The sequence below is a fragment of the Protomyctophum bolini genome, assembly GCF_963924005.1.
Source record: "Protomyctophum bolini genome assembly, chromosome: 5".
NCBI classification, from domain to species: domain Eukaryota; kingdom Metazoa; phylum Chordata; class Actinopteri; order Myctophiformes; family Myctophidae; genus Protomyctophum; species Protomyctophum bolini.
This window is the reverse complement of record NC_137866.1, coordinates 5,659,329-5,716,828: the sequence shown is the minus strand read 5'-3', so window position 1 is coordinate 5,716,828 and position 57,500 is coordinate 5,659,329. Positions and strand designations below refer to the sequence as shown.

The 57,500-nt window shown below is 43.0% G+C and overlaps 1 protein-coding gene across 4 annotated transcripts; it reads right to left on the bottom strand.

Annotated features, from left to right (window-relative positions):
- Positions 1–22,977: 22,977 nt before the first annotated feature.
- elk1 (ETS transcription factor ELK1) lies at positions 22,978–53,244 on the bottom strand. Of its 4 annotated transcripts, none has more exons than XR_013964040.1 (12): positions 52,283–53,244; positions 46,609–46,817; positions 45,935–46,117; positions 45,567–45,737; positions 44,964–45,113; positions 43,225–43,590; positions 37,699–37,819; positions 36,660–36,796; positions 35,730–35,813; positions 35,318–35,419; positions 30,762–30,941; positions 22,978–30,638 (listed from the first exon to the last, which is right to left on the bottom strand). XR_013964040.1 is itself a non-coding variant. In XM_080763511.1 (11 exons), the coding sequence occupies exons 1-11, from the start codon at positions 52,305–52,307 to the stop codon at positions 30,843–30,845; spliced, it is 1,647 nt and encodes a 548-aa protein (XP_080619637.1). In that variant the 5' UTR covers positions 52,308–53,244; the 3' UTR covers positions 22,978–30,842. The 4 variants fall into 4 exon arrangements, 1 of the variants encoding a protein (XP_080619637.1); XR_013964041.1 differs by having other exon boundaries at positions 43,225–43,587; XR_013964042.1 differs by having other exon boundaries at positions 45,567–45,710.
- Positions 53,245–57,500: the final 4,256 nt, after the last annotated feature.

Below are 57,500 nucleotides of genomic sequence, written 5' to 3'. Positions count from 1 at the left end.
TACTGCCCCCCTCCTCCTTATACAACAAAAATGTTGTGTCAAACCCATTGGAAATGCATTGGGAGCTTATCAGTAAACAAGTCTCAGGCATCAGCTATACATCAATCTGTTGTGACCGTGTGAGCCTGTCACAGATACGGACACGTAAGAGTCGATTTGGTTACTAGTATAACTATGAATAATTTGGCTGTTGGCCCCACAACAACCACTCAACCTGTCTATCACAACATTCACAAACACAACAACATGGTAAAATGACATCCACTCTGGCGATTGCAATACAAAACCAAAGCAAGGAGGCACAGCTCAGACAATTGGACGCATTTCTCAATTATACCGACGACAACGTAAACCAACCGGAGGAGGAGGATGTTACCGTTAGCGGGTACATGTACTACATGCGTCTGTGTATTCATAATTTATATGAGCAGTAATCCCAGCCCACTGTCACTGTCTAGTGGTAGTCTCTCTCTCACTCTCTCTCTCTCTATACTAGCTGGCATTACCTCCCTACAACTATCTCCCCTTCCTACATTAATAATCCAAGTCAGATTATCCATATAGCCTATTGTGTGGGCACTGGGCAACACACAGGCAATATCAATCTCATACTCTCTCTCTTTCTCTCACATGCACGCACGCACTCACACGCTCACACGCTCACAGTGAGTGTGAGAACTGATTTAGAAGGCAATTGTGCAGAATCTGTTCTTAATTGGTTAAATTGTGGAGGAGTGGAGGACCATATGGAAACACCATATGGAACGGGACTGGAGAACAGGCCCACACGGGACTCAACTTCACAAAGCCAGGGAAAGTTGGCTGGTTCTGAAGCTAAATCCCATGACGTGTGGGGTTCATTTACAGTGCGGGGGGAAAAGGAGACCCTCTCTTCTCTGGGTTAACTCTCTGTGTAGCGATAGTAGCCTAGAGCCTCTGTCTGATGACACAAAGCCTTAATATCTCCACCGGGCCACGGGGGAATAGGCAGCCAACTCTTCCTACTTCTGAGTGTTTCTCAAACGTGTTAATTTCAAGGACCCCCATAACTCTGACAGTACGTTTTTAACAGCGTCTCTTGAATCTCATTGGCTATCGCCCAATCGCTCACTATCGCCGGGCGACATCGCCCAAAAGATGAATTATTTTTATATTTTCGCCCGACGTTCCTCCGCCCACTTTTCGACCATCGCCTCTTATCGCCAGTAGTTTCCGGGTCCCATTGACAAATAATGCACTTCCGGAAAATTCGTCTGGCTGTCGCCCGCTGTTAAAACGTACTGTGAGAGTTCCATTTGTACAATCTGGGAATACGTCACACACTCACGGACACTTTGAAACATAGCCAAGTGTTACTGTTTACAGTGAGCCAACATGTACGGACAATAGCAGCACCCTGACTCAGTTTGACCAGAATGGAACAGAGCCTTTAATTATCATCAGTAATGTACCTGTTAAGCATCTGTGTACATTTCTTTTTCCACTGGAAGAAAGATACTTTTAGTTACTCCACTGTGCCCTCTACAGATATTGCCAAGAGAAAACCCCATAGACAAGATTTTTTCCTTCCGGTGAAAAAAACTCCCTGGGGGGGCTCAGAGTGCGTCCACTAAGGAAAGTGGGCTTTGTAATGACACAAGCCGTCTTTGTATTGGTGAGTAGCGAAAACGTTCTTTATATTTTCGCTACAAAGGAGAGACATGTCATGTGAGGGCAGGAAGCCAAGAGTGGCATACTGTCTGTCTGTAGCCTTAATGCAACAGCAGAGCATCAATTTCTTTCCAATATGGTTGCAGTGCATACCTGGGCCCCAGGGGGCCCTGATTCAGGGCCCAGGGGGGCCCTGAATCAGCTGAGCCTGGTTGTCAGCACTGGTATTCTGTTCCACCAGTTAGTTAACTGGCTCTTATCTCCTCTCTCTTTCTGTAGTTGCTGACTTATTGGAATATTGATGAGAGAGGCTTGTTAATTATTTAACGAGATGTAAGCTTGTTAAGTCGACTTGCTACATGCACGCACTGCGAGGAAGACGGCGGCTAATTAGTGCTGATTGGTCCAAACAGTAGAGAGCGGTTAGCATGCATGATGTGTTAAACATCACGCACGGCACACACACACGCACGCACGCACGCACAGACACATATACTTTGGAAGGTGCGTGCAAGGTGAAAAGGTCACAGGTAGTAAAGCATCTGTCCTGTAACAAAAAGGTCACAGGTTCAATCCCAGCTGCTGTGTGATGTCACAGTGTCGCTGACTTTAAAGGACCATTTCAACCTACCGTATCTTCATATAATAATTATGGTCCTGACTATAATGTTCATTATGAGATGTGCTTGTAGCAAAGCATGCATCTTTACTTGTTTACTTGGGTTACCTAACCCTGTTTTCATATTCTAAATTTAATATGAACTTTGGCTAAAAGCTTGTGTTTAATCCACGTGGGTTCTTGTTTACTGTTAGATACAGCCATAGAGTTATAAAGGATAGAGGGAGGCCCAGAGCGACAGTCTTATACTCTTTAGTTGTTGACATCTTCAGTTCATTCAGTGACAGTCAGAAGCAGAGAGCCAAAGCCCAGAGTCCAGCTACCATCTCTCACTCGTCCATCCTTCTCTCTCTACTCCGCTCTCTCTCTCTCTCTCTCTCTCCTCCTCCTCACAAGAGAGTGGTCCCAACCAGTGTGGATTTCGTCGACTAACTTTTTTCACTGACGAAAACTAAATGGAAACTAAATGAAAACTAAGCTATGATGACTGAAACTGAGTCTAAATCTATTGACAATTCCGTCAACAAATACAAACTAGACTAAAAATGTTAGGAAGGGACTATAGTGGACAAGACATCCAGTATAAGTCATTTTACACTTGGTTGCATGCTGAAAATAGCAGATCTCCAAGCTCACAACTTGGCACAGCGCAACGCGTTGGGAGCTTGTAGATCTGCCATTTTCAGCAGTCGAGCGCATCAGCGGATTTGAGCTGCCCTCCATCCTTTTCCACATCAAGGATGGCCAAATTGACATCGTTGCTGTATCTGCAAATTCTAACTTTTTGCATCAAAAGTGTCAGATCCACAAGCTCACTGTACTCTGGGACACACTGGCACATGACACAAATGCACGTATGCACAAACGTTGTTAATGTGCATTACACAGAGATACATAAATGTTATTTTTCATTTGTATAAATAAGCAACATGCTTGTGGGTTGAGTAGCACGGCTGACACAATGTGGGTTGAGTGAACTTGTATAGCCAGAAGAAAACATTCAATAAAATCTTCTCTGCCAAGCATATTCTGATGCTGCGATCGACTCTTGTTTTGAGATTCCTACACTATCTGGGGGTACGTATAGGGGTACATGGAGATTCCTACACTATCTGGGGGTACGTGGCTCCTGACATGAGATTCCTACACTATCTGGGGGTACGTGGCTTCTGACATGCGTCATGCGTGGCAGGTTACAACTAACTAACCCGTGGCAGGTTAAAACTAACCTGTGGCTCCCGACATGCGCGGTACAGTAAGTACTGAAAACTCAAAATACAAGTTACTTTACACCACTGAGTAAATCATTATCCAGCAGAAACATGCTGTGTAATCACCGCTCATCTGACAGCATGAAGAGTGTACAAACTGCACACAGACCCTTCTACGGGTCCGCTTGGTTACACTTTGACATATCAAATGAACAGAGCGGAAATGTATATGGACACGGGAGTAATACTAGAATGACACGTGTTGTGAGCTTGTTGATCTGCTATTTTTAGGGCCGTGTAATGAAGAGTAAGACGGAGTGTACATGCAGGCTTAACGTTTCAATTTACAAAATAGGGATCTACAAGCTCAGTGTGAAGTGTATACTAGTAGATCTACAAGCTCAGTGTGAAGTGTATACTAGTAGATCTACAAGCTCAGTGTGAAGTATATACTAGTAGATCTACAAGCTCAGTGTGAAGTGTATACTAGTAGATCTACAAGCTCAGTGTGAAGTATATACTAGTAGATCTACAAGCTCAGTGTGAAGTGTATACTAGTAGATCTACAAGCTCAGTGTGAAGTGTATACTAGTAGGACGCCTGAGGGCGAGAAGAAGCACCCTCGCCCCTAAAAGGGCGAGGTCACGTGAACGTGTCTATCTGCCTGGGTGACGGGCAGACTGCTGGGCGAGCGTGTCTTGTAGGTGTACAGGGTTTGATGAGGTCAGATCAACATTATGGAATGTCAGAACAGGTCAGCTCCATATGGAGCAGACATTTTGATGTTTTTTTGGGATGTTTAGTACCCATCCCTTGGGGGGGAGGTACTGTCATGATCTTACTGTGAAATGTTTACTGTATACCCTTATTTTGTAGTGTTGTATTAGTTAGTGTTTCCTGTGTTTTTGCCTAGTTGTTGCCTGTCTTGTCTCACCTCACCCCCTGTTACACACCTGGTCTCCATTCTGTCATTAGCCTGCAGTTGCCTGATGACGCTCACCTGTGTTTGCTTCACTATCAGCCTGTGTAGCTGTCCCAGCAATGGGTATTTTGTAATATTATATTTTATTGCTTACCTTTCTGAAAATGTATAATATGTGAACATTATATGTATGTTTATTTGGGTACGTATTGTATTTGCATGCTGTGTGTGGTGGCTGGTCCTTTATTGCTGTTCATTATGACCTAGAAGGGCATGCAGGAGCAGAGCCCTGTGATGAGCATTGATTGCACCTGTGTGAGTGTCCTTAAATAAAGAATATAAAAGAAGATATATATATAATACGGACATCATGATTGACTGACAACAAGGACATTCATATTTCATGTTTCATTGTGTTTAAAAGGATATTGTTATGTTTTGTGTTGCAGTTTTTCACGTTGTCTTGGGGAAATAAACAACCTTGAGATATCAGTTTGTTATTGTGCTGGATAGGAGTACTGGACTCATTGTGCTCTCACACTGCCATATCAAAGTTTGTTGTTACTGTGTGTTCCTGCCTGTTTTGTCCTGCTGTTTCCTCGTCACCATGTAAGCTGTTAAGTGTTCTTCGTCTAATAAATACTGGACTTTACCTGCTTGTTCTGCTTCTGGGTCCTCAACCTGACACACACCATGACACTGCTGGGCTCACTTCCTTCCTGGACTACAATTCCCAAAATGCTTTGGTGCACTGCTCCTCCTCGTGGATAGGGGGAGAGGGCTGTCTTACATGAGACAACATGTAGTCCAGGAAGTAAGTGATCCCAGTGTCCATGACATCAGAGACACTGGGCTGCACTGCTACAATCTAAAATATCTAAAACCACATGTTACACACATAAAGACCCCCAAGTTCAGGTGGGTGGTACTAAGGTGAAAACCAGGTATACTTCATGAACTGGTGGGATGTGGCCCTGGTACCCCCAAGGACCCCTGGAGGTCCCAAGGACCCCTGGAGGCCCCCCAAGGACCCCTGGAGGTCCCAAGGACTCCTGGAGGTCCCCCAAGGACCCCTGGAGGTCCCCGGATCCCACTTTGAGCACCAATAAGGTTCAATGCGTTACCTTGTCCTCGTTAGAAGCAGGCTTCCCAAAGAAGGAATGTCACACAGCGTATATAGGCGTATCAATAAACGCTATCTTTGAATGACTGTGTGGTGCAGTGTGATATCATTCAAATGTTTCAAATTAACATTTAAGGACAACAACGCTTCATGAAATGAAGAAGCTTTAATACATGTGCTAGTTCATAATGTAACAGTTTAAATGCCCACATATACCATACAGCTGCAGGGTTGTGATATGTAGGGCCTATCGGTATCACAAAGGCTGTGCATGTGCAGGTAGACCACACGCCCCTAAAAAAATACACATTTATATAGAATATGTTGGGGTGTTCTGTCCTCTGAACTATAGGCCTATACTTTAAGCGTTTTAAACGTTCTATGAAAAGTGACACTTCCTTTTGGATTATATGTTCCTGTAGAGAGAAGACTTCCGCACACCCGATTATATGTTCCTGACATTCATGAGACAAAGAACACTTATAGCCAAATCGTCACGTCACGCACCCCCCCCCCGCCCCCCCCCCCCCAACTGTATAAATTTGACAAGGGTCACAATAATTCAAGGCCTATTTGAATCATGAAATTGAATATACAATAGGCTACATTGGGTTGGGTAAATATTATGAATCGGTATATCCAACACTGTCATCACTCATCACCAAGGAGCCTATAATGAAATTATAAAAGTTGAACTCCAAGACAACAGAATATTCTCAGGCTCACCACACACACACACACACACACACACACACACACACAGTACACACACAAGCATCACCTGTCCTCCATCCAGCGAGGACAGACAAGCTATCACGGCCCTGTTGTTGTTGTGTTTTTTGGGGGCAGTGATTCGACACACCTCGCGGGACCAGAGCACCAATTATAGTTAGATTATAATCTTAATGAAGTCAAATAAACGTCCGTTATCGTCGGGCATAAACCTAGGTATAGGTTAATTAGGATGTTTTTTTCGTAAATGCTACTCCACCAGAGTGTTACATAAAAGTAGTGAAAATAGCCGATCTGCAAGCTCACAATGCGTTGCACATATACTTTAACAATAAATAGGAACGGTTTTGCGGCCGAACACGAGTTTTGTGACCGCATGAATGTTAGCGGTTTGTGTTAGCCTAAAATGTAGACTCTCATGTAGCGATTGAATCGTCTATCGAGAGTCAAAAATGTAGGCTAGGTTTGTGTGTGTGTGTGTGACTCTGTGTGTGTGTGTGTGTGTGTGACTCTGTGTGTGTGTGCGTGTGCGTGTGCGTGTGTGTGTGTGTGTGTGTGTGTGTGTGTGTGTGTGTGTGTGTGAATGCGCGCGCGCGCGTGTGACCGGCCCAGCCAGCGGAGTGACGCCCAACAGCATCTCTCTCACCTCTTATCTTGTGTCGGTAGAATGGTAGCCTTCCTCCCTCTCCTCTTCTCTGCTCCTCTTCCTCCTCCAACCAAAATAAATAAACCACCGGCCGTTATAAAAACCTCTGCATCGTCTCTCACTTCAATTAATCAAAGCGTCCGGCATGAGGCATCCGATCCGACGATCACAAAATGTGATAATTTATCACCATGCAGATTTAAGTGAGAAACCTCCGGTAAATAAACGGCTGTTCATAAAGATATTAACGGACCGCAGCTACAAATTAGAGTGTTTTGAAATAGCAAAGCGTCCACTATGATGATAAATGAATCACTGGCTCTCCTCTCCTCTCACTATGATGCTAAATGAATCCCTGGCTCTCCTCTCCTCTCCTCTCGGCTCCTTTTATTTGAAGCAGCATCGTTTCTTCGCGCTTGGCGAAGGGCATGTCCTCTCCCCGGTCCGCAGGTACACCCCGCCCCCCCCGGGCCCTCAGCCAATGGGATGTTTTTGGGCCACCGAGGATTGACAAATCGGCGTCCGCGCGGGGGGTGTCTAGTTTGACAGCATGACGTAATGCTCCACATTTTGTCTCCCCATCCTACCTAGTCTCTCTCTCCGTTCTCCTCTCTCTCTCTCTTTCTCTTAATCCTCATATTTGCATCTCTGACTATCTCCTCTCATTTTCTATTACCGTTTGTGACAGACAGGCAGGCAGGCAGGCAGGCAGGCAGGCAGACAGACAGACAGACAGACAGACAGACAGACAGACAGACAGACAGACAGACAGACAGACAGACAGACGTCATGTCATGTCATGTCATGGAATTTGTTTACTGGTGACATTGCATCTCCAGTAAGGAGCTAGATTGTATGAGTCATAACAGTTGTATAATGGACTCATCATATTACAGTGATGAGTGATGTCATTCTGACCGTAAACACGGATGACATCACACAGTATGTATGAAATAATAACAACAACAACACAATAATAATAATAATAATAATAATAAAAATAACTAGAACTGCATTCTGTCGAGTGCCAACTTACGCATTGGACACAAGCAGAGCGCGCAAGTTGAAATTAAATACAACCACAAATAAACCTTTAAAAGAAACGTATTATATAACTGGCTGTCGATGGTATAACGTAATTATACGATATGTTTCAATATCGGTTGGGTAACCGGTAACGTTTGTATACAGTACTACAAGTGCCTCAAAAGGTTAACGTCAAGCCCTGTATAGGCCTATAAGTATTGTTTTAAAAGCCTTTATTGTTGAGTCTACATAAAGAAAGCCAACATGTTTTTTTTATTTCTGTAAATGATGCTGCAAGTTGTAAACATGAGTCAGTCAGTAAGTACTCTGCTTGTTGTGTCCATTAAGAGCTGGACTGATGCCACACACACACACACACACACACACACACACACACACACACACACACACACACACACACTGACTAATGACTGACTATATGACATGTTTGTTTGCGAGAAATTGCGACCCTTGTGCATAATGTACGAACCGATGAGATAGACCTTCATTGATCCTGTGGTGGGGGCAGCAGTAAATGACAGACAGTAGTAGTGGTTGAATTACGTATATATGGATATATTTACACCAATGTCAAGAAAGTGTACATTTGTGTATATTATATTCTGTTTTTTCTTCATCCATCTATCCATCCATCTTCAACCGCTTATCCATAGTCGGGTCGCGGGGGTCAACAGCTCCACCAGAGAGCTCCAGACTTTGTATAGGCTAAGTCATGTGTATTTTGCATTATTTTATTGCAAAATCATTAAAAAAAAGAAAGTGTATTTCTAGTTTGTCGACTTGTGGATATTTAGAACAAATCACTGGCTGGAACAAGTCAATACCGGCCGGGCCGGCGGGGGGGTTGGGCAACCCGAACTGAACCACCACCACCCTGAACCACACCAATCACCATGCAATGTGGTGTGAACTGAACCACACCAATCACCATGCAATGTGGTGTGAACTGAACCACACCAATCACCATGCAATGTGGTGTAAACTGAACCACACCAATCACCATGCAATGTGGTGTGAACTGAACCACACCAATCACCATGCAATGTGGTGTGAACTGAACCACACCAATCACCATGCAATGTGGTGTGAACTGAACCACACCAATCACCATGCAATGTGGTGTGAACTGAAGCACACCAATCACCATGCAATGTGGTGTGAACTGAACCACACCAATCACCATGCAATGTGGTGTGAGCTGAACCACACCAATCACCATGCAATGTGGTGTGAACTGAACCACACCAATCACCATGCAATGTGGTGTGAACTGAACCACACCAATCAATCACCATGCAATGTGGTGTGAACTGAACCACACCAATCACCATGCAATGTGGTGTGAACTGAACCACACCAATCACCATGCAATGTGGTGTGAACTGAACCACACCAATCACCATGCAATGTGGTGTGAACTGAACCACACCAATCACCATGCAATGTGGTGTGAACTGAACCACACCAATCACCATGCAATGTGGTGTGAACTGAACCACACCAATCACCATGCAATGTGGTGTGAACTGAACCACACCAATCACCATGCAATGTGGTGTGAACTGAACCACACCAATCACCATGCAATGTGGTGTGAACTGAACCACACCAATCACAATGCAATGTGGTGTGAACTGAACCACACCAATCACCATGCAATGTGGTGTGAACTGAACCACACCAATCACCATGCAATGTGGTGTGAACTGAACCACACCAATCACCATGCAATGTGGTGTGAACTGAACCACACCAATCACCATGCAATGTGGTGTGAACTGAACCACACCAATCACCATGCAATGTGGTGTGAACTGAACCACACCAATCACCATGCAATGTGGTGTGAACTGAACCACACCAATCAATCACAATGCAATGTGGTGTGAACTGAACCACACCAATCACCATGCAATGTGGTGTGAACTGAACCACCACCACCCTGTACCACACCAATCACCATGCAATGTGGTGTGAACTGAACCACCACCACCCTGTACCACACCAATCACCATGCAATGTGGTGTGAACTGAACCACCACCACCCTGTACCACACCAATCACCATGCAATGTGGTGTGACAATGATGACCCATATGAGCTTTAAAACAAACACACATCCCTCTTCAAGCCTCGGCTACAGAACCATTTGAGAGTTCCGAGTTCAGCACCACAGGGCACGGCGGACCCACTTCAACTAAATGAACTGAACTATTCATAAAAAAATTGGCACGCTGACCAAACTGTTCCAACTTCCAAAGTACAAGCACTAATTAAGGGCATGATATGAGCAGGCTAAGTGAACTTCAATTTAATAACGTCACATTCTTGCAGGCAGTGACAGTAGACTGCCTGTTCATGATTTTGGGGGCAGCTGTTGTTGATGAGTTTACCAGCGTGAGCCAGCATGAGACTTATTTATACCAGGGGATTGGAGTGAAAATCAACCGATAATTCCCAGTAGGTTATACTTATCAAGCCGATCTTATGGGTCTATACTGCACATGCTGGGAGCCTAGTAGCCTACTGAGAAGTCTCCTCATACCCTCACCTAAACATAAACGCCAACACGTAGCAGCGCAGTCCCAACCTTAATCGTCGTTTTCGTTTTATCAATGCCAATCAGTGTGCACAAATTGTTTAAGTCACAGATGCATGTTTTTCATAATCGTAAATATATGAACTGTGTTTAATCCATGTGGGTTCTTGTTTACTACTTTGGTTAGACTATAGCGCTTGCCGGCAAAACAATCAATAGCAGCTTGGCTACAACCAAAACTGACTTCCAGTTAATAACTGCCACGTAATGATTAGTCAACATTAGTTTCATTTCTAAAGCCCCGTTCAGACTGAAGAAGCTGCTTTAAAAAGCAGAACTCAAAAGACGCAGCTTTTTTTTGAGAAAGTGGGCATGTACAAGGTACCTGTCACTCAAGCTGCCTGGACTGGCTGTCTGGCTTTGAGACGAGAGACAGGCAGTTTGAGCAGATGCGCATTTGAAAGTCTAAAATGTAAAATAGCGACTGTAGAGGAGACATAATTATATATTTAGTTACATCATAGCCTATGTATCGATGAATAAATAATATAATCTTGGTAAACTTGTGTGTAAATAACCGAACGGACGGGATCTCAATCCTCCCCGTCTTCAGTGCTCATGTCTCTCCCCCCACTCCGCTCTCCTCTCCCCCCTAGGCCACGAGCGAAACCCTCCTGGCATTTTTTTAAATGGCGGCTCTGTATGTAATGTTAATGTTGATTTAGAAAGAGCATACCGTAGAAATACAATTGTATATATCCAGCACGTCGTAAAAGCAATTAAAACAGCTTATGTTTACGTGTGATTTCCGGACATTCAGTCCGTCACTGACCCTCCTCGGCTGGCTACCGGTATGTGGCAGTAGGAGACCGCTCCTCCACCCCCCGGACCCTCACTACAGCATCAGCACATTTAAAGTTTGCTTTTAATTAGCAGATGATGTGAAACATTGTGCTAGTAGGCTAGGCATACTTTAATTACTTAATTAATAATCAATATCATGCTATGAGGTTCATCGATAGCCGATAGGCCTACATACATGAACGCAATAAACCAATTGAACCTATAGGTCCCCGAGCGAAAGTGGACCGACTTCTGGACCCTGTGGCCCGGCCCGCGGAGGAACTTAGGGGGCTAAGTTGAGACTGGGTGTCGAGGAGCGTACACCAGTGGTCAACACCCTGTGCTCAGGGCGAGGTCCCGCGACAAGGGCAATTAATTTTAGTGCGAGGAAACGTCCAGCAAATCGTCTCCGAGCACAGCTCTCCTCGGCGTTCCAGTACTAGGGAGTCGGGACTACTGCACTACGTACTGTGTGTGTGTGTGTGTGTGTGTGTGTGTGTGTGTGTGTGGGGGGGGGGGTAAATAGAGGGGGTACATACAACTGATATAAAGGCTATTAATTATTTATTTCAAAGGTATGATTGACGGTGCAAAAGCTTCAACATACTACCGAGAGACACACGAGGAAACGGCACAGAAACGCGCTGAGAGCGGGCTGCTCCTCCCCTCTTCTCGGGGAAGGTTTTGGGGAAAACTCCCGACACAACTATATTGTTTAGTTGTTTGTCTATCTATCTATATCTGCTAATTTATCAACCGTGTGTGTGTGCACTGTTTAGTCCACAATCAGCGTCAGCGACGGATAGCGTTCCGGAGAGTTCAGTTCAGTAGTCCATCCATAGCTTCGATGAGAACCGGAGGGGGGGGGGGGTGAATGCACGATCACTTGTCCCCAGAAACGTGCCACTCGCGACGGAACACGGAACACAACCTGTTTTCACCGCTTCGACAACTTGTTTCTCATATAAACTTTAATTTCTATCGATAAATATGCTATGGTCTTGCCAAATATCCATTCATATTTCATATACAGCCCATATTTAAAAAGTTTATTTTTTAATGCGGACAATTGGGTCGGACAGCTTTTCCAGAGCTTTTTGGTTTTGTAAAATGAGCTCAACTCCGCCTCCTCAAACCACGCTGTGCTCTGATTGGCTACACGCAGATTTTTAAAGCTCCAGCTTTTAAAAGCTGCTTTAAAGTTCAGGTTCGGTGAGAAAAAAAAAACGCAAAAACAAAAAAAAGCTATTCTTCCAGCTTTTAAACGCTAAAGCTAGCTTCTGCTTCTTCAGTCTGAACGGGGCTTAAGTAGACTTAAGCTCCGTTCACACTGAAGAAGCAGAAGCTAGCTTTAGCTTCTGCTTCCCATGTTATCTCTATGCAGAACAGCTTCTGCGTTTAAAAGCTGGAAGAATAGCTTTTTTTTGTTTTTGCGGGTTTTTTTTCTCACCGAACCTGAACTTTAAAGCAGCTTTTAAAAGCTGGAGCTTTAAAAATCTGCGTGTAGCCAATCAGAGCACAGCGTGGTTTGAGGAGGCGGAGTTGAACTCATTTTACAAAACCAAAAAGCTCTGGAAAAGCTGTCCGACCCAATTGTCCGCATTAAAAAATAAACTTTTTAAATATGGGCTGTATATGAAATATGAATGGATATTTGGCAAGACCATAGCATATTTATCGATAGAAATTAAAGTTTATATGAGAAACAAGTTGTCGAAGCGGTGAAAACAGGTTGTGTTCCGTGTTCCGTCGCGAGTGGCACGTTTCTGGGGACAAGTGATCGTGCATTCACCCCCCCCCCCCTCCGGTTCTCATCGAAGCTATGGATGGACTACTGAACTGAACTCTCCGGAACGCTATCCGTCGCTGACGCTGATTGTGGACTAAACAGTGAACACACACACGGTTGATAAATTAGCAGATATAGATAGATAGACAAACAACTAAACAATATAGTTGTGTCGGGAGTTTTCCCCAAAACCTTCCCCGAGAAGAGGGGAGGAGCAGCCCGCTCTCAGCGCGTTTCTGTGCTGTTTCCTCGTGTGTCTCTCGGTAGTATGTTGAAGCTTTTGCACCGTCAATCATACCTTTAAAATAAATAATTAATAGCCTTTATATCAGTTGTATGTACCCCCTCTATTTACCCCCCCCCCCACACACACACACACACACACACACACACACACACACACACACACACACACACACAGTACGTAGTGCAGTAGTCCCGACTCCCTAGTACTGGAACGCCGAGGAGAGCTGTGCTCGGAGACGATTTGCTGGACGTTTCCTCGCACTAAAATTAATTGCCCTTGTCGCGGGACCTCGCCCTGAGCACAGGGTCTTGACCACTGGTGTACGCCCTCGACACAAAGTCTCAACTTAGGGGGTCCTCCGCGGGCCGGGCCACAGGGTCCAGAAGTCGGTCCACTTTCGCTCGGGGACCTATAGGTTCAATTGGTTTATTGCGTTCATGTATGTAGGCCTATCGGCTATCGATGAACCTCATAGCATGATATTGATTATTAATTAAGTAATTAAAGTATGCCTAGCCTACTAGCACAATGTTTCACATCATCTGCTAATTAAAAGCAAACTTTAAATGTGCTGATGCTGTAGTGAGGGTCCGGGGGGTGGAGGAGCGGTCTCCTACTGCCACATACCGGTAGCCAGCCGAGGAGGGTCAGTGACGGACTGAATGTCCGGAAATCACACGTAAACATAAGCTGTTTTAATTGCTTTTACGACGTGCTGGATATATACAATTGTATTTCTACGGTATGCTCTTTCTAAATCAACATTAACATTACATACAGAGCCGCCATTTAAAAAAATGCCAGGAGGGTTTCGCTCGTGGCCTAGGGGGGAGAGGAGAGCGGAGTGGGGGGAGAGACATGAGCACTGAAGACGGGGAGGATGAGATCCCGTCCGTTCGGTTATTTACACACAAGTTTACCAAGATTATATTATTTATTCATCGATACATAGGCTATGATGTAACTAAATATATAATTATGTCTCCTCTACAGTCGCTATTTTACATTTTAGACTTTCAAATGCGCATCTGCTCAAACTGCCTGTCTCTCGTCTCAAAGCCAGACAGCCAGTCCAGGCAGCTTGAGTGACAGGTACCTTGTACACGCCCACTTTCTCAAAATAAAGCTGCGTTTTCCAGAGTTTTGCTTTTGCTTTTTAAAGCAGCTTCTTCAGTCTGAACGGGGCTTTACAGGACGTAGTCGTAGACAGACGTTTGTAGCACCCTGAGATAATGCTGTGAATGGGCTCACTGCCTGCTGCTCGTACCAAGAGGCAGGTGTCTGTGACTGTGTGATTGTGATCATCTGACAGCTGGAAGGCCGGACACAAGACAAAACAACATTACAACATGACGTAGCGATATCATCCGCTCGATCCCGACCGGTTCATGAACCCCAAATGGAATGGTGCCCCCAGGCTACAGTTGGGCATACAATATTATCACGAATGATAGGTTATATCATCACGGAATGACACACAATCCGAAACCTTGCTCGAACGTGAAGTTTTTTTTTGTTGTGAAGAAATTATGTTTTTTGTAAACTGTCAAAGATTGTATAATAGTTAGTCTTTACCCTCAATAAAACAATAAGAGAGACGAGGCAGGTTTTCCCCCTGAACTGCCCATCGTTGTTACAAGTGAGTCAAAGTCACAAACCGTGTAGTGATGATGTCATTACAATGATTGCCCTGAGTACATTTGGACCATCACTGAGTGCATGATTCACTTTGATGTCAGAGCGTAAGTTAAGTAGCTTATTGGGAACCACTGGTCCCGAGAGATGTGGGCCGGAGGTCAGGAGCCCATCTTCTGTTTCCCTTGGACATGACGTAGGCTACAGGTACACACCCTCTGGACATGACGTAGGCTATACAGGTACACCCCTTGGACATGACGTAGGCTATACAGGTACACCCCTTGGACATGACGTAGGCTACAGGTACACCCTCTGGACATGACGTAGGCTATACAGGTACACCCCCTGGACATGACGTAGGCTATACAGGTACACCCCCTGGACATGACGCTAGTGGTATTTCACAGAGACTTCATTACCCCAAATGCAACCCTTTGATGCTATAAGTGCCAACCATGGGAGGCAGGTCTAATTTTATATCTGACTATTGAAATATCGAAAAACAGTGTATACTGTATACTTATATAAACGTCACACACACACACACACACACACACACACACACACACACGCGCGCGCGCGCGCACAATGCAACATCATTCTCCAGATAAATGGGGAACAATCTGCAGTAATCTGTAATCCAGATTAGAACAGATTACACATGAGTACGTTCAAACTCACGGCCAGTAGGGCAGACACTACAGTAGGAGCAGAAATAAAATTACATCACTGGAATTCACACATTCACTCACTCTGACATGGATACGTTTTAAACCAGTGGTTCTCAAATGTAATCATGTTAAGTTAAGTTTAGGTTTAACACTTTTATTTAGGCTTTAGGCTAGTTTACTGAGATTACTTAATTCCCTACTGTCTGTCTCTCTCTCAGCTGTCCTACTGTCTGTCTCTCTCTCAGCTGTCCTACTGTCTGTCTCTCTCTCAGCTGTCCTACTGTCTGTCTCTCTCTCAGCTGTCCTACTGTCTGTCTCTCTCTCAGCTGTCCTACTGTCTGTCTCTCTCTCAGCTGTCCTACTGTCTGTCTCTCTCTCAGCTGTCCTACTGTCTGTCTCTCTCTCAGCTGTCCTACTGTCTGTCTCTCTCTCAGCTGTCCTACTGTCTGTCTCTCTCTTTCAGCTGTCCTACTGTCTGTCTCTCCTACACTGTCTTCCTCTCAGCTGTCCTAATGTCTGTCTCTCTCTCAGCTTTCCTATACTGTCTCTCTCTTTCAGCTGTCCTAATGTCTGTCTCTCTCTCAGCTTTCCTACTGTCTGTCTCTCTCTCAGCTGTCCTACTGTCTGTCTCTCTCTCAGCTGTCCTAATGTCTGTCTTTCTCTCAGCTGTCCTAATGTCTGTCTCTCTCTCAGCTTTCCTACTGTCTGTCTCTTTCAGCTTTCCTACTGTCTGTCTCTTCTACACTGTCTCTCTTTCAGCTGTCCTACTGTCTGTCTCACTCTCAGCTGTCCTACTGTCTGTCTCCCTCTCAGCTGTCCTACTGTCTGTCTCCCTCTCAGCTGTCCTACTGTCTGTCTCACTCTCAGCTGTCCTACTGTCTGTCTCCCTCTCAGCTGTCCTACTGTCTGTCTCCCTCTCAGCTGTCCTACTGTCTGTCTCCCTCTCAGCTGTCCTACTGTCTGTCTCACTCTCAGCTGTCCTACTGTCTGTCTCCCTCTCAGCTGTCCTACTGTCTGTCTCCCTCTCAGCTGTCCTACTGTCTGTCTCCCTCTCAGCTGTCCTACTGTCTGTCTCTTCTACACTGTCTCTCTTTCAGCTTTCCTACTGTATGTCTCTCTGTCAGCTTTCCTACTGTCTGTCTCTCCTACACCGTCTGTCTCTCAGCTGTCCTACTGTCTCTCCTATGCCGTCTCCCTCTCAGCGTTATGACCTATTTTCTCTCCTGTCTCTCTCTCTCTTGTCTTCCTCCGGTAGAACTTCAACTTGTTTTTTCCCCAAAGAAACGTTGCAAATAGAAGAGCTTTCTATTCTGGTCCTCTTTCATCCTCTCATCCCTTCCCTCCCTCCGCTGATGAAAGGCTGACACGCCGTCTCTCCTTTCATGCTCCTCTCCTCCCCGACAACAAGACATATCACACACTAAACATCTATGAATCTATGTGTGTACAACGGTACTGTACATCTATGAATCTATGTGTGTACAACGGTACTGTACATCTATGAATCTATGTGTGTACAACGGTACTGTACATCTATGAATCTACGTGTGTACAACGGTACTGTACATCTATGAATCTATGTGTGTACAACGGTACTGTACATCTATGAATCTACGTGTGTACAACGGTACTGTACATCTATGAATCTATGTGTGTACAACGGTACTGTACATCTATGAATCTATGTGTGTACAACGGTACTGTACATCTATGAATCTACGTGTGTACAACGGTACTGTACATCTATGAATCTATGTGTGTACAACGGTACTGTACATCTATGAATCTGTACACTGTACTGTACTTGTGTGCTTTGGCATTATAAACCCTGCTTTCTATTTCTCAGGTCGTCCTTAATGAGACACACATCATCTCTCACTCACATACACATGCTTGCGCGCGGCCGCGTGCGCACACACACACACACACACACACACACACACACACACACACACACACACACACGCACGTACACAGCTGCAGTAGTGAAAAGTAACTATATTTACTCAAGTAGCCTATTGTATACTTAAGTACATTTTTAGGTATATTAATTTTCTTACGTTATACTTCTACACTCCAGTACATCTCGGAGGGAAATGTATACTTTTTACTCCACTACAATTATTTGAACATTTTAGTTGCTATATTATACAAGCTCACAACGGGGCGTATGTGCTTGAGTTTGTATATCGCTATTTTTTCAAAGGATTTCCATATATTTTACAAACTTTTGCATTCTGCATAATGAGTATACTTTATAGTACTTTAAGCATATTTTAATGCCAATACTTCATTTTATGGTAACTTTATGGTACTTTTCCCACCACTGCACAGCTGGGTTTATCTCTGGGGAGTTATTTGAAGACACAGCGGTAGTTATCACGCACACACACACACACACACACACACACACACACACACACACACACACACACACACACACACACACACACACACACACACACACACACACACACACACACACACACACACACAGAAAAGCAGGCATGTACTGTATACGCCTAAGTAAAAAATCTGAAGTGTTTGTTCAGTAACAGGGGTGTCCCTGTCTCTCTGGCTCTTCAGTAAACAGAAAATGCATTGGGATACCAATTTGATTCAATCAGGAACTCATCTCGATCTGTATAAGAGAGGATGGAAACCTGTAATCAGGAGTTGTCAAGCGCTCTTGCAATTTTGATCTGGACTTCGACTTCTTCTATTGATTGTGAGTCTGAAATTCCCCTTACACTTCTCACTTGTATAAATACGCTCGGCTACATGTGTTTGGGAGACTTTCCTCTCATGCTGCTCTGATTGTTTCATCCTATTCTGTGGTCTCTCTTTTTTTGAGTTTCATTGAAGATTTCCCATTACAGACCTTACCTTTATTTAATTCCCTAAGGATTCCTACTAGTCATAAACCAGAGGCAAGCACACATCATCAAGTACAACATATCTAAGGAGACAACCATTGGTCCCACTCTGCTTCCACCATGGTGAGTTTTGTTTTACTTAAATATTGTATATTTTTATTGTAGTTTAGTGATCTAATGAAAGATTTATTATACATACGTATATCCTGATTTATCAAAGCCAGTTTAACTCTATGTTTCTTTTCCCTTGTGAAGAAATACTTGGTTCTAGCTTTACTGTTATGTGCCCTGCTGCCTTCAGTGATACATGCAAGCAGTCCACCCCAATGCTTAATTACAAACAGGAGACAAGGTAAAACCAACAGAAGTTACAGAACAGCCACTGATGCCACTACAATTGTATTCTGTATCTGTAACAAAGTAAAACATTAAAAAAAAGTGATGTAAGTTAATTTGCCTATATTACGTATCCATAGGTTTAACTCATTGTTACGATGAGGTGGATGGACTATGGCATGCAGAAGGCTCCCATTGGTTCAACACTCAGTGCCTGAGCTGTCACTGCCGGGAGACTAAGATGTGGTGCTGTCCCCCGTAAGTACCACCAGTTAAAGGCAATTGAGATTCACTTGTGAAGTGAGAAGTGATGAGGGAAAGTAGACCCTTTAAGCAGTTACCATTCCTTTAAGAGTGTGCAGCCGAGCTGTGCCCAATGCAAGGTCACATAGTGACAGAGCGATTTCTATATAGTGTCAGGGAAAGGCAGTGACACGTCAGAATTCTCCAGGACCGACAAACCTCGGGCCTGTGCTTCCATGGGCGCCCTGATCTGCGGACTGATATGATCGAATCTGATTCGTGTTGTAACAGGTCGTATCTGCTTTCATATGTATATCACATGACCATTCAATTTGGGATAATTATGGGCAATCAATAAATGCCAGATCGTGTGAATCCATGATTTTAAGTGTACAGCCTGTTTATTGGACTATTAGATAACCCTCTCACAGGATGACGCATCAGAAGCCATTACATTTCCTAAGGTTAAATGTGAAAAATAAGTGTTAAATAGCTCTATATTCTGTGTTTGTTCAGTAACAGGGGTGTCCCTGTCTCTCTGGCTCTTTAGTAAACAGAAAATGAATTGGGATACCAATTTGATTCAATCAGGAACTCATACAGGGCGCTGTTGTGCCAGAGAGAGATAGTATTAGTGCTGCACTGTTGCCTGCTAATGAGAGAGAGAGAGAGAGAGAGAGAGAGAGAGAGAGAGGGGGGAGACCACTCAGTTCACACGGGTGTGATTTCTTTTTAACATTTTGATCTACCCTCAGCAGGTTTTACTTTCCCGCAGAATATCCTGATCATTGTCACCAAAGGCTGGACCGGAATCAGTGCAAAAACGAACTGTACTTGGATAACGACCGCTCTGCACCATGCTTTGCATCAGATGAAGCCAAACAGATTTACTCTACTACTTTTAGAGGTTAACAGGTTACAGTAAATGAGAAACAACAGCAAATGCCTAGAAACCGTACTGTTAGAAATAGAAAACCGAAACTGTACTTGGAGAACGACCCCTCTGTACCATGCTTTGCATCAGATGTATCCAGAGATATGAGTGATTTCACTTAATTCAAATATCACTGGTTTTTTCGTTTTGTTGTGATAATCCTCCCGACTAATGAATGAGAAACAACAGCAAATGCCTAGAAATATGTAATTTTATTTCTTTTGTTTTTTGTTTTTTCACGTTTGTTTGTAGGCCTACTGTATGTTTTCTTCTGTGGTCTTTTGTCATTGTTCAAAAATGTATACATTTGTAAGTGATAAAAAATAAAAATAAATCCTCCCTACTATAGAGTGTGATGACCATATAAGGAGTGCTCCTTTAAGCAAGAACAAAGAATAAAAAAGCATGGTAATACATCAAATACATACGTAGTTATCATGAATCATACATAAGCTAAGAGTGTAACAGTGGAAAATCTATATAATGAAACTATGCATATATATACTATATAGTGCTATGTTTACATAAAATAAGGTAAAGGTAAAGTACTCAAATGTATAATATTTCATTATAGTATTGCTAGTTTATAGTTCTTCCACCGTCACCAGAAATGGTATAAATATTAAAATGTTACTGTTGCGTGCACACGCACAAACACGCACGCACGGCACACACACACACACACGTAGGCCTAAGTAAATATTTTCCAATCACTCATATTTTATCCGTTTACTAACAGTTAATTGAACTAATCAATTTCCAGCAACAGCAATTATATATATATAGTATAACATTTGCAATGTCCCACTCCATATTTGAATACTGGGCCCTGATTGGTTATAGCCTATAGTTCCAGACGAATGTGGTTGGATCGTCACCACAATTGTGGTCATCCTCCCTGAATGGAGAGGGGCCAGACTTAGGCCTGACTCACACCTTCACAACAGATTGATGTGTAGCTGATGCATGAGACTTGTTTACTGATGCAAGCTCCCAATGCATTTCCAATGGGAGTCACATGGTTTGACACAACATTTTTGTTGTATGAGGGGGAGGGGCAGTCGAAACACAGCCGAAACCCGTAACAGGCTGTTTAAGTGTATAGTCAATTATGAAGAATCAATTAGATTTATTTTTGCATCAATTCGATATATAACAATGTTGAGAAATTAAAAGAAAAACTTTCTTCCTTTTTTGTTGTTTCTTGTCTGTTTTTTTGGGCCTTTAGAATGTAAAAAACCAAGCGCCACCTGGTGGTCACCAGTTTAGGCTTTGAGTGCCAATTCTCCCATTATAAAGAAAGAAAGAATTTGTAATTCTATTATGCATGTAATGTACATGTCATCACCTGTACACCAGATTAGAGGAATTTTCAAAATATGGATGAAAATAAATAAATAAGAATATTAAAAAAAAAGGGAAGACGTCTTGTCGTCCGCGGCATCCGGTACTTAAGTGGCAATTAGACGTCTTGACGTTTATGGCTCGCAAACAGTTTTAATCATGAAAAGCTCAAATAAAGTAAGTTGGAATAATCGACAAGTTATTGCTAGAGTTGCAGCCCGATAGTACACACACACACACACACACACACACACAAGCACAGGTAGACATAAAACAACACGGAAGTCAGCAGATCAGCTCATACACAACAAAATAGTTTTTTTATTACTTCCACTCCCATATTAGTTCTAGTCTGAATCCATAGAAAACCAGACACTACAGAACATTTACACAGACTCAAGTCGTCTCATGATATAAAATAGCTCTCTCTCTTTCCAGTAAAATACATTTAGTTTTTTTTTTTAACATTGGTTCAGAAAAATATAGGCGGCCCCCACTCCTTTAAGTCAATAAACCCCCGGTCAGCCAATCAGCTGCCAGGGAAAGGGCGGGACCACACGCGCGACTGACAGCAATGATAGTCCAACCACTGACGGGGTCGAGTGTCAGTTAGCCGAAATGCCTCGCAGCCATTGGTCAGGGCTGGACAGGATGAACATTTCAATAACAAGACCCACATTAATATATTTATGTACAAGAAAATAAGCAATCTGCTGAATAGAAAAAAAATCCCATATACAATTATACGATACTGTATAGCTCTTAAAATCAGACCTCAAAGAGAGTCTTGGATGTCTTTGAAAGACAAGAGTCTGTAAAAGTCTTTGCGGGTGTGTGTGTGTGTGTGTGTGTGTGCGTGCGTGCGTGTAAGTCTGAAAATGGGCTGGGCGATATGGACAAAAATCTAGTAGAGATATTTCTGACAAAATACCTTGATATATATATATATATATATATATATATATATATATATATATATATATATACATATATATATATATTGTGATGATATTGTCTTGTGACGAGATCTTTTTTTCTTAATGTTAAACTCGTGGACTGGCTATTTTAGATAAGAGATGTTTTATTGTATTTGTTACAGACAACTTGGAAACAACAACACCGATATGTCATATCACGATTATTAGGATTATCCAAAAATCCTGTATTTTACGATATTGATAAATTACCGATACATTATACCCAGCTTTAATCTGTAGTGTTTCAGTAAAGGTTCCAGTCCCAACTGCAGTAAGTCAAAGAAAGCCTATTCAGAATTTAGCCGCAAGCAACTCTTAGATAGCTATAATGGGCATCCAGAGTTGCAATACCAACTCATCCAAACAGGGCCCGACGTCGAAATAAAAAACACCTTCGCTCTGAAAGAATATATATATATACTGTATATTCAAAGATTTGTGCCGCATTTTCACGATTTTTCAAAAATAGCAGATCTACAAGCTCATAGCGCGCCACCGAGTGGCGCGCTATGAGCTTGTAGATCTGCTATTTTTCAATAGCTAAAAGCATAACATAATGCTTAGTTAAAGCACCAAAAGGGGTTCCCGTACAGAATGGGTTAAACTGTACAGAAAGCTTAGATTATCTTCTTTGTATCGGTCAAGTCTTTGTCTCATAGAATTCCACCGTAGACATGTTATGAGCTACTTTCTGTCAATACATTCCACCGTAGACATGTTATGAGCTACTTTCTGTCAATACATTCCACCGTAGACATGTTATGAGCTACTTTCTGTCAATACATTCCACCGTAGACATGTTATGAGCTACTTTCTGTCAATACATTCCACCGTAGACATGTTATGAGCTACTTTCTGTCAATAAATTCGGTGCAGGTGATTATTTCTTTCAGAAGTGACAGTTTAGAAGCGCTCGTTTTCAAATAACACAACGTCCCGCTGCCTCCTATACAACATGTGCAATAGTACGCAGTAGTCTACCAACGAGTAGGCCTACTTTACCAACGAGTAGGCCTACTTTAGGCTACTTACCAACGAGTAGGCCTACTTCCAAACTCAAACACTAAGGAAAACCTGCACAGAATGGATTGACAGAAAGCAGCAGCAGAAAACTATGGTGGATCTTTATCGAAAAACAAAGACTTTATACAGATACAAAGAGGATAATCTAAGCTTTCTGTACAAGCTGCAATCTTGCATGGTTGAGTTTAACTTCTTTAATACAATCAGATAGTACTTCTCTGTTTGGACGACTGGGCTGTCTAAACCCATTTAGGCCTGACGTCAGATTCTAAAAATGTCTGTTTGAAAATGACAGTTTTCTGAAAAAGCTATGTTTCTATAGTCAGCCGTTCAATTTTTCAAAAATAGCAGATCTACAAGCTGCTATGAGCTTGTAGATCTGCTATTTTTCAATAGCTAAAGCACAACATAATGCTAACACCAAAAGGGGTTCTGCAACTCTAGATGCCACAGAATGCTTGCGGATATTCAGATCAGAATACAGTTTCCCAAATTCTCACAATGTCAGCCAACAATCCAATACCAGCGCCCTCTGTCTGTCTGAAGGGGTTCAGGACAGGTGCCCAATCCATTATGGACATTTTCATTTTCCAAACCGACCTCCAGACTAGTAATTCAATTATTATAATTCCTGGAGTGTAGCTAAAATTGAATGTAAAATTGTCCTCAGCCAAACCCTCTCTCACCTATTGGCAAGATGTGTTACTGTACAACTCCTTCAACAACATTAAAACCTCATTATTTCACTGCTCTGGTGAATCTTAGGGAAAGTAAACCTCATGGTCCGAAAACAAACAATTCTCTGTTAAAAACAGAGTTAACCCATTTTGGACTGAGGTCGATAAAAGAAAAAGAATATCCTTTTTCTGAAAAACCCATGTTTCTATGCGAGTGGTGCTCAACCTTTTTCATGTCAAGGACCCCCAGAATTATCTCTTTTGGGCCACACGGACCCCCATCTCAAAATATGTAGTTCCAGGGACCCCCCCCAGAAGCCAATATTTTAGTTAAAAATGTTCTGAAATATATATTCAATGATTTGATTTTTCAAAAATAGCAGACATACAAGCTCGTAGCGTGCCACTCGGTGAGCTTGTAGATCTATTTTTCAATAGCTAGTAGGCCTACCGGTATTACACAATGCTTAGTTAAAACACATTTTCTGATGTGGGCGTTACATTTTTAAAACTTGTAAAATTGTACACTCGCTTGTGTGGTCCAGGGACCCTCAGGTGAGATGGTTCCAATTTGTACGCACTCTAGAGTTATGGGGGGTCCTTGAAAGTTAAAGTTTGAAAATCCCTGAACTAGATAGTAGAAAACTAGCAACACTCTGCATGGCTACCTTAAGACCAGAGCTGACAGTCCACCTGGATGATAAAAATGTGCTGCTCTCAAACAACCAATACACAACATCCTTCACTCTGCCTTTAAGGAAAAATATTAGTTTTTCGTCTTTTCATTTGCTGGTGAGAAACGTTATAGCTGGATTGAGTTACGGTATAGATGTCCAACTCGAAGCGTTGACGAACGAACGTAACAACGCTCAACATTAAAAACATTATACTTCTGGTAACAAATGGCTTTTTTTTCTCTTGTCATATACTATAGCATCACGATACACACATGCTTCTGAAGATGCATACAGTGAAAATCCAACACCTACACACGATATCTTTAAGGCTTTTGTAGACACAGAATAGACACAAAACATCTTAGTGTGTGTGTGTTTGTCTTGTATAAAAATAGATTCTCAAAGCGTTAAGCATGCTTTAAAGGGCAACAGTCAACAGACAATGGCTTGACGCAGCGTTCTATCCATTAAATCCTTTAGGCCTGACGTCCAAATAAATAAAATAAAAACGTTGGCTCTGAAAGAATATATATATTCAAAGATTTGTGCCGCATTTTCACGATTTTAACATAACATAGTGCTTAATTAAAACACCAAAAGGGGTTCCCGTCCAAAATGGGTTAGATCGTTTAGATTTTGCTGCCCTCACCTTGCAAAAAAATGAAAAATAAAAATCCCATTTTGAATTGGAAATTTCCCTTGAGAATACAAGCTCATTAATAATACATTAGCCACATTTAACTATCTGGGGGAGATTTTTTTTTACAAAACAAATAGGAAAATAGCAGATCTACAAGTTCATCTAAAAGTTGTGATGTTGCAGATCTACTAGTTTCCCTAGTCATTGTACGGTATGTTTAAGTGCATGTGGTTGACCTTGCTGAGAATAACAGATTACCAATCAATACATAAAATAACCAGTTACCGTGGCAACTTCAGTAATTCAGCCCTAAAACAAACGGGTGTGTACCGTTCGTTTGTACATGAGCGATACAGATACAGTACATGCATTTAATGGCCTGTCCTTTTAAACGGCCACCAGTCACATGTCCAGTCAAACTTTGACCTCTTCACCTGGCAGCCACCATTTTCACTCCATTAGAAATGGAAGTTTTAAAAGTACTAAGTGCAGTTTGCTATCGTAGGGCAGGAAAGTGATCGTGTGTGTGTGTGAAATGTATACTTGAATTAGCCTTAGGATTGTATTTATATACGTTGTTGTGTCAAGCACAAGAAAATAGCCAATCTGCAATTTCTTTGGCAACTTTTCAGCAATTCTAAGGACAAGGTCCCTCACAAGAAATTCAATGTGTGTGTGTGTGTGTGCGTGCACACGTGTGTCAGAGAGCTTACAATAGGTCACGTGATCCCTGACCGCACACCCACCCACACACGGTTAATGGAGGCGTCTCTGCCTATTGAGCAGCAGATTACTCATAAAAAGCATTTAGATAAAAATACATTTACAGCAAAGCTTTGTCATCATCGTCATCATCATCATCATCACCACTATGGAGGCTTACTGGACGAGCATCTGCTGCTCTGCAAAGCAGCAACAACAACAACAACAACAACAACAGTCAGGTCAGATCAACTAACAGCGGCTCAGTCAGCATAAGAAACATCCACGACAATGCAATCAGTGCATGTGTGTACACAATATACTACACACTGGACTGACATATCAGTGCATGTGTGTACACAATGCTACACACTGGACTGACATATCAGTGCATGTGTGTACACAATATACTACACACTGGACTGACATAACAGTGCATGTGTGTACACAATAGTACACACTGGACTGACATATGGGTTTAGAAAACAGGCTGTGGGAAAGGCCAGACATATTTAGACAGGAATGAGGGATTTGTGGTTGACTATAGGTTAAGGTACATCATGGATAGGATAAAGATAGTTCTAATAAAGTCTTCTGAAAGAATATATATTCAAAGATTTGTTGCCGCATTTTCACGATTTAAAAGAAATAGCAGACCTACAGTAAAAGCTTGTCGCGCGCCACTCGGTGGCACGCTATGAGCTTGTAGATCTGCTATTTTTCAATAGCTAAAGTATAACATAATGCTTAGTTAAAACACCAAAAGGGGTTCCCGTCCAGAATGGGTTAAGATAGTATAGGCTAGATAGATTTGTTTTATAGCAGTGGTTCCAAAACCTTTGTGCTCAGGACCCCAAAAAGAATAAACGTTTGCCCGGGACCCAACCTAGTGAAAATAGGTCGCTTAACAATGCGTTGTGAGCTTGTAGATCGGCTATTTTCACTACTTCTTAAAAAATGTCTTTCGTTTTTCTTTGATTTCTTCACGAGATGAATGACAAAATAAATGTAAAATTCAAAAGATAAATGTCCCGTCTCACACCACCAGGACCCAAATGTGATGCGACACGTTCTTTCAAAAAGAATGTTTGAATTCGTTTTCTTTTCTTTTTACTTAAAACCAAAAAGTTGAATAGTCAGTGTAGGTAAGGTAGGTACTATAGGGAACAGTTTGGGTAGGCCAGTAGGTAAGGTAGGTACTATAGGGAACACTCACAGCCTGTTTAGATATATAAAAAAAACGTGCAGCTAAATGCTGATATGTCCCTTCATGACCTCAGATATGAAACGTTATAACCGTCATTCTGCAGCTATATTCAAAAACAAAATGACAAAATCTGCAGAACTACATCAACCAGTTATATATATATATATATATAAAAAAGTGATCCAATGCGAAACATCAAACAATCTCCACACAACGTTCAGCGTGCAAGTTATACTGGTGAAGACAAGACCATCTCTGACGGAAGATAAATCCCAACTTATACAATTCGCCGTTTAGGTCTTACCTACAGTACATACTGTACAGGCCACCCGCCCACGACTACAACACATTCAGTCACAGCAGCTTCAACTGTCCTACATTCACATCCATGTCATTTTTCAACCTGGGTTCCATTTCCCTTTTGATCTGAGGATGGCGCTAGAGAGCAGTGGTTCCCAAACTGACCCAAAAGAAATATTAAGACGTATGCCCCGGACCCAAACTAGTGAAAATAGCAGATCTACAAGCTCAAAACACGTCACTTTGCACCACATTGTGAGCTTGTATAGATCAGCTATTTTCCACTACTTCTTAAATGTAATTTTTTATTTATGGAATTTCTTAGATGTGTTTGTTTCAAAATGTATAGAATATATATATATATATATATTAAAAAAATGCCTTTGACCCACAAATGCCTCACTCACTCATCCCCACAGAGTATGAACGCCCAGGTTTCATGATAAGCTGCCAGATGGATTTGGAGATATCTTGTGTGTCCAAGTTTGACATTTTGGCCTTAAGGTTGGCGCAAAATACGACTCGGGCTGAAAAATGATGGACAGTTTTAACCAGATGTTTTCTGCTGAACAACCACTTTTCTCCTGTGGCAACATTAGACCATTACTGTCAGTGTGTCAACAACGGACTGGATCACATTTACAAACCTCAGAGATAACATACAAACTGCTATCAAATGGCCTAACGCATATCAAACTGGGCATCTGAGCTGTTATCGTGCAGTGAAGAAGTAAAGTCACAGACCAGATGAACTGATCACAGGAATGAACCCATGCAAGACATAAAGACGATTATGGTCATCTCTACATCTTAACAATAAAACATCCATAAACATTCTGTTGATTAAACTGCTTTGACAAATCAAAAGGAATGTCCCGTTATTAACATCGTTTCTCAACTTGGTGGTGGGGCTGTCGACCCCGAAAGCATGACACATTCTCACAGAGGGTGACAGGGAGGGAGAGCAACAGCTTTGTGTGACCTGGTACAATGGCTGTCATGCCCTCATCAAGAAGGTCAGAAGGTGAGGTCCCGGACAGAAATGTCCGTATGAAAAAGGTCAAAAGGTGAGGTCCCGGACAGAACCAGATGGGACCCACGGAGTCTGTTGGACTGATGTCAGTACATTTAGGACTGAGGCCCATTCTAAAAAAACGCCTTCTAAATCCTGACAATATACTTTTTTTTTTCTTTTTTATTATTCAAACGTCTCTGTTAATTTTTGGTTGCATCTCAGCTGAGAACGTCAAAAAGGTATGACTTCAAATGACACGTATTAAACAGATACAATGTCCAATGGAGTTATTTATATGGAAATAACTTGGCTAGTCGACTAGATTCCTCCCAGGTCGTAACGGCGAACGAGTTCACAACCGCACGCACACCTGTCTTTCTTCCTTGTGTGATTGGTCAATTTGATCCAGCGTGGAGGAAAACGTCGTCCAATAACAGGCCAGGCAGCATTCGGAGAAGGGTGTGGTGGACCAGTAGGTCGGACCAAAATAAGTAATAATAATACAATTGTAATAATGTTCAGTATTCCATTCTCCAAGACATGGCCTTGTTACAAAGGTTTCCTCATTCCACATCAATGTCAATTACTAAGTCAAGTATGCAGGGTTTTGTTTAACAAACCCTTCGGCAACGGCAAACACCTAAAACATAAAACTAAAACATAGCTTAGCATTTAGGTTCACAATCTAAATGTTAATATTGGAGACCAAAACAAAAGAAGTAGTAAAATGTCCAAGTAAACTACGGAGTGAAAATGATGCTCCGAAAACAGGCCCAACTTCCCAGATGAAAAACAAAAGTTTAAGAAAAATAAATAAAACTAAAAAAGAAAAAAACTATTTTTTTATCACACAAAGTTCACATGAAGTTCTTGGCATGACTTGCATCAAAAGAAGCTCCGGCATGGTGGTGGGTGGCTAAGCTACACGAGGCTAACCGTCCTGTCCTTGTATCCGTATACATTCAGTTATAGCTAGGCTAGTTAGCATTTAGCTGCTAGCTAGTCTCTGTTACTGAATCCATGAAGGAGGTCAGCTTAAGTTGCTGAAGTATGCTAGTTAGCATGTAGCACCGGTCACCAGTCAAAGAGCAGGACTCTTTATATTTGAAGATGCTAGGTATCGCCTCAACGACAGCCCATACTGTAGGTGTCAGGCATTCGCATTGACGAGTAAATGATAAGGATTAAAAGGTAGCCACAGGCTTCGACTGGTTCTTTTTTTTTTGAACCAGTGGGACAAAAACATGCTGATCATAATTATGCATCTCAACTCTTTTAAATTGTTCTCAACGTCTCCTGGAGCCTGAAGGGCACAGCTGTGGCGTTGTGGTGCAACTTCTGGGCCCGGCCACAAGTGGAACTTAAAAGATATTTCCACCCCCCCAAGTCTCAGAAGAACAGAACCTGGTGGAGTCTCCATTACCTCCTGTGGACGGGCTAGAAGACGAGAAGGTTTTTGATCACATCAAAAGCCCAAACATGTCCGTATAGCCATTAAATAACAGCCAAGTGCTTCGTCAAGGTCCCTCAAACAACCCCCCCCCCCCCCCCCCCCAATGACGTGCTTCTAGTCTCTAGACTAAATTACGCTCAAAAAGGACAATTATGTTCCCCATCAGCATGTTCTGGTATGAGAGGAGTGGACACAACGATGGTTTAAGGGCTTCCATTAGTTTCAGCTTGTGTGACGTGACTCTCTGTTCAAGAATGGAGTCGTGGAGAGCCGCGCTGACATCATCCTCATCCTCATCCTCTCTCCGTGTTTCCCCAACCTGCCTGGTTAAGAGTTAGGACCAGTACTTCAACCACACAGACCTGTAGTGGACGCACACGTCCAGCGGAGGGCGCTGCTGTGCCGACACCACGTCCATATTCCCAGTACTCTGATTCAGAGTGTGTTTATTTTTCACATACGACCGTTTCCAGTTGAGGGCTCTTTTTTTTTGTCCCGCCACCTCCGTCAGGTTAAAAAAAAAGTGCTCAATTTTCCCCATTGGATTTAACATGTCACCTGGTTGAAGACCATCACTCTGATTGGATTTAACATGTCACCTGGTTGAAGACCATCACTCTCATTGGATTTAACATGTCACCTGGTTGAAGACCATCACTCTCATTGGATTTAACATGTCACCTGGTTGAAGACCATCACTCTCAGGGGTCTCAGGGGCGGTCTGTATCCCAGGAAGGATGCTCTGTAGAGCCCAGGCAGAGCTCAGGGTTTGTGGGGGCCAGGGGAGAGGACCACCGGTGTGGACAGACCGTCCACGCTCAGAGCTGGAATGTGGATCTGATTACTGCCATTGGTGGGGAACTGGAGGGAGAGAGAGGAGAGAGAGAGAGAGAGAGAGAGAGAGAGGGAGGGGGAGAGAGAGATAGAAGAGAGAGAGAGGGAGGGAGAGAGAGAGAGGGAGGGGAGAGAGAAGAGAGGGAGAGGGAGGGGGAGAGAGAGAGGGTGGGAGAGAGAGGAGAGAGAGAGAGAGAGAGAGGGAGGGAGAAGAGAGAGAGAGAGACAAGAGAGAGAGATAGGGAGGGGGGGAGAAGGAGAGAGAGAGGGGGAGAGAGAAGAGAGGGAGGGGGAGAGAGAGAGAGAGAGAGAGAGGGAGGGGGAGAGAGAAGAGAGAGAGAGAAGAGAGAGAGAGAGGGAGGGGGGGAGAAGGAGAGAGAGAGGGAGGGGGAGAGAGAAGAGAGAGAGAGAGAAGAGAGAGAGAGGGAGGGGGAGAGAGAAGAGAGAGAGAGAGGGAGGGGGGGGGAGAAGGAGAGAGAGAGGGGGGGAGAGAGAAGAGAGAGAGAGAGAGAGAGAGAGGGGGGGGAGGAGAGAGAGAGAGGGAGGGAGGGGGGAGAGAGAACAGAGAGAGAGGGGGGGGAGAAGGAGAGAGAGAGAGAGGGAGGGGGGGGAGAAGGAGAGAGAGAGAGAGAGAGGGGGGGGGAGAAGGGTAAAGATAAATGAAATGACAACTTAACCCACTTTCAACCCATCTTCATATAATTTGTCCTCACTAATGCTGAGGATAAAATGGTGAAAAATAAATCTACTCTCAGCAACAAGATTACAAAAATGTAAATAAAATAGAAACGTGAGAACAATGGCTTCCATTATAGCATGCTAATTATCCAGGAATATAAAGCCTGCTGTTTCTATTAGCTTGGATTGCCCATCGATGATGTCACTGGTGGACGGGTTTCTGAAATGTCCACAGAGGATGGGGTTGGGGAGGCTTGTCTGGAACAGGCAAGGAGGCCTGTTCCTGTTCCTCACTCTCTGTATGTTGTTACTCTGCTCAATCTTCTTAATAAATTATCAATACTTTGCGGTGAAGAACTTTGTCATTCCTTCATCTTTGCAAGATTATTTAATCTACAACAGTGTGTGTGTGTGTGTGTGTGCATTTGTGATGACCAAGAAATGAAGATATATTTAAAATGGGTGAAGTCATCCTTTAGTTTAACCCATTAACCCATTCTGGACGGGAACCCCTGTTGGTGTTTTAAGCATTATGTTATACTTTAGCCATTCAAAAATAGCAGATCTACAAGCTCATGAAAAATTGTGAAAATGTGCCTCAAATCTTTGAATATATATTGTTACAGAGTGAACATTTCTAACTCAAATCTTTGCTTCTGGGGAGGTCCCTGGAACAACATATTTTCAGATGGGGGGGGGGGGGGGGGGGGGGGCAGAGGCATATTAATAAATATAATTTTTGGGGTCCTTGACATGAAATATTGAGCACCACTGATTCAGAAACATCAGGTTTTTCAGAAAACTGTTTTTTAAATTTTGACGCCAGGCCTAAATGGGTTTAAGACCTGAGGATGATTGTACAAATAAAAATAGAGTCCGCAACTCTGGTAATACTACAGCTCCACTGGTTTATTAAGATTCAACGTTTCCACCACATTCGGGGCAGAAGGTCCTTCCCTGATCTCCAGGCCTGTGTATTATGATCTTTGGCCAGCAGAGGGCGAAAACGACAGATATATAATATTCAATATGTCCCTATTTGTTGTTGTAACAATAAATTGTAGCTCTGTGTTGTTAGAGTTAGAATCAGAACTGTGAATAACAGCAGCCAAAGAGGACACTGTTGAAACGCACAATGAAAATAACAACTCAGATATGTAGACACACGTAATCTTTCATAATTCCAATCGTTTTGTCCAGCACACCAGTGACAGATGGTGTTATGAAGGTCTGAGCCAAAATACACGCATGCATGCACGCACACACACACACACACACACACACACACACACACACACACACACACACACACACACACACACACACACACACACACACACACACACACACACACACACACACACACACACACACACACACACACACACACACACACACACACACGCGCTATGAGCTTGTAGGTCTGCTAAATAAAAGAACGACTGACATTTTTTTAATCTGAATGGGTTAATCAGACCAGTGTGTGTCCAGTGGAAACCTCGTATGAATCTGATCTCAGGTCAGAATGGGTTAAAGGCAGGAGCCGTGCACACATCCCACACACACACTACACATGTATTTATTTTTAACACAGCACACACAGGCAGTGTGTCAAGGAGAATACAAGTGGTGTTCATTTGGGTGTACTTAATTGTTGCAAGCAGGCTTATGTTGTCTGTCTGTGTCTCTCTGTGTGTGTGTGTGTGTGTGTGTGTGTGTGTGTGTGTGTGTGTGTGTGTGTGTGTGTGTGTGATGATATTTCTGACTCTTCTCAACTTGACTCTGTGAGCTTGGCTGTTGTTTCATGTGTCATGCAATACAATGATATTGTATGATGTCACAATGACATTGTATAATGATGTCACAATGACATTGTATAATGATGTCACAATGACATTGTATAATGATGTCACAATGACATTGTATAATGATGTCACAATGACATTGTATAATGATGTCACAATGACATTGTATAATGATGTCACAATGACATTGTATGATGATGTCACAATGATATTGTATGCTTTCAGCGTGATTTTATGAACGATAGAAACATTGACAGCAAATCCAAATGAATCAGAACTTAAGGAACATCTGGAGCATGTAGTCAGACTCACTACTCACCCCCCGAAGAGTTCTGTTATCAGCGAACAACTCATGAACAGCTGGTAGGCTAGCTTAGCCTGACACTCGGCCTGAATTTTCATTTTGTTTCACTCCATTATTCAGTCTGAAAGCCCTCCCTACTACAACCGTTTCTGGGATGGGCGTTGCCAAAGAGGCAGTCTTCGGTGATTGGTTCATACCAACCAATCAGAATAGTAGGAAAGCAGATGACGTTGTTGTCAATCATGTGGCTATGGCTAACCCGTTTGCTAACCAAACAAACAAAGCCAACGAGCGCTACTAGCATGTAAACAAAGGCGGTAAAATATGTCGGATGATGATGTTTATAAAACCTCTCGTGTCTTCAAAGAAACTATTTATCATACGTCGATTTAATAGCCAGATTGATACGGTCGTGGGTTACCGCAGTGGGGGCAGCCATGTTTGTTTGTTTCTGGACGGCACTGTTGTTTGACGTCATCGAGTTGAAACGACGCTGATTCGTCGGTTGGATTTCCAACCGAGTCTGAGACCTCCTTCGGGAGCGTCACCAGACCTAAATCGCCTGAACATAATTTTTTAATGTGGCTAGCGATTCAGGGGCTGGAGCCAGGCTAAGGCTAGCTGGCATTAATGCACCGCAGGTATAGACTCCTTTTAATTAATAATCAGTCAGATTATTTATAATTACATCCCGTCTTTCAGCACCAGATGAGATCTCTCTTTCTCTCCCTCTATGTGTTCGATGCACCGTTTACAGAACGCTACCGTTCATTCAGTGAGGAAGACAACTAGGGCTGTCACCATTATGACATTTTACTTAAACATTAATTGTCGCTCAAATAATTGCGATTAGAAATTAAATTGTGTTTAGGTCGTTGGAACATTATTCATCAAAGTTACATTTCTGTTTGGCTTTTAGTCTTCGTGAACAAAAAGTGCACAGGACAGTTATATACTTTATATGAATAGTGGAAATAGACGATTTAACAAGCTCAAAATGCGTCACATCGTGACACGTTTGAGCTTGTAGATATTTCCAATTACTTGTGAAAATGTTTGAAAATATATGGACATTTTTTAACATGGAAATGATTATGGCAAATAATTGCTATGCCAACAGGCGATTATGTAATAACTGTGAAAGGCCTAACGCCAACTTCATTATCACTATAGTTTGTTTTTGTGCTCGGTGTGAATGGCGGTTTAAGTACATGTAGATCTGGGATGCCTGTATTCAAGGAAACTGTTGTAAATGTGCAGATGTGAGAGTCCTATGTTGTGTGGTTATGTGTGTGTTATGTTATGTGTGTTATGGTATGTGTGTGTATGTATGCGTGTTGTGTGGTTATGTGTGTGTTGTGTGGTTATGTGTGTGTGTGTGTGTGTGTGTGTGTGTGTGTGTATGTGTGTGTGTGTGTGTGTGTGTGTGTGTGTGGTTATGTGTGTGTGTGTGTGTGTGTGTGTGTGTGTGTGTGTGTGTGTGTGTGTGTGTGTATGGTTATGCTCCATACAGTTTGTACTGTAGAAGTGCATGCTGTCACCATGATGCCTGCTTGTCACAACGGTTGTGTCACCTGATGACGGTGTGCTGTTAAAAGGAGGAGTGTGTACTGTACCTGGAAGGACAGCTTGGCAGGGGAGCGAGGTGCGATGGGACTCAGTGTGCTCCAGAAGTGAATGGTGGAAGGAAGAGGACTGGGAGTTAACAGGACTGGAGTCTACAGAGAGACAGAGAGAGAGAGAGAGAGAGAGAGACAGACAGAATTAGATATGTATATTCATATAACCAAACCACAAGCATTACAAGTTAAATTATAAGTGTGTGCACTCAGTCGCGCACACTCTCTCGCAGCACGCAGTCACGCGCACACACTCTCCCGCCGCACGAGCGCACACGCACACACACACACACACACACACACACACACACACACACACACACACACACACACACACACACACACACACACACACACACACACACACACACACACACACACACACACACACACACGGGTCAGTGCGTACCAGTGCATGTGAGGTGATGACAGAAGGAGTGAGTGTGTTGGTAGCAGAGCCAGGAGCCAGTAGACTGTTGACGGCTGCATTCACCTGGACAATAACACACAATAACACCGTTGTTACAACACAACCACACATGGTACTATCATGCACAATTCATTTGTTGACTTTTGATCCCCGTTCGTACATTTTGTATTTCTTTATTCATGTATTAAAGTAAAACATTACTGATGCACAAACTTGGACACATCAAAGCAAAGTTACTATGTTTACCCAGGGTAACTGGACTAAGCTCAATAACTTGTTTACAGCCAGGTCCTGCTCATAGAACATTTCATGGTAGAGGTTCAATGTCTTGCTCAAGGCCACTTCAGTGGTGGTAATTTTAACGTGCCGGTCCGGGGATATGAACTAGCGACCTTCCGATATCAAGACCGCTCCGCAAACCGTTCAGCCACCGCTGCCCATCAACAGACACCCTCCTCCAGGCAACCAGACCAAGGCTGATCAGACCCCGGCCTGTGTCCAAGTGGCATGCTACATCCCCCCACTGTCTCTTGGGGGTTCAGAGGCAGTCAGTAGGGAAGATGGCTGATGAGATGTTGGCGACGCTAGGAGGCTCCAGGCTCTGCGTGGGTTGCCTCCGGTGGGTTGAATCCTTCTGTTGTGTTGCGTCATGGTTTTCAGTTGAACAGCACACATCTCAGCCTCGGTGCCACTTGAGCAACAGGGCCAGCGTTGCTGAGGGTTGGCCATTTGTAGATACCACAGAAAATCTCCCTCTTTCCCTCGTTGGAGAACTGGAGATTTGCCATCTACCGAGTGAAACTGTCTAGTTTCTTCCATCCTCCAGTATTACTATTTACACAATATAACATCAACCCTGTAGACTTACTAGCAGTAATATCAATACTTAATAATAATGGTGATAATAACCTTGTCCAAAGACAGTCCAGGGTGGAGCAGAAACGGGGCGGAGGGCAGCTCCAGTCCACGGGGTTTCTTGGGTTTAGGAGGGACTACTTCAGGGGCAGAGGTCACGGCAGGGGTCACAGTCGTTGTTACCGTGGTAACTGAGGAGGCAAACACAAAATTGTTAAAAATAATGGTGCATTTATAAAAAAACTTTTTCGAGCAGCAACCAACATGTCTTAGGTTTCACAACCAGCGGTGACAAGGCTGGTGCGATCACTGTTTACATCTGAACGCCGGGCGCTTTGGACTAAAATAACAACTTTGGAGTATTTTTCTGAGAAAACAAGCAACAAAGAAACGACAATGAGTGGATCCTTATGGGAGGAGCGCGCATTGTTCCTCACGATGGGAAGAACGTAGGCGCTGTCTAGCATCCTGGGGGCCTGTCTAGCATCCTGGGGGCCTGTCTAGCATCCTGGGGGCCTGTCTAGCATCCTGGGGGCCTGTCTAGCATCCTGGGGGCCTGTCTAGCATCCTGGGGGCGCTGTCTAGCATCCTGGGGGCGCTGTCTAGCATCCTGGGGGCGCTGTCTAGCATCCTGGGGGCCTGTCTAGCATCCTGGGGGCCTGTCTAGCATCCTGGGGGCCTGTCTAGCATCCTGGGGGCCTGTCTAACATCCTGGGGGCCTGTCTAGCATCCTGGGGGCCTGTCTAGCATCCTGGGGGCCTGTCTATCATCCTGGGGGCCTGTCTAGCAGCCTGGGGGCCTGTCTAGCATCCTGGGGGCCTGTCTAACATCCTGGGGGCCTGTCTAGCATCCTGGGGGCCTGTCTAGCATCCTGGGGGCCTGTCTAGCATCCTGGGCAGCATGGAAGGTTAGTGTTGAGCTTCGGCTGCATGGTACTGATATAACCCTTACTACACGCCATCTGATGGGTATGGCGACCTCCGGGGTTAAATCTTAACCCGTCATCTGACGGGTTGTGAGGCGTTTTGGCGTGCATCGTGTTAATTGTGTGTGTGTGTGTGTGTGTGTGTGTGTGTGTGTGTGTGTGTGTTACCTGGTACAGAGGCCTTGACCTCACCCTCCTTATCCCCCGACTCCCGACAAGAAATGGGCGGGACTTCTATGATGGAGAGGGGGGGCTCTGGGCCCTCTGGACCACACGCCAACTCTGGTACCTGAAGACAAAACAGAGAGGGTCCAACCACACCGAGTAAGTAAGTAACTAAGTAACTAAGTAACTAACTGACTGACTGACTGATTATTTGGAGACGCAGCAGACTAGTTAGGTAATTAAATAGCTGCCTAACTAATGATTACTAACTACATTGATGAGAAACTTGGAGTTGGAGGACAGAAAAGATGGTGATCTTAACTAGAAAATAAGCTAACGATCCAACTGTGGAAGTGGGCTGTTAGCAGCAGTTAACCCCCGTCATCTGTGTTGCCACAAGCACATTTTTTTGTCTTTTTCCTTGTGAAGAAATACTTGGTTCTAGCTTTACTGTTATGTGCCCTGCTGCCTTTAGTGATACATGCAGGCTGCTCTGGAATGCACGGTAAAACCAACAGAAGTTACAGAACTGCCACTACAATTGTATTCTGTAACAAAGAAAATAGGTTAGAGAGAGAGTTAATTTTCCTATATTATGTATCCATAGGTATGACTCATTGTTTTACGATGAGGTGAATGGAAGGCTCCAAATGGTTCAACCTGGACTGTCGCTGCGATAAGAAGTATATGACCTGCTGTACCTACCCCGTAAGTACCACCAGTTAAAGGCAATTGATATGGACTTGTGAAGTGAGAAGCCAGACTGACTGTAACCTGACTGTAGAAAGTAACAGTACAGTAAAGAACCTGGGGGTCATTATTGATTCTGAATTGAATTTTAATTCACACATTAATCATGTTACCAAGATTGCCTTTTTTTCACCTTAGAAATATTGCACAAATCAGAGCGTATTTGTCTTTGGACGATGCAAAAACGCTAATCCACGCCCTTGTTTTTTCTCGGCTTGATTACTGCAATGCACTTTTTTCAGGACTGCCTAAGAAAACAACTGACAGATTACAACTTGTCCAAAATGCAGCAGCCAGAGTTTTAACTAGAATTAAGATGAGAGAACATATTACTCCAGTTTTGGCTTCACTGCACTGGCTTCCGGTTGTTTTTAGGATTGATTTTAAAATTATTTTACTTGTGTATAAAGCTCTCAATGGTCTCGCACCTTCCTACCTACATGCTGGCCTGCTCGCTTTGCCTAAAAAAAGTGGCAACTAAAAGATACGGGGAAGCAGCTTTTTGCTTCTACGGGCCTTTGTCAGGCAGCCTCTGTAGACATTTTTAATTACAGCTCAAGACCCACTTCTACAACATTGCTTTTAATTGATCTTTTATTTTTTGTTATTCATGTCCTCACTGTATTGCATTACTGCTTGTTTTTTAATGTCGTTGCCTTGCTTTTCTTTTTTTTCTCTGTAAAGCACTTTGAGCTGAATTTCATGTCATGAAAGGTGCTATACAAAAAAAGTTTTATTATTATTATTATTATTATTAGATTTTCTAATGTTAAAGGTGATAAAGTTAAATGTTAAATAGCTCTATATTCTGATTCTAATCTGAAGTGTTTGTTCAGTAACAGGGGTGTCCCTGTCTCTCTGGCTCTTCAGTAAACAGAAAATGCATTTTACCAATTTGATTCAATCAAACCTGTAATCAGGAGCTCTTGCAATTTTGATCTGGACTTCGACTTCTTCTATTGATTGTGAGTCTGAAATTCCCCTTACACTTCTCACTTGTATAAATACGCCCGGCTACATGTATTTGGGAGACTTTCCTCTCATGCTGCTCTGATTGTTTCATCCTATTCTGTGGTCTCTCTTTTTTTGAGTTTCATTGAAGATTTCCCATTACAGACCTTACCTTTATTTAATTCCCTAAGGATTCCTACTAGTCATAAACCAGAGGCAAGCACACATCATCAAGTACAACATATCTAAGGAGACAACCATTGGTCCCACTCTGCTTCCACCATGGTGAGTTTTGTTTTACTTAAATATTGTATTTTTTTTATTGTAGTTTAGTGATCTAATGAAAGATTTATTATACATACGTATATCCTGATTTATCAAAGCCAGTTTAACTCTATGTTTCTTTTCCCTTGTGAAGAAATACTTGGTTCTAGCTTTACTGTTATGTGCCCTGCTGCCTTCAGTGATACATGCACGGTCAAGCATGCCACCCAAATGCTCAATTACATACAGGAGACAAGGTAAAACCAACAGAAGTTACAGAACAGCCACTGATGCCACTACAATTGTATTCTGTATCTGTAACAAAGTAAAACATAAAAAAAAAGTGATGTAAGTTAATTTGCCTATATTATGTATCCATAGGTTTAACTCATTGTTACGATGAGGTGGATGGACAATGGCATGCAGAAGGCTCCAAATGGTTCAACACTCAGTGCCTGGAGTGTCACTGCCAGAAGACTGCGATGCGCTGCTGTGCCCCGTAAGTACCACCAGTTAAAGGCAATTGAGATTCACTTGTGAAGTGAGAAGTGATGGGGGAAAGTAGACCCTTTAAGCAGTTACCATTCCTTTAAGAGTGTGCAGCCGAGCTGTGCCCAATGCAAGGTCACATAGTGACAGAGCGATTTCTATATAGTGTCAGGGAAAGGCAGTGACACGTCAGAATTCTCCAGGACCGACAAACCTCGGGCCTGTGCTTCCAGGGGCGCCCTGATCTGCGGACTGATATGATCGAATCTGATTCGTGATGTAACAGGTCGTATCTGCTTTCATATGTGTCTTTGCTGTTCATATGTATATCACATGACCATTCAATTTGGGATAATTATGGGCAATCAATAAATGCCAGATCGTGTGAATCCATGATTTTAAGTGTACAGCCTGTTTATTGGACTATTAGATAACCCTCTCACAGGATGACGCATCAGAAGCCATTACATTTCCTAAGGTTAAATGTGAAAAATAAGTGTTAAATAGCTCTATATTCTGTGTTTGTTCAGTAACAGGGGTGTCCCTGTCTCTCTGGCTCTTTAGTAAACAGAAAATGAATTGGGATACCAATTTGATTCAATCAGGAACTCATACAGGGCGCTGTTGTGCCAGAGAGAGATAGTATTAGTGCTGCACTGTTGCCTGCTAATGAGAGAGAGAGAGAGAGAGAGAGAGAGAGAGGGGGGGGAGAGTAGGGGGGGGGAGGGGAGTTGCACCACTCAGTTCACACGGGTGTGATTTCTTTTTAACATTTTGATCTACCTTCAACTCTGTGATTGCAGGCCTACTCTCGAGTCTATGCTGATAGATCATCCAGTTCCTGATCATTGTGTGCAAATGCTGGACCGGAATCAGTGCAGATTCGACATGTACTTGAGGAACGACCCCTCTGTAAAATGCTCTGCATCAGATGATTAACAGGACAGGGTGGACAAGGCCCACAAGGGGCGAGTGGTGTAGGAAAGTAATACTGCCGTGTGTCAGGCTTACTGTACATCTGCTTGACATACTGATCCTTATTTCCAGTAAAATAAATGACCAACAAGCATAGTTGCCTGATCTCGTGCAGATTTGTCCATGTCTGTCAGGATACAACAAACGTTGAGAGTCCAATAAGTCATTGTATACAATTTAGACATTTAGCAGACGCTCATAATCCAGAGCGATTTACATTAAAGGTATATTCAGTGATTTCACTTAATTCAAATATCACTTATTTTTTCGTTTTGTTGTGATAATCCTCCCGACTAATGAATGAGAAACAACAGCAAATGCCTAGAAATATGTAATTTTATTTCTTTAGTTTTTTCACGTTTGTTTGTAGGCCTACTGTATGTTTTCTTCTGTAGTCTTTTGTCATTGTTCAAAAATGTATACATTTGTAAGTGATAAAAAATAAAAATAAATCCTCCCTACTATAGAGTGTGCTGACCATATAAGGAGTTCCTCCCTGTCCCCAGTTAACCCCTGGGGGGGGGGGGTCAAAAAAGGTTTTGTTTTTGGCTAAGTGGCCGAGCCTTCCGCCAATCATGATCGAGTGGGGGCGGGCCTTGGTGTGTGTGTGTGTGTGCGCTGTTGGCCTGTCGCGTGCATGTGCACATCTTGTTACCGGGCTGGACCGGGGTTTTTTTCCAAATCACTGAATGCTCCTTTAAGCAAGAACAAAGAATAAAAAAGCATGGTAATACATCAAATACATACGAAGTAGTTATCATGAATCATACATAAGCTAAGAGTGTAACAGTGGAAAATCTATATAATGAAACTATGCATATATATACTATATAGTGCTATGTTTACATAAAATAAGGTAAAGGTAAAGTACTCAGATGTATAATATTTCATTATAGTATTGCTAGTTTATAGTTCTTCCACCGTCACCAGAAATGGTATAAATATTAGATGTTACTGTTGCGTGCACACGCACAAACACGCACGCACGCACGGCACACACACACACACACACACACACACACACACACACACACACACACACACACACACACACACACACACACACACACACACACACAACTATTTGTGTGTGTGTCTATGTACACACTGAACCACTCTTAAACAGGGCACCCTCTCATTTAAATAGCACTCATCACCACCACCGCTACATGACTTAAAATACATTTCTCCCTGTTTCTCCCACTACTATAGCTGGTAAAGTTGCCAGGACTCTCTCTCTTTTCAGGGTGTTTTGCCCAGGCAGAGACCACCCCTCATGATAATGTCTCTTTTCAGGGTGTTTTGCCCAGGCAGAGACCACCCCTCATGATAATGTCTCTTTTCAGGGTGTTTTGCCCAGGCAGAGACCACCCCTCATGATAATGTCTCTTTTCAGGGTGTTTTGCCCAGGCAGAGACCACCCCTCATGATAATGTCTCTTTCCAGGGTGTTTTGCCCAGGCAGAGACCACCCCTCATGATAATGTCTTCCATCCCTAACCTTATAAGACCTCATACAAACTATGCCTAAACCTACGTACGCAACTCCAACACCCAGAGACATCCAAAGGTGGCGAAACGCCCTGATCTCTCACCCAGTGTTGTTTTTGGCAGCAAATTTCTATTTTAGTTTTAGTCATAGTCTCTTGAATAGTTTTCACTTAGTCTTAGTCACATTTTAAGTCACCTGGAATGTATTAGTGTTAGTCTAGTTTTAGTCGACTAAATGTCATGCAATTCTAGTCGACTAAATCTACAGTTGATTTAGTCGACTAAAATGTATTTTGGCGGGTCTTGATGCCGTCTTAATGAATGTTTTTACACTTGCTGAAAATAGCCGATCTACAAGCTCACAACGCGTCGCAACGCAACCAAGTGTAAAATGACTTATACTGGATCTCTTGTCCACTAGTCCCTTCCTAACATTTTAGTCTAGTTTTTATTTGTCGACGAAATTGTCAGTATGTTTAGTCTTAGTTTTAGTCATCGTAGCTTAGTTTTCATTTAGTTTCCATTTAGTTTTTGTCAGTGAAAATAGGTAGTCGACGAACATTTTTCGTCTTAGTTTTAGTCGAGGAAAACAACACTGCTGAACTCTCACCTCATCCAGCCCTTTGTCCGCCTGCTTCAGTAGCTCTATAAACTCCTCCCCCGCCGGGAGATGCTCCTTCTTGATTGGAGGGGGTGCAGTTGTTACCACGGCAACCCGTTGTTGTTGTTGTTGTTGTTGTAGTTGTTGTTGTGCTGGGGGCTGGTTGATGACTACATACACAGGGTGAGGTTGGCTGAGCGCCCCACCGTCCACCTGCTGTCCACCATGCTGTGCATGTTGTTGTTGATGGTGGTGTGTGTGGTGGTGGTGGGGGGGCGGCAGGGTGAGCAGAGGGGTGATGGAAGACTGGTCTCCAACACCGGTCAGATAGATCTGAGGAGGGGACGGGGGAGGAGGAGGAGGAGGAGGGGGCTGCTGGAGGGAGGGAGGAGAGAGGAGGAGTAATGCTGGTTTTATATCCTACCAGGACCTCTAGTAATGCTGGTTTTATATCCTACCAGGACCTCTAGTAATGATGGTTTTATATCCTACCAGGACCTCTAGTAATGCTGGTTTTATGTCCTACCAGGACCTCTAGTACTGATGGTTTTATGTCCTACCAGGACCTCTAGTACTGATGGTTTTATGTCCTACCAGGACCTCTAGTACTGATGGTTTTATATATCCTACCAGGACCTCTAGTAATGCTGGTTTTATGTCCTACCAGGACCTCTAGTACTGATGGTTTTATATCCTACCAGGACCTCTAGTACTGCTGGTTGTCAATTCTACCAAAATACTTCTTTTTGAGGGGTCATTTTGCTTTAAGCAGGCCCAGCTTGCTTTGGGCATGCCCAATCGTGACTGAGACAAGGCGTGCACGCCTCACTTCACACAAGTGTGATTTCTTATCATATCATCAGGACTCATTCTATAGCCGTCTAAACAGAGGCCTGGACACCAGGTGGATGTAATTGGTATGCTAGAATACCAGCAGTGCTACGAATGCTGGTATAAACTTAGAGTAAACGTTGCCGAGCCATGGGGTCATAACATACAACCAATCTCCTGTTTCTGTAGCTTGAGGCAGCTTGATGTACAAGTATACATCCCCTGGACATGATGCTAGTATGTCACAGGGACCTTGATGCTGAGTGCCAAGCAGGGATAACCCGACTCCGCCAGATTGCGGCAGTACTGAGTTCACAAGTTCCCTCCTCCTGCCTGGATCTGGGATCTCTCAGGCAGAAACCATGAACCCAGAAGCAGCGGGACAAAAATCTGATATCTCCATAATCATTTTGAGTTGTAGTCTTGTTAGGTTGCGTTTACATTGCGCTGTGGCACAGCTTCAATATGTCATAAGCCTCACGTTGATCCCGCCTCTAGCGGCCCCATACAGCCGCGTATCGCTCCGGCCAGAATTCGACCGGAGTACATCGTCTCTGTCTGAGAGATCCCAGACTCACCCAGCTGGCAGAATGCAAATGTTGTCCAGCAGGGGGAGTGGTTCTACCAGGCTAAAGCAGGGAGGCATTGGGTCCCATTTCTGTAGTCTTTGGTATGACCCGGGCCGGGGAATCGAACCTCGACCTCTCTCTCTCATTTTAGAGTATAGGTGTATTAAATGACTGTATTACCTGTGGCTGGCTGACTGTGTTGTTTAGAGTACAGGTGTATAAAATGACTGTATTACCTGTGGCTGGCTGACTGTGTTGTTTAGAGTACAGGTGTATAAAATGACTGTATTACCTGTGGCTGGCTGACTGTGTTGTTTAGAGTACAGGTGTATTAAATGACTGTATTACCTGTGGCTGGCTGACTGTGTTGTTTGGAATCTGGGGGCTGAGAGCTGGTGTTGCACATGGGGATGGTTGGGTCACGATGACCTGCAGACCACCTCCACTCTCCACGCTGGTCGTTGGGGAGGGGTAAGGCTCAGAGGAGATAACACACAGCTGAGGAGAGGAATCAATCACATATCAATAGGCAGTTAGGCACTACGCACAGCAGCCATGTTGGAAAGAAAGTGGGTCTGTTCCTTCATAGGTGCAGGGCTGCACCATTATGACTAAAATGAGATTCCCTAATAGAATGGTTATTGATTATTGTAAAACAGTTATTGATGATGAACATGTTAGATGAAAATAGATAATGAATACATGAATAAAATGTGCCTTTGCCTTTTGGCTTTGTAAACACAAATTGCACAGGGTAGATATAAACAACTGGTTGACATATTTCAAATTTGATATTTTGAAAATATAAAACAAATTTGCAGAGATAGGCGATCTATAACACGATTTCCACAATGTATGAACATTTTCAACACGTAAACTCGAAGCGATTATGTAATAGATGTGACAGACAGACGCACGCACGCACGCACACGCACAGACACACACCCTTACCTCTGTATGGTCAATTCTAAGAGCGGCCTCTTGCGCAAGCATCTGTTCGTTTTTGATTGGTCGAGGACCTGGCGGTAGGTTCTGCAGTGATTGGATGGTGAAGGTGGAGTAGAGACCTGACTTCATGTAGTCATTACGGGAACTCTTTGGATAGTTGCTAGGCGACATGCGCTGTCAATCAATCACATCGAATAAAACAAATCAAGTAAGTCATTTCTAATGAATGGTCCTCGTTCGCCAGTTCCAATACATTCCAATACATTTATTTAGCACAAACAAATACACACAGAAACAGAATTATTGTAATATATTATACATACGATACATACTGTACATATACGAATAGAATTAAGAGCTAAATAGAACACCTGTGGAAAGGTCTTTGATGGACAGGTGGTGACCACGCCTCCCAGGGGCATTGATTGGCTGTTAGGCTCGGTCTCTCGCCTCAGTCCCTCCTCCCCGTTGCGCCCCCCCTCAGAGAGGGAGGGGTCAGGGTGACTGACGAACTTATAGACAAACTTCTGCCCGCTCACTTTCTTTATGATGTTCTGACGAAAACAACAGAAATACCATTATTATTATTATTATTATATTAAAAAAAACTCTTTGTAACCCATTTTTCACCACTGTGTCAATTATCTAATGTGATCCTGGGCTCTACACACCCTCCGCCAGCCTAGTCCCCATATATGGGGGACAAGGGAAGAGCAACGAACTTGAACGCCATGCTTCCTTCATGCCCGAGTGTCCAAGTTGCTCCTTTACACCTGACAGGGGGGAGTTTCCCTGGTTGGACGTAGCGCGTGGAAGGAACACGTTATTCCAGTTTATCATATGACTGTGTCGTAGTTCATGTTTATAAAACAGTATTAGTAGTATGTGTATACCTTATCGTGGTAGTATCTCAGAGCTCTGCTGACCTTGTCGTAGTTCATGTCGTGTTTACAATACAGTATGTGGATACCTTATCGTAGTAGTATCTCAGAGCTCTGCTCAGCTTGTCGTAGTTCATGTTGTTTATAATACAGTATGTGTATACCTTATCGTAGTAGTATCTCAGAGCTCTGCTCAGCTTGTCGTAGTTCATGTTGTGTTTGTTCTTGCGGAGGCCCCACATCCGGGCCACCTCCTCGGCGTCCAGCAGCTTGAACTCTCCCTCCTCGCCCGTCCAGCTGATCAGGTGTTTCTGCCGGTGGTCCTCCAGCAGGTGGAGCAGGAACTGCCACAGCGTGATGGACGGGTCCATGGCTGGGGACGGGAGAGAGAGAGAGAGAAAGAGAGAGAGAGAGAGAGAGAGAGAGAGAGAGACAGGGAGAGACAGGGAGAGAGAGAGAGGTTAAGACCCCCACACATGCTGGCTCCGTATAAGCCTACACACGTTCACTCCAAGCCCTCCTAGAGACCCCCACAGCCACATCTCATCACAAAAGGTGGCAGGGCATTTGCAATCCGGGCCCTACCTATTCATTTAAATGTTTTATGACATTCATTTTCATTTATTTTTCTTTTTTCTTTTAGGTTTTATGACCTCAATTACACCCAAAAAACCTGAACTTTGAACATTCAGTGGATTTTCTGTGGTCTGAAGTTTTCTTTGGGGTTTGGAAGCCTTTTGAGCTACAATGAAAACAGGCAACACAGTGAAAACAGTGACATCTGCTGGCAAATCCCATTGGCATATATGGGATTTGCAGGATCACAAACAGCAGGAAAATCAGAGCACCTGTTTGAGCCAGAAAACCCCAGATCACAGAAAATCTACTGAATGTTAAAAGTTCATTTTTTTGGGGTGCAATTGAGATTAGAAAACCTAAAAAAAATAAGAACAATTCCAAAACCTTTTTTTTTTTTCTTAATATATTTTTTATCCCACGATTTTGTAACCCATTTTTCACCCCTGTGCCAATCATCTACTGTGATCCTGGGCTCTACACACCCTCCGCCAACCTGGGGAGAGCAACGGACTTAACTCATGCTCCCTTCATGCCCGAGTGTCCAAGTTGCTCCTTTACACCTGACAGGGGGGAGTTTCCCTGGTTGGACGTCAAAACCTTTTTTTTAATGTCACAATCCCTTTAAGACTTGCAAAATCTGAGTCATGTTTTAAATCCCTTCTAAAAACCCACCTTTTACGTTAAAGGCTTTCTCTTAATTTTCCTTTTGCATACTCTATTTTTGTGTGTATGCTTTTATGTTGTCCACTTATTGATATCTTGTTGTAGCTGGGACTACGTTGTTGTTGTTTTTACCCTGTTATGTAAAGCACTTTGAAATAAATTCATTATCATTATCACCATCTCTTTGCACTACTGCCATCTGGTATAGGTCGGAGAGTATCACGGAAAGCACCAGTTGATGATATTCACACGGCTGCCATCTTGCCAGCAAGGTGATATACCTATAGGTGACACTTCCCAAAGAGAGCCCATTATTCATCCAAACAGAAACTCTCTAATTATATTAAACGCCGTCAAAATCACCAACATTGCAGGGAGTTATCAGAGTATGGAAGCGCTCGTTATCACTAAAGTGACCTCCTGCTGCCTCCTGCATTATGTGCACATTCTAAACAGGTGGTGCGCCTGGGCCGTTGAGTGATAGTCAACGAGCACTTCCAAACTCTAGCACTCACAATTTCTTCACAGGAAGTATAGCTCATAAAATGTTCTATGGTGGATTTTTTATGAAACACAAGATTGAAAGAGGATAATTCAAGCTTTCCTTACACAGCTGCAATGTTGGTGATTTTTATGTTGTTTCATATACAGTAATTAGAGTCAAGAGAGGACTGAAAAATTGTGAAAATTGTGACGCACACCGAGTTAGACCATAATGTTACATTCATCAGTGCTTGGATCTAGTATGTATGCACTTCTTGTGCAGATCTAAATCAAGGAAATCGTGTGTGTGTGTGTGTGTGTGTGTGTGTGTGTGTGTGTGTGTGTGTGTGTGTGTGTGTGTATGGCATATGTATAGTTTATATGTATAGTTTCATTATATAGATATTCCACTGTTACGTTCTTAGCTTACGTCATGATAAATGCTTTTTATGTGATGTATTACCATGATTTTTCGTTCTTGCTTAATGTAAGTCGCTCTGGATTAAGAGTGTCTGCTAAATGCCTAAATTGTAAATTGTGTGCGTGCGTGCGTGTGTGTGCGTGCGTTGAAGCTCATTCGGGCGTTTCAATTAGCCTCGTCATATTGGCTGGCTCGTTGCGCAATCACACCGTGTCAAAACACCTTGGAATGACAAACATTAAGACGCTCATCAATGGTAACCATGGCGATGAAAGGAAGCAGAAGGAGAACTTCTCATGCGTAGTATATCTGTATAGGGAAGATGCGTGGCACTTATTTTGAAATCTCACTGGAGGATAAAAGCCAGCTGAGATGTCTTCTAGGGGGTCCTCGGAGCACGACCACACAAAACATGAATGCAATAAAACACAGAACAAGAACAGATCCAAGGACATCATTCATATACACATAAAGGCTCTTCTTCCACCATCTCAAACCACACTGACACACATCAGTATATACTTGTATCCTGATTCTTTACATTTCATTTAACCCATTTTGACCTGAGATCAGATTAAAAAAAATGTCTGTTTGAAAATGCCAGTTTTCTGGAAAAGCTATGTTTCTATTCTCTCCTCGCCGGAGAGAATGTTGTTATTGTTGATATCTTTTACTAAATACAACTTTTTTTACTTTTAAATTTTTATCCCACGATTTTTGCAACCCATCTTTTCACCCAGGGCGCTACACTTCCTCTGCCAACCTGGGGGGGGGGGGGGCAGCGGACCGACCTCATGCTTCCTTCTATGCATGAGGAGTCCAAGCTGCTTCTTTTCACCTGACGGGAGAGTTTCCCTGGCACACAGAAAGGCCCTTTCGCCAACCCCGCCTCGGATATGGGCACTGATGATGACGCGAGGACGGAGGAGAGAACGTGCCCACAGCGTCCCCAGCGGGAATCGAACCCAGGACCTTCCAGCTGTGAGGCGACACAGCACTACAGACCATACACATTTTCTGCCAGAACTTTCAAATGAATATGAAACTAGTCCCCAAAGGGACTCCAAGTCTTATGAATTAATTATTGGGTGGGTGCACAACTGCACATGCAGGGCCACTGCTACAAGTTAAAATGCCGACACGGTCAGTCTGCTCACCGTGCACGGAGAGGACCGATCTATGGCTGTGTATTTGGAATAGACATTCTAATCTAGGGCTATTAAACTTAGAATATTCATCTAATACATTCAAACATGTATCCACCAAGTAAAACCAACTTACAGTTAGTTGAATTAAAATATATTTGCGTGCTCGTGCTCTGGACAAGTGAATGGGAAATGTACTTGTCCGAAGTGCCTCAAAAAGTTATCTATCCATTGCGATGCCAACTTGTAGATCGGCTACGCCCGCTACGGTACTTTCAAAATAATTAAAATGCTCACGTATCATCACTGCTGTGTAAATCAAACGTCTGTTGTTTATCTTATAATATACTGCTATATATTACCCAGCTCTAGTTTGGACACGTGTCTGATATTAAGGCTATATTTGAGAGACTTTGGACTGTTTGTCTTTGTCGTTTGCTTGCAACACCCCAGCGTGCTGTTCTTCGGGTAAATGTTTATGAGTTGATGATCTTGTTTACATGACTGAGTGCAAGTGTGTTTTCGCCCAGACAGTTACAGTTACATGGATCACAGCAGACAGTTAGTTACATGAATCACAGCAGATAAACTGGCAGATAAAAATGCAAAAATGTAAGAGTCCTGAGCAGCTGCTCAAAATGGTACTCTCACGCGTAGATAGACAAGTGAATACAGGATACTTTATGCCTCTGCTTCTGCACAATTTTGAAACTGAAATATAAAATATATAGTTCCTGTTCGTTTAAGTCAAGACGCTAATTTCCATCGCATTCAGTATTTCTTTTTTTTACTTTTACTTATTGATTTACCATTACTTTGTTGTTATGTTGCATTGTAAGGTTTAATAATAGCACAATTGTGCGGATCAGGTCCCAACAACATTTGGCTACTTAACTTGTATACGCGTTATAAATGTATAACGCATAGGTGACTTAAACCATTCTTGCTCTGGAGTTCAAGTCACACACACAGATTCACATGCTGTGTGATTTGTAAGTATAGTAACTTGACATGAAGGGTCTGATTTCGAATCACACCTCTCTCTTCCAGTGCCTCTCTTCCAGTGACGGTTATGCAAAATGAGAAGCGCATCATGTCTGCTCTGCTGTCACCTCCCCCTTTCATGATCTGTGCAGGATCACAGGGATATCATGTGTCCGCTGACCTGATCCTTGTATTCCTTACTATTGTGATTCTAAATCTATTGACATGGACCTAGGTCTAGGATCTGATCTGTGTACACTATTGTATGTAATGTCTCTGGCCCGATTGTACAGTACACCTTACTATTGTAAATGGTAAATGGTGCATTTATATAGCGCCTTTATCCAAGGCGCTTTACATAGATTGTGCATTACATTCACCCATTCACACGCACATTCATACACCGATTGCGGCGGAACTTGCGGAAGCCATGCAAGGTACCAACCAACACATCGGGAGGAATTTGGTTGTTCAGTGTCTTGCCCAAGGACACTTCGACATGTAGACAGGAGGAGGAGCCGGGATTCGAACCGCCGACCCACGGATCATTGGACGACCTGCTCTACCTCTTGAGCCACAGTCGCCCCAACCCGACTACTGGTTGTGGTTAACTATAATGTTTCTACTCTAGAGTCTAGCATCTGATCCTTGTACAGTAATCCTTACTATTGGTTGATTGTGATGTCTCTGATCGACGGAGTGAGGATCAGTATACTAATGATTGACACATGTAAATCTCCCTGTTGTAATGTGTCTAAGTGTCACACAAAAAACAGATCATCAATAACACCTCTCAGACTGAACCGAACCCGAATGGATTCACACCCGGGCTGGTCAATTAGCCCAACATAATATCAAACCCATATTCAGAACCAATAAACAGACATTATAACAATAACATTATAATAATTGAGAAGCAAGATGTTTCTGTGCACCCCCTGAATTGACATGACTTCTTAATAATCGACTAAATCAATCAGTCTCATACATACACTCCTTAGCGCTGTTATTGTACTTAATTGTGTACAATAGCGGATTGCAAAAATAGCCTGTCCTTAAGCGCAAGAGGCATCAGTCACATTTGTGAGCTTGTAGATCTGCTATGTTCACAATTCATTTTTAATAATCGTTGGCAAAAAGTTTGAAATAACTGTAATATATTGGTTTGAATTAATATCGCCCAGATACTGATTCAGCAGCAACAGCAGCAGTGTATAGACAGCCACAGTACTGTACTACTGTCAGACACCTGTTGAGAGAGAGACCCTCTGATGTCATTTCTACTCCTCTGATCTAAAAACATAACACACGGCACACACGCGCGCACACACACACACACACACACACACACACACACACCTGCTGCTGGCTCCACCACAACAACAATAATAAACTCAGCGGGGAGTTACTCATCCCATCAAAACAATGAGCCCAGCGAGAGAGAGGATGTAAACAAACACGTGACTGTCGAACGCATCGGGGGTCCTAGTACAAGACATGATGGATCCTCAAAGTGCGCGTGTGTGTGCCTGTGTGTGTGTGTGTGTGTGTGTGTTCTCTTACCGTTTATGAGCGGGCTTGGATCCATCTTGGGACGAATGTGGTGTCGCTTCTCTCCTCTCCGTCGGAGACTCACCGGCAGCAGCAACACTCCACCACAGCGTCCATAGTTTACCGTTCGATCCCCCTCAGATGATCAGCCTATAGTCGCCGAGTCTTCTTCAGGGCTGCGACCTGATGCTGTGCGTTCCGTGCGCGTGTGTGTGTGTTATGTAACCGTGCATAGAGCCGTGGTGAGCTCCATGCTGCTCGCTACTAGCCTACACACAGCACGTTAAAACATGCATTATAAACGTGCATTTACTTATTATCACGGACTCTTCTGACCGCCTGTTGTTTACATGTCTAAATGTGCCGTATAGGCGCAACAACGGCTGCTTTTTCATTTAGATTTTTTAAATAACTTCTTGTAATTGTTTACATAACTCTTGAGATATGTGCAGGTGTTTAATACGGCTTTTATAATTAGGCCCGATAACGTTACGATAATATATAACACCGTATTACGTAACGATGTGGTGTCTAATGTTACGCTTTTCAATAAAGGTTTGTAACAAAAAAAAGGGAAAAAAAGAACCCCAACGAGCTAACGTTAGCCGCTAACTACTATAACTCCAGTGCAGAATGAACACTGGTTACTTTCGCGGTGAAGTAACGTCCTGGAAGCCGAACGTTTTAAAACTCGACGTTATGAAGACACTTTTTCAGAAGTTCTGCGTTTGTTTACTAACAACAGCAACATGGACGCTGTTAGCCTAGCATGCTAACTGTCCAACACTGGACCCAAAACACCACCACTACTACTATAACTAGCGGGGAAGATGGTGGTTTCCTAGTCACACCAATAGTTGTTTTAAACCTAAACTACCATAAAGTTGTGCGTATGAACGTTATGTCGCTGACCAGCCTGTTTGTGGGTTTGTTGTCCAACTTGTCCCCAGGAACACAAATCCACAGGACTTGATTTAAAGCCGTTTCCTTCCTGTCTCAACCACTAAGTCTTCCTGCTGATGGCTCGTCTGACCACCAGAGGTCGGTGTTGCGCCTCTTGAGATTTAACCACGCGTCACCGGGCTTTCCTACTTGAGATTTAATCGACAAATAGGAACAGATCTACAAGCTCAACTGTAGTGCTCAACGTGTTCTCACCATTCCCGTTTCCCCTCGCAGTTTTTAACGTTATTTCCGTTATAGTTATTCTTTAGAAAAATACAAATTAAACCAGTTCATGAATCACGCCACTACTAGGACTGCAGCTTAACTACAAAACATGAAAACATTTCCCCACAGTGTTTAAACTGAATTAGTACAGTAACACTTTCTCTTAGGCTACTGTGTAGGCTACACTAGTCTCCATCTCCATAAGAAGATCTACAAGTGCACAAAATGTCGCATTGTGCCGCTTTGCGAACTTGTAGGTTGGCTATTTTCACTACTTCTTATTTATTTTAAAATGTATGGAATTTCTTAGATTTGTTTGTTTGTTTGTTTGTTTATTTTAAAATGTATACAATTATTATTGTTTTTAATTTGTAAAAATATATATATTTAGAAATATCTATATTTATATGTAGGAAAAGATAATGAGATTTTCACCCGAGTCGTGACGCACAAATTAGTCCCGACCCACTGTTTGGAAAACACCCTCTCACTCAGCTTTCTGTCTGTCTGTTGGGCTGTGTGACGTGATGTAGGTCAGGCTACAGTAGAATCAGAAGCTCATTGAAGGGACAGTCGGTGCTGGTATACCTACAGAAGTTGTGACACAGTGGTGCTATAGCAGAACCAACCAGAACCAGCAGTTTGATGCAGAACCAACCAGCAGTGTGATGCAGAACCGGTAAGCTCTATTTTCAGAGTTGAATCTCTCAGCTCCCTTTATGCCACTGTGCTCTCTGTTCAGCATCCATGCAGTTACCATGGAGACAACATCCGTTGTGACGGAGGGGGGGGGGGGGGGGGGGTATTGCCATATGATAAGACGTAATGACTACTTGTGCCTGATACGGCAGTGGTGCCAGAGCATTACCTTTAATCCTCCCGACACTAAAACATATCGTCATTTTTACGTCACCATCGAAAACCAATTACACCCTGGCATTGGGTCCTTTTAATCCACATCTTTATTACGTCATCATTGAGAGCTAGTTGTACCAGTTATACCCTGACGTCATATGCTGGGACGGTGCATATACGCATCAAAAGTGGCGCAAAGTAACCACAGTATACCGCTAATCAACTTACAAATTACATATAGATATACGCAGAGGCATTTAGTATTAATATCACTATAGTCCAAGATTAAGTAAATTTAAAGCAATTGACAATTTAAAATAAATAATTAAATAATTATACTGTATACGTGATAACATATTTTATTTCAGTTTATTTACCATTTTCTGAACAACTCCTAAAATCATCAAAACTATAAAAGAAATGTGCAAAGTGCGTTTTGTTAGATAGTTCTTTCATGGCCCATAGCACTTACCCCACCCCCTTAGATAGCAATTCTGTAGACTTAGATAGCATTTGATACAGACTTATAGCATGTTATGTAAACAGCATAAGTGCATTGTATGTAGTCATAGCACATCATAGTACATAATGTATATCATAGTAGTATAGATGTATAGCTTATATGTATAGTTTCATTATAGATATTCCACTGTTACTTTCTTAGCTTACGCATGTTTCATGATAAATGTTTTTATGTGATGTATTCCCCATGCTTTTTGTTCTTGCTTAATGTAAATCGCTCTGGATTAAGAGCGTCTGCTAAATGCCTAAATTGTAAATTGTAAATTGTTCAGTAGTAGAGAGAGCCTCCATGCAGAAAATGCATTTTTAGCCATTTTCTGCCGAATATTTTCTGCGGCTGAATATTCGGTGCATCACTACTAATAATAATAATAATAATAATAATAAGTCACTGAATGAATATACAATACAGGGTATTAATGCAAAAACAAATAATACAAATACAAACCCGTTTTGACACCGGTCACACGTTTAGGGATAAGGGGTATAAGGGATATACTGTAGCTATAGTAATTCTGATCTTAAGCTGTGCAAGTTATAGGCCTACTTTTTGCATTATGACCATTTGAACAAAAAGTTTCCTCTGTCCTACTCTCTGCTATACTCTCATCTAATTAACTACATCTGCACCTTTTCCAAGACCGATCACTGTCTCCCTTTACAAGTGTAAAATTAGGTCATCACTTAAAAGCACAGCACACTCAAAACGTATTTTTTAAATTCATGTTTTGCCATACCAACACCAGTTTTACTTTAGGCAAAACCTGCTTTTACCTTAGCAATCATCAGGTTTCACCTCTAGCAAACACATATTAGACCTACAGTATATAAAGCAACTGTTGTACCATAGGAACCACCTGTTTCCCCCTAGCAACCTGAATATTAGACCCTAGCAACCACCTATTCTATCCCAGCAGCAACCACCTATATTAGACCATATCAACGAATGTTATACCCTAGCAACCGCCTGTTTTAACCTAAAACAACATTCTCTAGTTCTCTAGTGTTGCGAAAGCTGCCTCTGATATTATAAGCCGGTGTAGAGTAGAGTTGAACAAATCTCCCTTTGAACTCAGTCTAGGTTTGATGATAAGACGTTTGAAAGACAGGCAGTACTCATTTTGTCCTCTAGATGGAGACATTGCATTGATAAACAAGTTAACTAATGGAGAAGATGAAGCCATCCCTCCCTCCTGTCCCTCCTCACATGTAAACAGAGCTGCTACCTTTCAACGCATTTTAGATCTGACGCTTTTCTTGTGTGGTATCTAAATAGTTTTGAGGTGACTGCAAAAGATTGCTGCTATAATTCTTTCAATACTATATGCCTATAGTGGGAATAGGCATGCAGTGATTTCAAAACATATACATTTCAAGGACCCCCAGTTTCACACGCATTATGCTACGGACCACCGATTTAACGGCATTTCTATTTCTGGTAGGCCTACCCAATTTATATTGTAAAACCACTGTTAATTTAACTCTGAGAGTGTCCATTTGGTTCCATTTGTACACTCTCAGAGTTACAGACCTATAATTGTCCATTTGGTTACAAACTATCTCTATTTCAGCTAGGTACCCCCTTGGAACTCCCTCAAGTACCCCTAGGGGTCCCCGGACCCCACTGCTATACAGCATGTAAGCAATGTGACAGCTCTGTATACCCTGTAACCCCATATACCTTCCCCATTTTCAACAGTTTTTATTATATTTTTACATTATCATCCCAATAAGCTCATTTTAATTGAATTTAGTCCTTCTACACTACAGTGTAGATTCTACACTGCAGTGTAGATTCTACACTGCAGTGTAGATTCTACACTGCAGTGTAGATTCTACACTACAGTGTAGATTCTACACTACAGTGTAGATTCTACACTGCAGTGTAGATTCTACACTGCAGTGTAGATTCTACACTGCAGTGTAGATTCTACACTACAGTGTAGATTCTACACTACAGTGTAGATTCTACACTGCAGTGTAGATTCTACACTGCAGTGTAGATTCTACACTGCAGTGTAGAATCTACACTGTAGTGTAGAATCTACACACTGTCTCCCTCTCAGCTGTCCTATGTCTGTCTGTCTCTCTCCCTCTCAGCTGTCCTATGTCTGTCTGTCTCTCTCCCTCTCAGCTGTCCTATGTCTGTCTGTCTCTCTCCCTCTCAGCTGTCCTATGTCTGTCTGTCTCTCTCCCTCTCAGCTGTCCTATGTCTGTCTGTCTCTCTCCCTCTCAGCTGTCCTATGTCTGTCTGTCTCTCTCCCTCTCAGCTGTCCTATGTCTGTCTGTCTCTCTCCCTCTCAGCTGTCCTATGTCTGTCTGTCTCTCTCCCTCTCAGCTGTCCTATGTCTGTCTGTCTCTCTCCCTCTCAGCTGTCCTATGTCTGTCTGTCTGTCTCTCTCCCTCTCAGCTGTCCTATGTCTGTCTGTCTCTCTCCCTCTCAGCTGTCCTATGTCTGTCTGTCTCTCTCCCTCTCAGCTGTCCTATGTCTGTCTGTCTCTCTCCCTCTCAGCTGTCCTATGTCTGTCTGTCTCTCTCCCTCTCAGCTGTCCTATGTCTGTCTGTCTCTCTCCCTCTCAGCTGTCCTATGTCTGTCTGTCTCTCTCCCTCTCAGCTGTCCTATGTCTGTCTGTCTCTCTCCCTCTCAGCTGTCCTATGTCTGTCTGTCTCTCTCCCTCTCAGC

Coding starts and splice junctions, on each gene's coding strand:
- elk1 (XM_080763511.1), bottom strand. CDS start 52,307: ATGGATCCAAGCCCGCTCATAAACG. Junction 46,118..46,608: donor TGAGATACTACTACGATAAG/GTATACACATAC, acceptor TGTTTTCGTCAG/AACATCATAAAGAAAGTGAG. Junction 37,820..43,224: donor CGGACAAAGGGCTGGATGAG/GTGAGAGTTCAG, acceptor TTTTGTCTTCAG/GTACCAGAGTTGGCGTGTGG.